Genomic DNA, 60,948 nt, shown 5'->3' on the forward strand with positions numbered 1-60,948 from the left:
AAGAAATTTCTTTTGTTATAAAAAGACAATCTAGACCTAGAATGTCAGCAGATACATGTCTCTAGGCTACTCAGGTTACTTCAATGTAGCTTTTCCAGTGACAAGAAAAAGATGGGTTAGATATAGGGAGAATGTGGCTTATTAATAGTTATTGCAATGTGGGTGCATGAGTTAAAGCCCCATTGAGATTCACTGGTATATTCTGCTATACAAAAAAAAATACCGTAGCATCAGGCAGATAACACAGATACTTGGTATTTCTCTAGGTGTTGCTCCACAAAGGGTTAATAAAATAATAAAAATGACAAAATGGTCTATGGGCATGTTAACAGTTCTCATGCAGGTGTAGGGAGTTGAACTTGCAAAATATTTTTGCATATCGCCAGCAAAACCCCGCATAGGATTGACTTCACACTTATATCCAGATGTTACACTCAAGGGCTCTTGGGAAGGAAGGGGGGAACAGACTAACCACAGCTTATAAGATGGTTTTCTAAAGGCAAAAGGCTTCCAAAGCCAAAACGAACTCTTAGCAATACCACCATATACAGGATTGTATCCATTTGACTTTTTCACTCAAACTCCCCTAATTTCCCTTTTTGCTACAATGTCAATTGCACATGCCTTTTGTCCATGCAGTTTCCATGAGCCCTAACATAGCCTTTTTGATGATTAAAGATGACTCTCTCCTTCTTTTTACATCAGCGGGAAAGCTGGTTGTACTGATGTCACCCATCAAATTCAGTAGGAGGATATCTACTAGCTATAGTAGATGGTAAATAAAATATATTTTTGACAGAAGGTTCAAAGCAATGAGTTATTAAGATGTTTGCTATAGGTTTCAAAAGAACAGGCAGTCCTGTATCCACACCCTTAAATCAATTTTCTCTAGATTGATTAAAGACTTGTAATTTCAAATTCTTCTGCTATGACTTTATAGTATTGTTTTATAAAGTGTTGCTGGAATACAAAAACTTTTGCTATATGATACAAAATCATAGCCAACAGAAAATACTGTTATAACACGGTGTAATATTACTGTTGATTTTCTCTTTCTCTGAACATAGATGAAAGCGGCTAGGCTGATTTGACACTTAAGCCTTAGAATGTGGGTATGTACACCAGGACAAAGCTCTGCAAACTCGCAGAGATGCAGAGCCCAAATAGAGAAATCAGAATTATATTTTGTTGGATTCTATGGAAATGTGAGCTAAAGGAAATGCATCTTCTCCACTTTTTCCAGAGGTCCCCTACATACCCCTCTAAATTGTGTGCTTGCAAACAAAACACATTGATATAGTAAGGAGGAGAGGAGGAATCAGGGAACACTGCATCTCCCACCCACAACTACTGGCAAAGGAAGTGCAAAAAACCAGCTTTGCATTTAATCAAAGGACAATTTCATTTAGCTCCTCCACCATATGGTATCCCCATTGTGCATTTTATTTACAAGATTCCCACAAAACGTAGGGAGCTACAGAGGAGAGGGAAAGGACAGAATGGTTTAGCATGATTTTTTAAAATTGTGTTATTATGGGACTTAACCTATTCGTCATAAGTTTTTTTCTGAATTTAATTAATTGGTTAATATATTTTTCTCTATGTTTTACCCACAAATATGTTTGGATGACAGATCTGGTTTAATGTAACTGTAAATTCAAACATAATGAGTCTAGGTACTCAACTAATATGAATGACCTGTAACGGAGTGAACACTGAGCATGGTTGGAAAAACCACATACATAGAAGGCACTGTAATAGACCTTCTGTCCATAAATCCTATTAAATTATCACCCCTGCAAGATCTGTGCCGTGCAGAAGAACTGGCCAATTTAGAGTTCTGACAGCCATTAAGTTACCCCTGTACCTCCCACTAGTGCCCTCATTCTCTCACACTGTTTAATCTTAGAAGTTGGGAGAAAAATGGGAGAAACAGAATTGTTGGTGATGTCCTTTGGATTTTCCTTAATCTCTATGATATTTTATGGTCACTCTTGGGTTACAGTCTAGAGTTCCTGCTATCTCTATGGCAAAGGATTGAGAGAATTCCTAGAAGGGCATGGAGAAAGTGACATAACCTCCCCAACATTTGTTCTAGCCTAGCTATTGTGCCCCAAATCTCCCATATTTGCCAAAGCAGGGCTGGCAATCCTATACTATTTTTAAACAGACACTACAAACGGCACTAAACCCTGAAAAAACTTGAATACTGTGCTAGGTTAATTCTTTCATTATATTTCTTCCAACACACTACTGACTTAAGTTATTTTGCAGTATTCACAGTTGAGCTGGAGGTTTGCTGGAAGAAAATTGTATACTTCAAACAAGGGAGTATTGGGAGATAAGATTCAGGAAAGCATAGATTACCCTCCCTTCACCTACATGTTCAGTTTAAAAAGAAACACCCATCCCCACCTCTGTTTTTCACATGAATGGGTAGACTCATCTATAATAGATCTCCAGGGCAGCTTTGAGTTGAGTGAAGAGGTTCTCTCATGTAGAGAGATTTGATCCCTCTTTGTGTGTTTCTTTATTCTCTCTTTGTTTACTGTTATAAGGAGCAAACCCAATAGCTTCTGTTCCGCAATGCAGGTGTGCTGCCTATTGCAAATGAGGGGAAACTGAAGCCTAGTAAGATCAGCACCTGGCTCTTGGGTCTCCCCAGCCTCCAGTGGCATAACTTCAGTTTAACAGAGTGAACCCTTTTGATACTTTTGCCAATGAAGGGTTGTCAATAAGCCTGGAAAGCATATATCGCCCCCCTTTAATAGAACTTAATGTGTAGAAATGGGTAGGGGAAACATTGCATATCACCTAGTAAATAGCATCCCATTATATCTCTCTTAAAGAACCAAGACATGTTTTTCTCCAGGAAGTTGGCAACCCTACTCCAAAGGCATTGGACATGTATTGAGTCTCTGGACAAGGGAAAGGAGAATTAAATGTATGACAAAGCCTCGGTCTCTTATGCCTCCTGACTCATCTTCTGCCATGCTGCTATCAGCTACAAGGAAGGCATTTGCCATTAGGCTAATGTCCAGTAATTGACTGGCTCAGACAAGCAACCCTCCTGCTTATATAGAGTCTTTCCCATGCAAGTAAACCCCTTTTGTAATAGGAGAAAATCACTGCATGGGAACACAAATAAAAAAAATAGCTGCATACTGTGTAATCATGGCCTATATATTCTGTTTGCTCCTCTCTTTTACAAGCCCAGGAAATGAAAAATAAGAACACAAGGAAATGGAAAGCCAAGTAGATTGCAATACTAGATATCATGTTGTGAAGTATACAGACACTTAGGCACATTCAGGCAGTAGAATGTTGAGAGCCCAAAGGGTTAATATGGAACTCCATGTGATTGGCTACAGAGAATTGCAGAAGTTCTTGGCCAGAGCACTGAGTGTTTTGAGGGGAGAACTGAATTGAAAGCCAGAGGGAATAGGTGTTTTGTTAGGGGTTTATTCTGTGGTGGCTGAGGGCCAGTTTTAAGTGAGCTGAGCTACTCTAATTAAGAGCCGGGATAGACAGATTTAAAATAGGGAATGTTTTGGAGTTCCAAGGTCCTGGAGTTAACCACAACACAGTGACACTGGTTAATCACAGTGGTGGTTTGGTTAATTTCTATGATGAGACCGCAATATGGGGTAGTGAAGCTCCTGAGGATGGTTGAGTGTTTAAAAAGAGAAAGGATTCCTGGAGGAAAGCCACAGGTCCTTCTCTGAGAAGAACTGTGTGAGAGAGACACTCTAGAGGAGACACTGTCTTCGAGTTAGTGTCTGAGGAACTGTGTAAGTTATACATACCTGTGGGAGAATTAAAAATTTAGCCCATACACTAGAAAGCCAAACAGAAAACTATATACCTATACTGGTGGGTCCTGATTGTGTGTATACTTGAAGTGATCATGATAACTTGAAGGCACTAAAGGTAACGACCTCTAGGAAGCTTGTATCAACTGTAAAAAAAAATACTGAAACGACTTGTAAACAGTAAACCAGATTATCTAAACCAGATTCTTGTATGTGTGTGTATGTGTACATACACACACACACATATATACATATACATATGAAAAGTTTTTGATCCTTTGTTTAAACTTTACAAGGCTCTGGTGCCAGTTTATTATTTTTTCTGATAGAAAGGAAAAGATTATTTTGGTGTCCCTACAGAGCTGCTAATCTTCCTTTCTATGAAGTGCCCCAGTTGAACAATTAAAAACCATTCTCACTGTTTAATTTATAAAAGTGCAAAAATGCAAGGTGTGTATATAAAGTTTAAATCATCACATTCATGCTACTGCATTGCATACTGACAAACAAAAGGGTGGCTCAGTCAAAGCATAATTGACCATTAGAATTTTGGAGGGAAAATCTCCTCAGGGCATGAGGCAGTGGGAAGGCTTAAGGGCACCACCAACCCTCCCCCTTGTTTTTGGGAGGTGGTCCTTGAGGACGATGGGGTTTGGGGTGGGTAGGACCTCCACAGGGTGTATTGCCTCAGAGCCCACCCTCTAAAGCAGCCATGATACAACCTTGAAATGTATTCATACAATGTGAGCTGAGGGAAATTGAGTCACAGTTTATTAATGATAATTGGCTTTAATTGAAGGCCATAATATTTGTTTCCAATTATAGCTGACTCATTTTGTTTGTTTATTTCAATAGATCAAGGAAGTGACTTTGTTCTTCAGGAAAGAAATTCTGTGACTGCTCAATCATGAACCACGACTGAGAAGCCATCTGAAACTATTCACTCATGAAATGCTTGGCAACACCAAAAATAATATTTGTATGTATTCCTATTCAGTTTCTTAGGAGAAGCCAGAGGCCAGTTCTCAAAGATTAGTTATTTTGCTAAGGTTAATAAGTCTTGGGTGTGTTTGACTTGGATTTTGATTATTTATTCAAAACACATACTGCTCCAAAATATCTGAAAGGATGTACATATTCTTTCTTCTTGATTCTGCATGCAGTGATAGAAAGGCTCGCATGAGAGGTAGCCAAATTATTTTTACACACTGAGCAAGAGGTTTAAGGCTCTGATTTAAGGCTATTTTGGCTGGTATGGCTGAGAGGTGGAAGGGTGTGTAACCCAATGTCTTTATTTCAAGAACAAATTCAACTGTCATTTTTCTCAATGGTTGATCACCTGTATATATTTATGTGCTCTACTTTATTTTGCCAGATACTTATACAGCTAAATTATTTACAGTGACATTTTGAAAGGAACCACAAAAGCCAATCTGTTTGCAGCTTATACGCCTTCTGCCAAACCAGTACCACAGAGCATACTTGAAACAAAAACCTTTAAAAGCAAAACTCATTAAATGTCGGAACTGTACTTGTTGAAGATATTTAATTAAACTGCTAATCAGCCGTAAGCCATTTGCCTTAACCCTTGTAAACATTAATCCACAGAACACCCAAAATAGTTGACGTCTCTTAGGATGCTTTGTTATCTGAAAAGAGATTAAACAGAGTGTACATAGTGCTCACAGTTTATATATAGGATTGTAGAACCCATTGTTTTTACACCAAAATTTTGTATGGTTAATACTGTAATGGACAGGGAGATGACATCTGCTGAATTCATTAATGCAGCCACTATGAGAATCAAATGTGGAATTTAGGTTGTTTTGAACATTTTATTTGATGTTGTTGGACAGCGTGGCTTAATCCTAAGGACACTTTATTGGGAGGAATCCCTATTGAAAACATGACAGAATAGTCCTGCTTAGGGTTTCTTGCTTCTTACTTCAGACTAGACCTACTTGGGATTGTTTCTTGTGAGAACTATCATTTGTCCTTTCCTCATAGCTCAAATAAAACATTTTGAAGACATTTTTAAAAGCGTTTTAGGGAGAAATTCTGTACAGGTTTTCCTCCCAAACATCCTCAAGATGTTTTATTTCCATTCAAGCGGGGGCTTTTAGAAAATTCTAAATTAGTGATCTTGAATTCTGAAAATGAGAAAATGAGTTCTGTGCAGAGACCAGCCCGTATTATTTTTACTGCCTGAGTGTAAACCCGCCCCTGCAGCTTGTATCCACCATTATCTGCAGCCAGAAGCTTCTGTGCTGCCTGCCATTTTATTGAAGTTCCCCTGGGCTGGCCACCTTTTCAGTGCTTTAAGAACATGAATGAACTCAGCATTCCCTCTGAAAAGGTGGCCAGCTGCAATACCTGCAAGGGAAACATCTCAGAGGAACTTCAATAAAATGGTGGGAAGCACGGATGCTTCTGGCTGCAGAAAATTGTGGGCACAAGCTGCCATGGTAGGTTTACATGAGGGAGGGAAAAATAACATGGGCATAGAACTTGCTTTGTTTCCATCTTGGGAAAGAAAGTGCCGCTAACACTTTTTTTTTGTCTGTGCTATCTGGACAAAAAAGAGGATGCACATTTTTAAGACATCCCCATGATGTCTTATTATGGTTGTGTAGAAAGGACCCTTTTTACATTGATGGGTTCTATGTAAAGTGTACTCAGCTTTGTATCCTATTAATCAGACTTCCACTTTTTTTGGGGGGGGGCATGTTATTCATCCCTTATCAATTACATGGATTTTTCTTGCATACAAGAGAATGGCAATGGGGTTCCATGGCTTTCAAGAAAATGGATCAATTGCTCATTTATATTAAGCTCATTTTGGAGCTTAAAATAATTAGAGGACATCTAATCAAAAATAGCAACATTATCTAAATAGAGAGGATGAAGATAGATCAGAAGAAGAAAAGAACTGTGGGCTGTCAGAGCACAAGTGTCAATGAATATGAAAAGAATAACTAAATCAGACTAAGAGAATGAAGATGAAAACAATGATTAACCAAGACAAGAGCTCTTGTGGAATTTTAAATGATAAAACGAGTATTCAAGAATTGCCATGAAAAAAAAAGAATATTCAGACAGATAAAACATACTGGACTGAATGAGACTGACAAGCAGGTGAGTGGAAAGAAAACTGAAAAACTGAAAATAAGCAAGACATTTCAAATACCAAAACAGGGAGGTGTTAAATACATCCAGTAGAAATGGAAGAGTGATAGCAGCAAGACATGAACCAGAGAAAGTAAGATTGCCCAAAGTAGGAAGAAATGAAGAAAATGAAGACTGTGATTTGGATCCAAAGTTCAGTTTCTACGAATGGAAACAATTCCACCAAAGAAACAGAACTATCCTGACTCCACCCTCTCATTACAGCAGTGGCGTAGCACCCACAGGATGGGGGGCGCAATGCCCCAGGTGAAGCAGCGGTGGAGGCATGGCCAGGCCATCGAGGGTGTGTGGCGGGGGCATTCCAGCATGGCAGGGTGGGCAATGCTGCGGCAGGGGTGCAGGGCGCTCGCACCCCGGGCACAGTTTCCCCTCACTCCGCCTCTGCATTACAGTGTACTGAATTCCATAAAATTCAGCTCTTGAGGAACAGAAGATCCTCAGGAACAGCAAGAGGGACAAACAGAATGTCTCTGATTAGCAAAAAAAATCCCCTTTACTCATGGCTCAACCCTCACCTTGGTTCAACCCTGTGAAGAACAAAAATGATTGGGGAGAAAGTTCAGAAATGGAAGAGAAAGGAGAATGAAAAGTCCATTAATGTCCTTTCCCCCCAAGATTAGCCTATATAGCATTGGCGTTATAAACTTTATTTATGGTGATGTGTATTCTCTTACATAGTGCCATAGTGCCAAAGAACCATGATTACTTCACAAAGGCAGTGGTGTTGTTAAACTCCATTGCATTCTTTTGAAATGTCACTGTTGCTCCAAAGCTACTGGAGCGGATGCCCTTCTATTGAATACCTGCTAGCAATCTCTTCCCTAAGAAATTTTGCTTTGTGTTTATGATTAGGAGTGACCTGAATCATAATTAAAGTCCACTAACACCTTAGAGACTAACAAGATTTTCCCATTATAAACTTTTGAGAGTGAAAGCTGCCTTAAGCAGGTGTCTGGTATTTTGTATTTTATGAAGGGACTCTTGAAAGCTCATACTGCAAAAAACCTTGGTTTCTCAGGTGCAACTGAACTGTAATCTAGCTTTTCTTCTACAGACCAACATGGCTACCCTCTGAACCCAAATCATAATGCTGATTTTTTTAATGGTCATGATAACAGCAGCTGCAGATATGAAAATGAGGATGATAAGAAATAAGCTACCCTGGTCCTACACTGCTAAAACATTTATGTTTTATGTATGCTAAACACAGCAGGCAAAATACACAAGAAACATTTCAGTGCTATTATTTTCTCCCCTCCTGAAAAGGCAGTGGCTTCAAATGGCCTCAAATAAATGCTTGTTTGCTCAAGAAGTGGATGATTTATTGCCATAGTGAATGTTGATAATACCTGCCATTATTTTAGACCATTTAAAAATAACTGGAATAACTCCACCCAAAGACACAAGTTCTAACATGAGAAACTAAACAATCCAGAAGAGGTTCCCCTGAGGATGTTAAACTGAAGGCTTATTAAGACCTAAGAGCCAGCAAGCGAGGGTGAGGGGCTAGAACCACCAATCCATCAATTTTCATTAAAGCAAAAAGCAACTATTGTATTCAGTTAGGTTCTCTGAATATTTGCTGACTTCCCAGAACATGACTCGTACCTTCCAATCTGGATTGAATATAGATGTCTGTATGTATGTGAAACAGCCATTATTTTGTGTATGTATGTGATATCAAGTCACAGTTGATGTATACCATCCCAGCAGGGGGCTTTCAAGGCAAGTTAGATGCAGAGATGACTTGCCCTTGCTTTCTTCTGCAGAGTCTTCATCCAAGTACCAAGCCTGCTTGGCTTTCAAAAACTGATGAGGTCAGGCTATACTATATATTCCTTTTCTTCCCACTGTGAGAATTAGGGTCTAGCAATTATGTTGAGTAGAAGAAACATAGAAATATTTGCTGCTTGGGGAAGAACTGTAAGAATTGATTGGCATCCCTATGAATAGACCTAACTGAAACAAATTATCAGGCTATGCCTCTTGGACCAACATTGGATAGTGGTACACAGGTTAAGGTCTTACCTGACATGATCTCAGCTTACTAGTTCAAGACTTCAAGGCCTAATACTGGTTCAGACTTCAAGGCCTAATATTGGGGGCAAGATCTGTGCCTGCAGAAAATGTATTTTTCAAGATAAATTTCTAAGTTGTTGGCTCTTTTAAGAATTTAAGTTTATTACATATTACAGTGTTCAGATCCTAGTATTATGGGTTGACTGTTGGTTAGCTTACTAGAAAAGGAACATATACTGGTGTTTTTTTAAAAATGATAGTTGATGTACTGATTTTTGGGTTTTCACTTTTCTAACACTACATATCTTAGTCGGTGTCACCTATTTATTATTTATTTGTTTATTTTTAAAGCTGTGTAAGTCAGATCACAATGTGTTGCTCCTGAGGCAGTTTACTACCATAAAATCAGATTTAAAAGCACAAAAACACACTGAAAACATCCGCATAATCTCAAGCCACCAATACAACAGAGCAATAAAACCTAATTAGCAAATTAGAATATAAAAACCAGCTAACTGATGTTATAACTGAGGGCAGAGAGGAAAACAAATTAATCATATCAAGAAAGGCTTGCTTGGTGCCTGAAGTTACCTAAGCTTCATGCCAGATGAGCTTCTGTGGAAAGGGAGTTGCCTCTGATTCCGATAGGGAGTTCCCAAAACAAGGCACTCAATGAGCAAGCCTTCACTGTAGTGGCCACCTACCTGTCTTCTGATGGTGGAAGCATGCAAGACATCCCTGGCAAATGAAGGATACGATATCCTGGTCCTGAGCTGTGCAAGGTAATAACGAACACTGTGAGTTGGGCATCAAAGCTAACTGGAAGCTGCTGGAATGCTCTCAGACTTGTGTGGTCACTAGAAAGCACATTGTCTTGCTTAAACAGCCCTGCTGCTTCCTTTTGTGCAAAGGGAAGCTTCCAAACATTTTCAAAGGCAAAGAAAGGTTACCTGGGATGTATCCTAGGGTTGCTAAGCCCCTATCAAAGGAATTTTCTGCTTTGGACCTTCTTTCTTCACTGTTTAGCCAGCCACCAAAACCATAAATTGAGGTCTTGGCCTGGTAGCCATCATTATAATGACATCACTTCCAAATGTGACATAAACAAAACGCCAACATGGGAGACGGTCTGGTATTTGGGCAAAACCCTATGGTAATAACAGCTTCTAACATAACTTTTTCTTCCAAATACTAGAGTGTCTCTTACATTGTTCACAACTTGAGGATGTCTCTTTCAGAAATGACATCATTGCTTCAACAGTGACCAGGCCAAGGCCACAATTTATGGGTATACCTGGCAACAGCACTGGATATTGAGGTGTTGTTGAACTATAGAAACCATTCACCTCCCTAGCAAGTGGTAAATAAAAACCCTATAATATCCTGTCCCACTTGTTTCAAGTACCGTTCAGCTCTTTCACTGCCTGTCTGACCCTTCCACACAGCAAATGTATAATGGATTACAGTCGTGCTAAAGGAACCCGTTTTTCTGTTCTCGTATTCTCACACATCTGTGCAGGCTGCAATTGGGGCCCACGAAAACAATCCAGGTTGCTGTCGCACCTTCACATGGAGAAATGGCACCCCTCCCTCCCTCCCCTTTCCTTGCATGCCACCCCTCCCCCTCCCTCCCCTCCCTTCGCTAGGGTGAGTGGGTCATGTCCAGATGCTGGGGCCCCTCCCCCTTCCTCCTCTCCCTTGCATGCCACCCATCACTCCCTCCCCTCACTCCCCTCCCTTGCATGCCACATTTCCTGCTCCCTCCCTTCCATCTTCCTCCACTAGGGCGGGTGGGCCATGTCCAGATGTTGGGTCCCCTCCCCCTTTCTCCCCTCCCTTGCATGCTACCCCTCATTCTCTCCCCTCCCTCCCTCCCCTTCCCTTGCATGCTACTCCTCCCCTCCCTCCTCTAGGGTGGGAGGGCCATGTTCAGATGACGGGCTCCTTTCCCCTCCCTCCCCTTCCTTGCATATCACCCCTCCCTCCCCCCTCCCCTGCATGCCATCCCTCCCTCCTCTTCCCCTCACTCTTCTAGGGTGGGTGGGACATGTCCAGATGCCGAGCCCCTCCCTCTGCTCCATTGCATGCCACCTCTCACTCACTCCCCTCCCTCACTCCCCTTCCCTTGGGGGAAGATAGCTCCAAATAGTTATATTGACTCACCAATCCAGAGGCTTTGTACTAGCCCAGGGGTAGGGAACCTGCGGCTCTCCAGATGTTCAGGAACTACAATTCCCATCAGCCCCTATTGCTGGGGAGAGTTATTGCATTCCCATTCCCACTTGCACCTGTAGGGGACTTTGAACCCACATAGCTTGTTGGGGTAGATCCCATACAAATCTGGGAGCCCGGTCTTCTGCTCCTGTCAGGTCAATTGACAAGTACCTTCTGGCTCCCTTGTTGGCTGCCATATCTGTTTTTTACCTGGCAGATTGTAATGCCACTGTGGTGAAGTGGTTAAGAGTGGTGGACTCTAATCTCGAGAACTGGGTTTGATTCCCCACTCCTCCACATGAGTGGTGGACTCTTATCTGGTGAACCAGATTTGTTCCTCCACTCCTACTCATGAAGCCTATAGGGTGATCTTGTCACAGTTCTTCACAGGCCTAGTTCTTCAGAACTCTCTTAGTCCCTCACACCTCACAAGGTGTCTGTTGTGGGGAGAGAAAGGGAAATAATTTTGTAAGCTGCTTTGAGACTCCTTATAGAAGGGAAAAGTAGAGTATAAATCTAAACTCTTCTTCTCCTACTCCAAATCAAGCTTTCCCCCTCCCATGGGCTTTCTCTGATGAGATTTCAATATTTGGTACAAACCCCTAGAAACCTCAGTGGTGGTTTGAACAGGAAAATGTGAGGGTGGGGATGGGCACAGGGTTGGGTGCCTTACCTTTCCTTTGCTATCAGTTGCCTGACCTGAAACTGTTTTTCTAAAAATAAAATTGAGATTCCAACATGTACCTTTTGGTATTTTATACAGTTATGCAAAGACACATTTCTTTGCAGTATACATGATTTTATACCTGCATCCTAAGTTCTTCAACAGGTCTGCAGCCAATGGTACTAATGGAAGATAAGGTAGCCTTGCTTAGGTTCATTTGTTCCCATATATGATCATAAGCCACTTAAGATCTTCTTCACAGGCCCTCTTGGAGGTGTCATCTACTCATTCTCAGTCAAAATACAAGTATTTCTGGCATATAAATAAATCTGTTTTGCAGAGCTTTGAGATAACCGGTTGAACAATGTTGTCTTGCCAGGCCTGATATGTCTGACAGTTAACTATGGAAAGGCAAGAAATATTAACAACAAATTAATATGTAGTGTCATCGGCCTCTCTTTCAATCATTTGTTCAATTTTTAAGTTTGGGAAAACGTCTTCTAACATTTTTGGGGGGAGCAAGGAGGTAATTTTCCTTGTAACTCTAAAAAGCCATTGTAGTAATGGTCTGGATATTTAGGCAGAAAGTGGTTCATGCAATGCAAATCCTTTGTCTTGTTTTCTCACTTTGCTGTTGATAAGTGGTGAATTGCTTCAGCAAAGACATTAAAATTGAAACCCTCAGGTCTGTGTTGGTTGCATTAGGTTCAGAGGGAATGCGTGCAAATACTTCTGCCTCACCCTTTAAAAGAGTTTCCTAGCAGCACAAAACAGAACATAAAGAATGTTAAAGACTTACTTGTCTTATCTTGTTTCAGTTCCTGAATGGGCTTTTGCAGACAAGGATATAAATTAAAGGTTAAAATAATGGCTTGGCACTTGAAAAAACAGATGTCTTCTCTCATCTTCTCTGCATGGACCGAATGCACATTTTAGTGACTTGGGGAGGGGGGTCACTAGTAAAATGAGTTATAAAGTAGAGCAGTGTGGAAGAATACATTCTGACATGCCTGGAATGTTTGAGAGAGAGAAAAGCAAGCTATGATTATGTATTTTATTGGTTTAAAAACCATTCATTGAGTAGATGGAGCAAAGATGAAGATCTTAAAATGATATGATGGACATTGGCCAAGTTCCAACATTAAAATTCTGCTATACATCTGCCAAGAAGAGATAGTCTAGGCAGACCTCATTTTGTGAACTAAATTTGTGAACTAAAATTGATAACAACCATAATGTTTTAGATGTTTAGAGAGTGTTTAGATATGTTCTAAGCATCCTGGCAAATACAAAGAAAACTGAACAAATCCCTACTAGCAAGTTCAAAACCTTATGTTATGCAAATGAGGTGAGTCAGTCTTATAACCACCAAATAATGAGAATATGGAAACACAGCCTAAGGGTAGGAGAGTCTTTGCATAATCAGTACTAGTTGTATTTTTCCATTGCTACCTGCCATACTTGGATAGTTTGAACAGTAGGGATTTATATTTTCTCCATCTCAACTCCACTGGGTATAGCCATTTTAATCTCATTCTTTCATGACCCTCTGTTGCAACTCCAGTTCCATGGTTCCACACTTTCTCTCCATATCATTTCCATGTATATTTTGTCCTCATACTCATACCTTTCTGTAGGTCACTGGTATATAAACTTCCCGGAACTAGAGATTATATTCTAAACCTAATTTATTAATTATAGAAAGGTTATTGCTGCTACTGTTTTTATTGTATTTATTGTTTTAATTGGGACTATTATATTGTTTTAGTTGCAATGTATTGTGTTTGGTTGCCTGTAAACTGCCCCTGAGCCCTTCAGGGGTAGGGCGGTATAATAATAATAATAATAATAATAATAATAATAATAATAATAATAATAATAATAATAATAATAATAATACATTACAACTTCCTAGGCCTCTGGGTGAGGCTCGAATTGTAATGAAGGCCAGCAACCAGCTAAAGATCTGGCAGCTGTGAAATCTACAATAATAATAAAAAGTGTGAATTGCCTGAATTTATAATCTCATCTAAAAGGCACTGACCTTTACAGTGTGATTTGGGGTAATGCAACTTCATGTGTTTTTAGGTGTGTGAGAGGAGCAATGTGCTTTTTAATATCTTGAAGGTAACCCACCTTGCTTTACAGTCATCCATTCTCAGTGTGACTTTTCAAGCAAAGGAGAAAAAAGACCATCCTACTGTTACATAAAAAGTAAGCAAGCACCAGAAAACATAAGATTATTTCACTGTGCATTTTACCACAGTACAGTACAGTAAATGTAGCTGTACATGAAGTTCATCTGCCTTCTCTTTACACTTGGTTGTAAATAATCAGAACTTCAAAGGGAGAGTTAGTGCATTCTTCATTTGAGAAAGACATATATCAGGGGTCCCCGACCTTGCTGAGCTTCTGGGCACATGAAATTTTGAAAACAGTTAGTAGATATGATCATTAAATAGCTGCCCATGGGAGCTGGGAATAATCACAAAATATTGGGAAGTTCCAAGTACCATCTTATGATGGAGTCAGCCATTTCTCAAATGTGTTCTTTGCTTTGCAGAAGAAGAAACTCAGAACTGAGAAAAACACTGGTGGGTACTATCAGCCCAATCCAGATGAGGGGGCAGACACACCATAGGAGGTGGTGCAATTCTGCATCAACATGGGTGCCTGCCTGCCCCACTGGAACAAGGGGCAAGTGGAGAGGGTAGATATGCAGGGTGGAGGGTGCTGCATTTCTCTGCAATGCCTGACCCAGAAGCTGCTGCCATTTTCCAGTCCTGCTGGCACAGAAGTGTGGCTAGAAACATTCCGGGGGGGGGAGCCAAGGGGTGGAGCTGATCATAGTTGGCTTCCATTGCCCCTCCAGCCCCGTGTGCCAATGAAGTCAGCCTCGGATGTATGCCACATTTTTGTGGCTTATATCCATTATCCCCCATGGAGGATTGTAGCCAGCCAGAATTTCCCCCACGCTGCGGGGAAGCCCTTTGTAGGTGACGGGGCAGCGCTGCAGCTGCATCGCCTCCCGAGGGATCTGGATTGCACTGTTAGGTACCCACTTAGGCTGTCATTGGCCTAAGTGTTAAAAGTTTATGGACATGGTAATGACTGAGATTTTCGTTAGCATAGATGTTATATGAGAAAGAAGCCAGTATTTATATCTTCCATTGTTTCAGTATTTATAGTTTGTCACTGCTATCTCTTCATGACCTCCATTAGGCAAGACACTGTGGGTGCCAGTCTCAAGGGCAACTGGAAGGGACCATGCCACACACTGGGGCATACAAAAGAGTAACAGTCCAATTCAAAGAGGAGGGCAGTAAAGCAGCAACTGGGGTTGGTGCTGTGAATCCACCTCCAAAAAGGCAATTGGCAGTGCAGGTGCTGGAGGAGGAGGAGAAAAACCTCTTCTGTCCCAGGGATACCCACCACAGGGAATAGCTTACTCCACCCTTTTTGGTGGCGTATGTATGAACTGCAAAAAGAGGGTGTCCCCAGGCTGAAACTGCACTAGTCAATTCCACTCCCAGGAATGCCCCTAGATCCTCCCCCCCACCCCGCCCATGCCACTGCAAAGTCCTGTAGCAGAAGGGCAGTGACAAATGTGGCAGCTTCAGAATTTGGGGAATAATAGCTTCTGGGCATAACAGATCCTCCACTGGTGCATTTCCACCTTATGCTGGTAGAGTGGGTACCCATGTCAGCACAACCCCACACCACTTCCAAGCCTCCATTCACCCCCTCCTTTGGATTGCAGTGTATACCTCATAGCAAAATGTAAAATATCATTTTTTTATTCCCTCGCTCTTAATGTTGCAGACTGTTAGCTGCAGACATGGTAGCAGGAGGAGGAGCATTTAATAGCACATTTCACCACAATTCAAGCTCTGATTCAAAAGAATATTTGGGTCCCATAACCATTACCCAAATCTGCATGCAAGCTAATTAAGCATCTATAATTTTATATCTCTCACATTAACTGTAGCTTTAAGTTCAATGTGAGTACACCATCATATTTTAAATGAAATTATACTGCAAGAAGAAAAGGGGCTAAATCATTTTTATGTTTGCAGATCTGGAAGATGAACATCACTACCGACAGTTTAGCAAATATTTTTTTCCAGTTAGATCTCACCACACCTTATTGAAAGTTTACAGCACATTTTAGCCCCTTCCGCACATGCAAAATAATGCGTTTTCAAACCACTTTCACAACTGTTTGCAAGTGGATTTTGCCATTCCGCACAGCTTCAAAGAGCACTGAAAGCAGTTTGAAAGTGCATTATTCTGCATGTACGGAATGAGCCTTTGTTTCTGTATCATTTCCCCTTCAAGATAGGAAAGTCTATTGTTTTACCAATTGACTAGGATAAACAAATGAGATTAAATCACTTTGAAATGTATACAAGCAGGAAGCAATTGTTCATTTTAGGAAGCAATTGTGAACTTCATGAGGTATAATTGTACGGTAAACATTTGCTAACCCTTTCTCTTCTATATTTAGAGCTAGAAAATAACTATCTGTCTCTGTAGGGAAAATATCCTTCCCTTATTGTCTAATGTAAGCAAGAGAGAGGGGGGGGGGAGATAAGGTTACAGTTACTTATAGGAAAGGGATAAATAATCAATGCCTACATTAACTGAGGATGAAATTTAAATTAATTGGCAAGACACTGCCAAATGAACTCAAAACTGAGCAACTTAAGAAGCCTTTCTCCTACTTATGTGGTTAAAGCAATGTCTTACTTTGCACTGACATGGACCTACTTGTACAGTAGTTACTCATGACACATAACAGCAGCAGACCATGTTTTTAAATTCAGCCCAATCCTGTGAGAAGGGAACAGTTTAAACAGGAAAAACTGTGCATTGATTGTGACTGCTGAGCCCCTGATCAACTGTCTAGAATCAATTCTCTCCCCTCCTGTATTTATGTCTTCTCTCCTCACAATATTATGCCAGAAGCTGATTTTGAAAAATCTCTGCTGAAGATTCTACTATCCAACTATGATGATGTTACCTGGCAGGATTGTATAGAGTTTGCACAGGCTGAATTGCTCCCTAATGTTTCCACCTAGATGATACTGTTGCTCCACTATCAAAATATTAAACTTTTCAAAGTAGTATGACTGCTCAGAGCATTTAAAGGAAAGAATACACACAGTTCAGATTGCCCACATTAATCTGTATTCAACTCAAATGCACTGTTGATAAACTGTTGCACTGTTGATAAGTGATCAAAAAGTGGCATGGACATGTTGATTTTCAAAGAATCTCATATTTGTTGGGGAAGGTTTGAGGAGCAGATTAAGTGGATAGTTCATGTTTTGGCAGGTGATGCTAGCATACAGAAGTAGAAACGCTTGAGGAACAATTAAAATGAAATATCCATACTGGTGATAAAAAGTCATGCTCTACAAATAAAGCATAAGTTTTATAAACTACTGCCTAGGAGGCCCAAGCAAGACAGTCATTTCACATTTTCAATGCTTACACAAAAAGGCAAGGCCACCTGAGGGTCAGTTTCCTGGGGGCGGGGGAAGTGTCTCTGCCCTCCAAGTATAGTAAACACTTAAGACTGAGCTCTACAGTTAGGCAGCTCATCTACCATGTCTTCAGCCAACTCTGATTATTGTTTTCTTTGTGTTTTGGAAACAACGTAAATGCTTTCCTGTGTGTTGTTCAGTTTTTCACAGAGTTATTCATGAACTGTGGAATGTATCCATCATCAAGGAACCAGCATAAAACGGAAGTGGGGGAAATAAGCAGTCATTAGCCCTTGCATAACTGTCTGAAAAAGGGCAAGTTGGCCTCCAGGGCCACAACCCAGAACAAGCTCCAGCTCAGATCAAGTCTGTGTGTCATGTGCTGCGAGACTGTGGACATAATTAAAAGAAAACAGCAAATAGTGTCATGAACTCTGAGAGACTTTTGACTTTTTTAATTGTATTTTTTTTTAAAAAAAAGCATAGACAGTCAAATTCAGGGGGAAGGGAGAGTGATCATTTAAAACATTTTTTTAAAAAACCACTTGGATGCAAGCTCTTGCGTATGCTGAAAGGTATTATCTTGACTGTGGCCTTTAGTTTGTCATGCACGCTTTTACTCATTTTAACTTCACTACATGAGATGAAGTACTTTGGATCTGTACTTACTTACTGTAATTTATAATAATTGAACTGAAGTGTTTTATGGCTTTGTTCTGTGAGCACTGGATTTCCATGGTTACAAGTTTTTTTTAAAAAAATACACTGCAATCCTTAATAGAGTTACACTCTTTAAAACTTATTGACTTCAGTGCACTTAGAAGGGTGTAGCTCTGATTAGGACTGCACTGTTGGACTATCTCTCAAAAATGATTCATAAAAGAAAAAAACAGGCCTATGAATAAAGCTTATGAAGGAATCATCCATATGCACTGAATACCCATTTCCCCCCATTACATAAAGGATCCAGGGCTGTAACAATAAAAGAGTAGAAGAGTATTTATGTTATTTTCTATCTGTTGTATAGGAATCTCTGACCATATTATGATAAAGTGATGAGAAAGAGTATGTAAAAAAACACTATGGAAAGTATGAGACTAGGTGGTGGATTAAAATAGCTGAGTTGTGAAAAAGAAAAAGACAAAATCGTGTATATGGTTCAGAGGGGACTGGACTTGAAACAGAAACTGAGGTAACATTTTCAAGCAAGGGTGGAAAGATCACTTCTCTGCTTGGTGGTAGTACTGTGTTTCAAGGACTGTTTTGGGGTGAAACAGGATGTGATGAAGGCACATGATGGTACCTGACCATTATGGTTATTCTGGAAACATCTTCCTTTCTGCACAAGAGTGGTATAGTAGTTAAAGAATTGGCCTAAGAGAAAGTGCAGATTCAAATCCCAATTCTACTATGAAGCTAACGGTAACTTCCACCCAGTCTCTCTCAGCCAAACATTCCTCATACAGTTGTTTGGGGAATACAACAGATGAAGAAAACACCATTCAGGCTTCCTTGGATTCCTTTTAGGAACTTTACATGTACAGGGAGCAGATTGGCCATTAAGCCATTGGAAAAAAAACCAGTGGGCTGAGGGCCTGGAGGAGTTGCCTCCCCCTTGAGCCAACCTGGCCCCAAGTGTGCAGTGGCCCCCTTGCTCCATGTAGGTAGCCTTCATTCTTACCACTGTGGCAAATCAGAAGTCCTTGCAGCCACCACTTAAGTAAATCTTAAGTAAATTTAAGTGATCAAGGGATGAGCTGAAATGCCGCATCCCATGCAAGGAGAGTGAGACATCATGGCAGCCAGTGAGTTGCCTTTTGTTCCTCTCTCCTTATGGGAGACAGGGATGGCACCCTTTCATGGGGCATTTTTGCTCTTCAACCTGCTCTTATTCATGAGATAGAGATGTATTAACAAGTATAGAGGCTTACAGCCTTTTATTGATGAATAAGAGAGAAGGAAGAGATTTCACCCCTTTTCACAATAGTCCTATGACCCTTATGGTTGTTTGTCCCCAGTAATAATCTTTTAGAGGTCTAAAGATATTGCAGAGGGAAGTGGAGAAAATCAGCTCTCTGTTGGTGCTTCTTGACATAAAAATCAGCATGTTTAGTAATTCTTCATTGGAGGGTAGGAAATACATATTATAATGAATGGACTCCTCTTTTGCTGTCTGAAAGGCTAGCCAGTTTGGTATGAAATTTTCATCTGACCCAAATATCATTTTCTTCGGGTCCAGTACCTCATGTTGCCTGAAGGACTCAAAGGAGCCTGTGGAGTGCCACCCCAGGGGAACAAGATAAATCTTAATGGTTCATTGCAAGGAATCTTCTTTTCATCTGACAGCTCCCATCTGACACCCCACATGATCCTGGGAAACAGTTCATTGGCCTAGACATCTCTAAGAACCCATATTTCTAATTGGTCAAAGATGGACACCTTATTTCCCATATAATTCATGAAATAAGGACTAACAAGAAAGCCAGTTTTTAACTGTCCAGGCCTGTGGTTTAACGGGGACCTGCAGACAAAGAAGCAGGAGTGGCAATGATTAGAGCACAAGTGGTTGAAATCATGCTGTGGATCTGACTGGACACTGGTTAGAGCTCATGCTTAGGTCTATCAAGTGTAAGTCAGGGCAGCAAAGAAGCTTACTTCTCCGCCATCGCTGCATTCTCTAATAACTATCTAACAGAATTGTTTCAGGTGGTGAATGGCTTGCTATCCTCTAATCTGGGGTGTAGAGCTGGAAGACGCTTGGAGATCTGCTGTGACAGTTTCACTAGACACTTTCAGGATAAAGTTGCCCAAATCCATGTGGGATTGGATGCCATTGTTGAGCAGTTTTCTGTGGAGGCATCCAGAGAACTGTCTGGTCAGGTTGTGTTAGATCAGTTTCAGTTCTTATGGTCTGAGGATGTAGACAGATTTCTTGCAGAGACATGACCTACCCAGTGGTGAAGCCACAAGGGGGCAGGGGAGGTGCGTCGTGCACCGGGCGCATGCCTGGGGGGTACAAAAATCACCCCAGACCCCTCCCTCTTCCCCCACGGTGCCCCCATGTGCCCCCTTGTGGTGCCCCCACCCCCTTCCCATACTTACCTTAGTTCCTTTTTCAGAACTTTTTCAGGCTTCAAAAGGCCTTGTTCTTAGTAAAAATGGCCTGAGGAACTACAGTTCCCAGGAGACCTTGGGGCTCACAAGGTCTCCTGGGAAGTATAGTTCCAATCAGGCCTTTTTTTACTGAGGACAAGGCCTTTTGAAGCCTGAAAAAGTTCTGAAAAAGGAACTAAGGTAAGTATGGGAAGGGGAAAGGGGGTGCCATGAAGGGGGCGCTGCAGAGGGTGGGGGCACCGCTGGGGGCATGAAGGTGGAAAATGTTGAATACGCACCAGGCACAGTTTGGCCCAGCTACGCCTCTGGACCTACAACTTGTCTTCTGGATCTTTGCTCATCTTGGCTGATTAGCTCAAACCGGGGGGGGGGGGGCTGGCTGAGTGGGTACAGTGTTTTCAACACCTCTTTGGGGGAGTGGTTGGTACCATAAATGCTCAAGAAGGTGGTGTTTGCCCCCTTCTGAAGAGGCACTCCCTGGATCCTATAGTCCTGGACAATTATCATCCAGTAGCCTTCTTAGGGAAAGTCCCGGAGATAGTGGTGGCTGCCCTACTGTAGACACACCTGGAGGAAGCTGATTATCTAGATATGTTTCAATCTGGTTTCAGGCAGGAGTTCAGCACAGAAATGGCCTTGGTCACCCTGATGGATAACCTATGCCAGGAAAGGGACTGGGGGAATGCCTCTCTGTTGGTTCTTCTGGATCTCTCAGAGGCTTTTGATACCATTGACCATGGCATCCTCCTAGAGCAGCTGTAGGTATTGGGTCTGGGGGGCACTGTTTTTCAGTGGCTCTTGTCCTTTCTCTGAGGCAGGCTCCAGAGAGTGGCAGTGAAGGGTTCATGCTTTCAGCAGTTGGAGCTTCATTGTGGCTCTGTGCCATCCCCCTGCCCCCCACACACACTATTTAATACTATATGAAATTGCTGGGTGAGGTCATCCAGGGGTGGGGGGTTGAGTGCCATCAGAATGCTGAGAACACCCAGTTCTCACTCTCTCTATTCCAGCTGAGTCAGGTGAAACCCTTTGGTTGCTGGATGCTTCCCTGAAAGTGGTGATAGACTGGATGAGGACCAATAAACTGAAAGTGAATCCAGATAAGACAGAAGTAAAGTAATGTGAATAGCAGGACCCTGAGTCTTGTATACATGTGTGCACTTTTCACATACTCTATGAGCACTATCTTTTACCATGTATTTGAGACTTCTCCTTCACTCTTTCTGTTGAAAGGGTGAATGTGGGCTCTCTTCTTGCTTCCCTTTGTCCTCCATGATGGGGAGGGGCCCTTTTCCAAGGCATGTCACTGCAACAAGCCACAGCCCTGACCTGAATGAAGGTGATATGAGTGAGAACACATTCCCTATAGGGTGGGAGGGCAGGAGAGGCAGCATTGACTACTTCATAGTATGGGACATAGCAGCTGCTTTACACTTCAAGACACAGCTCAGGCAACAGCGTTCCCTTGTTGGCAGCAGCAGTAAAGTTGTTCACCTATAGTGGCAAAAATCCTTGGGCAGGGCTGCTCTTGTGTGAGTACATCAGAACTAACAGTGCATAGGACTGGATTTAGATGAAGAGAGGCCCTAGGCTATTCCACTATTCCCCCCCCTCTCCAATGGCCCACTCACTTGATTAGAGGAAGATGAAAGAGTGTTTTAAAGCTGAGTAAAGCCAAGGATGATGATGGGTGTTTAAAATTCTGCAACTCATAATTCCTCTTCTAAAGGACAGGCATAAAATTTTGTTAAAAACTGTAATGATTGAAAAAATGCATAAATGTTAAAATTAACACTCTGACATTTTTTTGTCATAAACATTGTAAACATTTGTGGAATAAGCAGGATTTTTTTAGGAAAATGAAATTGTAAGTTTACTTTTTTTTTAACTGAGCTTACAAATTTTATTGCCTAGGAAGTGTTAACAAGATGATCATGACTACCTGATAATGACAGTGTGATACTTTTAGATCCTACTTTATGTTGTAATTAAATAGTTGGTTTTAGAATACATATTAAGAAATGAAGAAACTACTTTCATCAAATACACTAAGACAAAAAACTTTTTTTCTAGCCTTCCTCATGGCAAAACCATCCAAAAGATCATCAAAATGTGTCTAAGTTTGTCAATTTCAGTGCACTAACTGCTGAGTGTGGACAACCTCTCTTGAGACATTGTGGCCCTTAATTCTTTTTTAATTCTTCTGAGTTTTGAAAAAGAACTCTCTCCCAAGCAGTTAGTGACCATTAAGCTAAGAAATAGCCACAAGATTGCTTCCATGTTAGGGAAGGCCATCTAAAGTTGATAAGTCTGTGTGAGGCAGAGAGTGCTCTGCTGTAGGCCTATGATTTTGTCTCATGTACAAGTGAAAGTGAAAAAATTCATCAGTAAGTTTCAAGTCAATATCTTCTGGATATACTTCCATCAACAGTTCAACACCTTGCTGAATTTCTTGCTTAGATGCTGTCAGATTAGCAAGAATGGAAAACATTTGTGCAGTATCACTTGTACGCAATAGCTCTTCTTCTTAAACAGGCTTCAAGTGTATCTAGTATAGGAATAAAAGGTTTAATCCTAAACATATCTCTTGAAAAAAGTTAATCTAAAGCATCAGGACCAGGTGCACTTCAGTCATTTCCTTGCCATTTCCTTCCTCTTTGTCTCCGTGTGAGAGTTCTGTCTCCTTGTGACAGTTCTGTGACAGTTAACATTTGGCAAAGTGGCTTTTGTTTGTTACTCAAGACCATCAAAATCTTCTCTAATTTTGCTTTAAAAACCCTGAAGTGAACTGTACAAACTTGCACAAGTTCTCAACAGCAGTTCTGATTTCTGAATGGCTTTGCTGACGCTGTGAAAATGATCTAAAAATTCAGCATAAACACAAATTTCAGTTCTTCCATTTTCTGCAAAAGAGTGTTAACTTGAAGCTTTGTACCACCATTCCCATTAACATCAGAGTACAAATGATTGAGGGCATCAGTGATAGCACTGCAACTTTCCAAAAAAGCTTCTACGTCTTTTGCATGTGCTTCTCATCTAGTTTCTGACTAATATTTAGGTACCTTTGACTAAGGTTGCAAAATTATTTTAGAACTGCCCATCTCTTTGTGGAGGATGAAAAGAAGGTATACATTTCATCGATAATGCCAAAACAGTTCAGTGCACCAAGGCAGCCGTCAATAGTCAAACAGCCCTCCAAATTTGAAGAGTGACCAGCACATGGAATAAATCAGGAAATAAAACATGGAATAAAGCATGGAATAAATGGAACTAACAATACAGGCAAAGTTCCTGACTGTTCCTTGTATAGGCATGCACCATCAATTAGAGCCCCCCTGAATTCTTATCACACTGAGAGCAATCTGATGTAAAGTGGCAGGGGTAGTAGCCTAGTGGTAGCAACATAAGCTTTCACTAAACTGTGATGACAGATGACAGCAATTATGATCTCTGTGCAGTGACATGGCTTGCATGTGTCTCATTACTAATGGGGTGTTCTCTTTGATTTTCTCTCCAGATTTTTTAAAAAAATCATAACATTAGCTTATTGTTTATGCTCCCTTGTCAGATCATAATCAAGAACTGCTTCTTAGGCATCTGTTTTACATTCATAGTTAGCGCCTCACTGAACAATACTGTTAGGAAACCCTTCAGTCAATCTGTAGGCTCATGCCACAGGGAAATTAGTGCCTCTGTCACATGATCCACTGCATCAAGCATCTATTCATTTTCAAAGTTGTGGCTAGCTTGTTCAGTGGTTCAATTTTCACCATTGGGCACCAGGGCCAAGAAACTGTATCTTGGGGACAAACTCTGAAAAGAATAGCTGAAAAGAATGTTTAATGAGAATAAATGTGCAGCCTGTCATCAGTCTCAATGAGGGGGGGACAAACAGGGTATTTTTATCTTTTCTAAAATTTGTATGGTATTTTTCTTCCCAGGGAAAACCATGGTGGCCAAGGGTAAGTGATACAGCCTTTGGCTCATTCATTGTCTGGTATCATCACAAGGAAAATACTCCAGACAAATGTGAAGTGCTGCTAACATCTGTTATGTGTGTGTGTGGGGTGGAGATACAGATTCTATAAAGAAATTTGTGGCTTAGATGAAAGGAGGAGGTTGGGGCAGAGAAAATTCTGATTTTGGTCATTATGACAGTTAACAGTCACTCAGTAATATTCCTCACCTCTGAAGGAACCAAAATGCTCCCCTAATTAAAAGAAACAATAAGAATTTTTCCCACAACATGTGTACATTTTTCTCTGAATAAACATGTTCAAGGAATGTAAAAGTTGGGCATTAGTAATTACCTTATAAGATCAGTACACAAAGCAGTGTGGTGTGGTGGTTAATAGTATTGAAGTAGTATCTGAGAGACCCGGGTTTGAATTCCTACTCATTGTCGTGAAAGGTCACTGGGTGACCTTAGACCAGTCACACTCTCTCAGCCTAATGTGCCTCGCAGGGTTGTTATGAGGATAAAACAGAAAATAATGATTTAAGCTACTTTCAGTACCCTTTGGGGATAAAGGTGGGGTACAAATGAATTTAAAAAATTAAAATCTAGCTTGCTAGCTGTCTGAAAATTGACCATAATCAAGTGTTTCTGGAAAGTTCAGAAGAAGTTCAGTTTCTGGAAAGTTCAGAAGCATATGATGGTTATGACTGCTGTAATATCTTTTTGTTCTTTAAAATCTATTAACTAAAGCCTATGGCCAAATAACTCCGTCTAAGTTGTTTTATCAATTTTTTATTAGTGGAAATTGAAGAAAACAGTATAATTGAGAAATATGTGGCATCTCAGAGTGGCGTGGGCACAGAAGCTAAATAATTGAGCCTCTTTTTGGTGTGTCAGTTCCTAGCTGGGGCCCACCAGTTATATTCCAAGAGCCACACCATTATTACTTCATGACAATTAGGTTGCCAGTCCCGCCCCCTCACAAGCCACTGGCAGGTAGGTGGATAGGGTTGCCAGATTCAGGTTTAGAAACTATGGGAATTTAGAGGTAAAGCCTGGGAAAGATAGGAACCTCAGCAGAGCACATCCCCCAAAGCATTCATTTTCTCCAGAGGAACTGATCTCTGTAGTCTGAAGATTAGGGGATCTAATTCTAGGGGATCCTCAGGTCCCTATGGCATCCCTATGACAAATCTGCATGACTTCTGTTCTGGAATCAGTGGGAGACTGCATATTGACACTATTGAAAATCCTCTTATTGAGGGATGTAAAAGAAGTTGCATAGAAGAGATACAGGAGTTTTTTTAACGCTGGTCCCAAATTCCTGGAATAAATTAATATGTCAGTTAACCTCCTTATTACCATTTAGAAAGAAATTGAAAAACCCATTATTTGGGGCAGACATTTTGGATTAATCTGGTGATGTTTACCCTTTTTTAGTTCTCTTTAATGGGTGCTACACTTTAGTTCTTTTAGCTTTTACTGTTTTGTTGGGTTTTTAATGGCTTTCTATGTTTTCTGAAATTCTTTATGTTGCCTCAAACCTCTTTTGACTGGTGGAATAAAATGGATCAGTTTGTGTATAGGCTGTATGTATGTATATAAATTGACATTAACAGTAACATACTTTTCTCAAGAAACTAGAGGGCGAGGGTGATTTTTGCATACCCCAGCCACATGCCCGGTGCAATATGCACACCCCCTTGTAGCTCCACCACTGGGTGGGAGCTAAATATATATTGTGATCTTTGTGTTATACCAAATATCATAATTGCATGTAAATCAATTTCTTTCTTTAGATTCCAAAGATAAATGTATAGTAAATCAATTAGGCCCTTTCTGCATGGGCCAATAAACCTGCATCTGTTCTGCGTTTCCCCCCCCCCCCCCAACCTGGGTTTTTCTGTGATTCTTTAATTGTAATGCCGATTGCAGCTGCTCGTGAGCTAATGGCTGCCCTGGTAAGTGATTACTACCTGGTGTTTAAAGGTCCTCCCTGCGCATGTACGCAGCGTGGGAGGTGAGGTTTTTTTAAAAAAGAAACACCTCCACGCAAAGGCACGATGGCAGCCCACATTGTTCCGTTGGCTCCGTTCACTGCCTGCACAGAATCATGCAAACGGGACAGCAGGAGACCGGGTTACTTTATCCTGCCTGCAACCCATTCTCCCGGTGCTGTGCAGAAGGGGCCGTAATCTGCCAGTATCTTATACTGACTCCTTCATCTTAATTCAAATATTTGTTTAAGAAGTAAATGTGTTTGTGTTGTGTATGATTGTGTTGGGATGGTTGTATTATTAATATTTGGGTTTTTTTAAAAAAATAAAACCCTTTAAAATCGTCCTAAGCTCCAACCAAAGGCTTTTTCACGTCCCTGCATTGTTTTGAATGGTAATAATAAAAAACCATATGAAAACACTATTAACTAGGTAAGCTTTAACAGATGATATTTTTCATTGTGTACATATACTGCCGCAGCACTTGGCTTGTGAGTACTTGTTTTCTGTATGTCACACACACACACACACACACACATACACTCAATGGTACATAAGTAGCACGTTTTGGGAAAGAAGCAAACACATACATTTGCATTAGGAAGCCTCAAGGATATTCAGGATGTTCCAAGCATGTCAACAACACGTCTCACATGAACAGCTTAACATGCAGGGGGTGGGGGAAGGGATACGTTGTTCAGCATATTCTTTGTGCGTGTGGTATGCATGTACTTCTCAACCTGCCAACACCCACATATTGGAAACAACACAGGATACAAGCTCCATGCAAGGAAAACTTTCATATTAATATAAAAATTTACTAGTTGGGCTACTTTTCTGGTTGGCTACATTAGGTTGTTATTAGTGGACTAATCTGGAATCATTGCCAACCTCCAGGCTGAACAGTCATATTCACTAATGGAGACCAGAAACATCAGCAATAGGTATGCTTTGGGGAATAGTGAAAAAGTAGTACTTTTAAGCATATGGGACAGGTCAAGGATAATAAGAATGCAATTAGGAAGCTTGAAACAATCTTGATTAGCAATCATTTAATAATCTTCCCCAGTAAAATTATATGTTAGGAAATAGTTTTGCAAAGGAGGCACAAAACCAGAAAGCATTGACAGGAATATTGTAACATGTACAGTCATTGTTTTGTGCAATCCAAAACCATTTTTTCTATAAGACTTCAAGGGCAGGGAGGCGTATTCGTTAAAAGACTGCCCATTCATTAAAAGGTTGGGCTCTCTCCCAAAGCTATACTGGGGGGGGAAGGGAGTCAGAATTAGATGTCAGTTTGTTCTGATATTGTCATATGAACTTGAGAGATGTACCACAGGCAAAAAATGTCTGTAGAAAATTGATTACTGATCATCACAACAATATTCAGAATGAAGAATTGTATGGATGCCTTATGAATCTTTCACAATATCTAAAATGTCAAGGCTATTCTGAAATAAAAGAAGGTTGTAGTTTATAACTAGGATCAAAATAATAAATGGACTATTATTATAAACAACACTTTACAGCTACAATTCTTTAGCAGGTTCAAGTCTAGCAAAAATTACACCCCAGCATGGCACCAAGAATCCGAGATCAGTGTACAGCTCTGACCTCAATACAAGGTCTTCCAAGTCATAGGAGTGGAATGGGAAGTTAAAATGCCTTTGGAGCAAGCTGAGACAAGAAGCTCCTGTTGTGCTAGCAGCACTGCCATGACTGCTCAGCTCAGACCCAGGCAACAGTGACAATGACAATAGGTGAATTTATACCTGTGGTCATAGTTGCCATGGGCCAGGCCCAAGCCATGAAGCCCCATTGGCTCGGCTAGAGCTACGGCCACTTGGCCCAGTTTGTTCCTGGCTGCCAGTGGCTTTCATGGCAGCTGCCTATCAGGGACTTTCCAGTATGTTTAGTATGGGCCTGCCATTGCAGTGTAGTAGGATTTAGGGATTAGCTAAGCAAGGTACAAGTTTGGAGCCTCCAAATGTCAGAGACTTCTAAATAAGAAAAATAAAGCTGAAAGTTTTAGTTAGAATTCATTTTTTTTAGTTTTCACCTTTGTTTACAGACAAAAATAAAGTATGCTTCAGAATAATGTCTGTGAGAATAATGAAGTGGGGTTTTTTTTCCATATGGAGCCTCTTAAAATGACATCACTCATGGCCTTGCTGTGTCTTAATCCATTCCTGAGGTCATCACAGTATACAATAATAATCTAATGACCCTCTGGAACTTCTGTGGTTCTTTTCACTACTCATGCACATTTTAAAACCACAGCGTCTTCAACTATCCCCCACTTTTATGGGACCATCTACCTAACACAAATAACTTCATTCTTTTTGACAACACCTTGTAGAATACAGGCCCTGCCATCTCAGACATTGGGGGGGGATCACTCTTTCCCATCCACCTACTCTTCCTTATATTCTCTTTAGATACAATATTCTCTTCAGAGTATTTTGCTCTAAAATATTCCACTGCCTGAAGCAGAATCAGTTATTTTAGTTCTGTTAAGTCCCTCCCCCCTCCTTTTTAGGGGGAATTGAGAAATTGTTGTAAGTAATTGAGTCTCTCTGCATATTAATGAGTTTGAGGAAAGGGCTGCAGGAAATGTTTTAAAAGAGGAGGAAAGCAGCAGCGCACAGGCAGAGAGCAGCTGAAACTGATGGGATTGCAATAGCAGCAGCAACAGCAGCCAAGAGAGCAGCTCCTAGGCACTCGCATATCCTGGCAGCACCAAGTTTGTCTGGCCATTGCATCTGATCAGAGAACAGAAGCACAGAGGAGAAAAGAGCAGATTATTCAAGGGAGATCTAAGCAAACATCTCTTTAGGTACCTGAGACCTTTTTATCATGAAGCTCTTCACAGTCGTTTTTCTCTTAGTATTCATTGCAATCTGCTTTACCAGCATAGAAGGTAAGTTACAGGTTATTCACAAACCACCCGTTTCACCACCTTTTCTTGTTTGGTTTTCACTGCTTTTTAAAATCTTTGGTTGAAATGTATCACTGTACTTGGAAGAACTGACTATTTGAGCTAATTTATAAATAATGAATCAAATACTTAAAAAAAACCTAAAAATGCAGGAAAAGCAGAAGTTTCAACACAACCCTAGTTAGTATTTTAATTTCCTGAACGAAAGTGCTGAAGGATTTATTTTGCTGGTGCTTATTCTGGTATGAACTCCTTTAGAATGAGGAATTCATATGTGTTAATGGAAAATGTCAAAGAACAAACTTATACTTGGATTCAGTACCCTGTAAAAATTGATATCACATTCACAGTTCTGTATTTTAATTTGCCTAATTTTAATCTGAGGGATTTATTTTTTGCTAAAGATCAAAGGCTACTTTAACAATTTTAATGTAGAATTATGGAAGATTCTGAATGTACTCTACGATTTATTTTAAAATATTTGTCTAAAGAGTACAGGAAAATATTAGTGTGAGTCATCCTCAACCTTCAGATTTATATAATGGCTTCACTATTTTATTGTGCTTTTTCTTAGTTTTCATGAAGTTTGATCACAGCAGGTGAAGTTTTAAGAGAAGTTTTGTCATATGCCTTCTAACACCAAGGATGCAATTCTGTACACATGCATTTGAACTACGTGGGTTTTGCTTTTGAGTGGACATGCATAGGATTCAATTGCATATCCTGTTGACTTAAGTGGAATATATACAGCCTACCATGCATAGGTCCACAATGCAGTGTCTTTGTTTTTTTATATTTTAAAAACAGTGAATATATTTTTAAAACAGTGAACATAGGTTGTTAAAAAAAACCCTCTTTCATGCCATTCTGCATGAGTTTCACTTTTTTCTGTAATTTTTATAGGCTCAGGAACTTGCTTAGGTTAAAGCAAGGAGTAAGGGGAATAGGAGGGGAATGATGTATGCTACATATTAAGCCATGATTTTAACCTACAAATGAATGAATATTTCTTCTTGTAGGATCAAAATGCAAATGTGCAAGAAAGGGCCCCAAAATAAGATTCTCCGATATACAGAAACTTGAAGAAAAGCCAAAGTATCCATACTGCAAGGAGAGAATGGTCATGTAAGTCCAGTATTTTGATTTGGCTTGCATCAAAAGAAATGTCTGCATCTGCTAATGTTTTCGGCTTTCTTAGATTTTATAAGAAATGAATGTGGTGATTATTTATTTATAATTAGTCTTATATACCACCCTTCCCCCGAAGGGCTCTGGGCGGTGAACAACACGATATTATAATATGCTAATACATTAGGCACACCACAGTGGGTAGATGATTTGAAAATGTATAATGTAATAAATCTGCTTAACCTGTAAATCACTAGAATGTGATACAAACTTTATAAGGATAGTTCAATCATTCCTAATAAATTGAATGACTTGAGCCATGTTTCCTGCCTTCTTGAGACTTTACTGATGCGACACTTACTTGTATCGAAGCAAGTAGCCCAGCAATGCTACTTCGGTGGACTGCTCAAATCCCATTATCTTCAATTAAATCTGCTTTACTATGTGAAGGTCCACAATCCTGTCTTCAATCCCTTGAGTTTTAATAAGCACAGGATTGTGCTGCACATGAGGCTCTCCTTTTCTGATCACTGGAGGAAGTGGCTTAAATAAATCAAAGCAGTTTGTCCTTGATATATAGATATACCTATCTCTTTGGAGACACGTTCTAACTTGCATTTCACTATATCAATTAAAAATATTAAACTTGGTTCATTTTGCAATGTCATTTGCTGGAAATGTGCCAATCAGAGTCTTAAAATGAAAACAATTATAGTTCTTCCTTGGGATGCTGACTTTGGAAGTAGTTACATAATAGATGTGTAACCAATTTGTTCTCTTTCTAGGAAAAGAATTCTATGGCTTGGTTCCATTGGAATGTTTCTGTGAATGGAAGGATTTCCTCTTACGGAATATGACTTTCTAGTCTGTCTCCTTCCACTACAGACCCCTATGAACATCATTGGGGGAGGGCATACAGAGGTGCAGCAGGAAGGGGGGGAGAAAAAGTCATTGTCCATGGGTGACAATTCTATGCTTTATATAAATGTGTGTGTTTTACTTTTAATAAGCTGGTTGAAAACAGTAAATCAAATGAGAGACATTAAAAAAGAGTTATTTTCAAGTAATACAGGGTCTTTGTTGTTTTGGATTGTGCTAGTCCTTACATGGTCCAGTGACAGTTTTCAAGAAATTGTAGACTGGCTAATAAAATGCCAAACAACCAATGGCTTGTTTTATCCTGGACTTGCATTTGTACTGTGTAAATCAGGACATACCTGAGGGTATAGAAGTGAATAAAATCCCAAGCAAATGATTTTTAAAAATTCCTGCATCCTATCACTTTATGGACAGCACATAAAGGACCACAGTACTTCTAGCAAACTTTAAAATGACTTCAGATGCCACTATACAGAATCTGCTGGTTTCAGAAATGAGAAATATTACCTTTTTAATGGTTCATACATGGACTGTAAAGCTGAAGAAGGCAAGAAAGGGAAATGTCCAGAGTAGAATGTTTGCCCTAATAAACTTGGTCATTAATTGATCACTGAACTGTTTTCACAACAGAAGCAGTCTCTCTCTGGCTTGAACTTCATATTGTTAGAGCAACTGAAGTTCCCAGTTGTCTATAAACATGAAATATGGTTACCTGGATGTTGGGCTAATGCCATTTGAGTCAATGTGCCATCTTGCACTGAAATGGAACATGTTCCAAAACCAAGGTATTTGTTTTATTCTCTGTGGTTGACAAAGTAATAGGAGCAGACTATGTTAGCCAAGCTAGTGTGAAAGCTGTGCAAGCAAACCAGGGTAATTTTCTATTTCAAGGTAACTTTTCTAAATACATCAGTTCTCCAATTTGGGATCCAACTGAACCCCAAGTAAGTAATTAAGAAATTCATGAGAGTCTCCTGATGGTATGTAGTTACTTATTTTCCCCACCTTAGGAGAAATGCTGCTGCTGAAGCTGCTATATAATTTGAAACACTGTCATGGGTGACTTCTTTCTTTTTTGTGTGTGTTTTTCCCACTATTGAAAATTGTGGTCCTGAAATTTCTTATACCCCCTAATAAATGATATCTCTTTTCTCAGTAAGGGATAAAGGGAATGTGTGAGATGCATTAGGATATATGCTAGAGGCATATATTTAATCAAAAATGCTTGACAGGAAATAATTAACAAACCCTAATGCCTTTGTCCTGGTTTTCTGCGTCAAAGAGCAGTGTCACCCCATAAAACAGGAATAGTACATGCAATATGTAGTTCTACCCACAGCACCTACAGAGAAGTCGTGCAAAGTACTGCATCACCTGTTGATCTAGGCAAGTCTTCTGTGCTCTCATTCTAGAATACTGACAGCACATGAACGCAGTGTAGCTTTAACTTAGTGCCTCGCCCTGAAACTGAAGCTTGGTGGTACCCTATATTCTGCTTTGGTATCGGTACTAAATGCTTGGATAATATTGATTACAGTAGAAATATTTATTGCATTGGCAATTGTCTAAAAACAACCTGCAAAAAAAAACCCTTGAACTTACATTATATATATTTAAAATTATAAATATGGGTTAAAACTAAGATTTTAATCTTAAAACAAAATTTAAATTTCACCAAATCTCTGTACCCAATAACAAAAGGATTACCAGGTCATTTGCAATCTGATTTTTCTGGTGGCATATGGAAAAGCACAACTCTTTCACATATATATGGATCGATGTTGGACAACAAAAAATTAGTTTCTTGTGATTTGTCATTGCTAGAATTTTGGGATGAACTTACTTCTTCAGCCATCATCAACCAAGCAGTCTAATACATAGTGCATAAGATCTTCCAGCACGCCAATTCCACAAATACAAAGGCAGAGAGAGAGAGAGAGAGAGAGAGAAAGAGAAAGGAATATGCAGGAAATTATCGCTATGCATCACTGATAGCATGGAGTAAAATCTCAAATAGGAAAAAAAACATCCATAATGTTCAGACTATAATATTCACTAAATAAGGTGTTCTACTATGGTCCTTACAAAAAATTGAACCGAGTTACTTTTGACTATATAATGATATCCCTGTCTATCACTGCATTCTTGTGATATATCCAGTCACAAAGGTCATGTTCCATCCCCCTTGGGATTTTTTTTTAATAATATTGATTGTAGAATCAGAGCAGAAACTACAGCAGAAGATAGTTCTGATCAAGTCACAAATCCAGCATTATGTTGACAATTAATGACTAAAGATATGTATCCAAAGACTATTTCAGAGAACAGTGATATCAGTGAAATCTTTTAAATCTATGAAAGGACTAAGCTTCTAAGTAATCAGGGAAATATATTCACATATTTTAAAATGGAATAGCTTCTCACAAGTATAGATTATATCATCCTAGTGGCAATCTGTTTCATTTTCAAAACATTTCTCAGTGAATTCTTACTTCACTTCAATTGTTTTGGAAGTTTTGCATTTGACCTCCTTTAGAAGTAATCCAACTACCGAAGATTCCCAAGATTCTGATTTGATACCTATGCTGACATTCTTAAACTATCTTAAAGGTAGTTTCCACTTTCCAAACATTATAAGGATCAGATTCCTGATGTATACATTTGCAGTCTCTTGATGGATGTAAGTGTAATAAAACATATACATTACATGTAAATATATTCACACATTTCATGCTGAGTTTCAGATGATGAATATACCAATTTATCCTATAACTCAATATGCTTTTATAACCAATTGCAATACATTAATTTTACCATTGTTGTATACAGTTTTCTAGTTTCAATTTCATCTTCCTTATCGATTCCTTATCAATTCCCAATGCATATGTACATTGTACAAAAAACAATTTGACTCAATCATTCAGCTACATAAATGATATTGAGCACAATGTGTAATACTGCACATTAGTAACAAGCAGTGCATCAATACTGCTTCGCAAATACTATCACTTAATTTGAAACCCCCAAATCCAGAGAGAAATTCAGATGTGGAAAATTTCATAAGTATCCCCAGGGGGAAATCACATGATTTGCTTCAGTGAGCTTTTCCTCCCCTTTGCTCTGGATCATTGCATTTCTCCCATGGCTCTCTAGGTCAAAGTGGTCTTGTTCAATAGGCTTGCACAATGAAGCTGTAAAATTAGGCTACTAAGGATTCTGTAGGAGTTCATATTTGCTTTCAAAACCAGGGAGGGTTCTGAGATTCAGAATTAAAGGACAGTTTATTTTTGTGTGTGGGGAGTTGTTTATCTAAACACTTATGAATTGCATCCTGTGCCAAAGAACAGCGCTCACAGAGAGGCAGAAATACTGAATCAATAACATCCATAGACCATCATCAAAACAGAATAAAAATAAAAAGTACACACTAATCAGCAGGTTTTTTTAAAAAAACACTCAGCATGCAGCAGCAGTGTTTATGAAAGAAGTAGTCTATTAGTCTGGGGATGATTTGCTCAACAGAAATGTTTTCAACTTCTGATGAAATGAGGGGACCACATGGACCTCTCTGGGAAGTATTGTCCACAAGATATTTTTCCAGGATAATTAAGACACATCAATTCCAGAATTTAGTTTCCAAGGCCCATCCCTTATTATTTGGACTAGATATGGCAATTCATTGAGTTGGCAACCTCTCTGTGCTTTAACTTTCTGTTTCCTGTCTAATCCCACTACTACTTAGATATCATTACCCCACCACCATTTTCTCATCACTGTAATGTAACTTTTCTGTTCACGTGGATAAAGAAAACATGGCAATGTCCTTATAGGTATTCATGTTACATTCAAAATGATATCAAACAATCCTGGCTTCTTGCCAGGGAAAAGCTGAGGCTCTGGACTTTCTTTACTTGATGATGCAAGCACATGGTCTCGATGATCACCTATCTAAGACCATGTAATCAATATACTAATTATCCATATTGTGAGTTGTCTTCATCTGGCTGAAAGAAGAACTGGCTATCTTGGAACAATACAATAGTACATTGTAGTATGTATTCCTCATCTGTGTCTGGTGACAGGATTTGTTTCCCCTTTCATATATATGAAGCCTTTTAGGTGACCTTTGACTAGTAATGGCTCTTCAGAACTCTCTCAGCCCCACCTACCTCACAAACTGTCTGTTGTGGGGAGAGGAGGGGAAGGATTTGTAAATTAGGTGAGTGAGCTATGAAATGGCAAATGCAGTTCAATATAGCAAAATGTAAAGTGATGCACATAGGAGCAAAAAATCCAAACTTCACATACACACTACAGGGGTCAGTGCTATCAGTCACAGACCAGGAGAAGGATTTGGGCATCTTAGTTGATAGTTTCATGGGAATGTCAACTCAATGCATGGCAGCTGTGAAAAAGGCAAACTCTATGCTGGGGATAATTAGGAAAGGAATTTATAATAAAACTGCAAAGATTGTCATGTCCTTATATATAAAGCAGTGGTGCGACCACACACTTGGAGTACTGTGTGTTCAGTTACCCACATCTCAAAAAAAAGGATATATCGAAGAGATAAATGAAAAAAAAGTGCAGAGAGAAGGGCAATGAGGATGATTGAGGGATTGGAGCACCTTCCTTATGAGGAGAGGCTGCAGCATTTGGGACTCTTTAGTTTGGAGAGGAGACGTCTGAGGGGGGATATGATTGAAGTCTATAAAATTATGCATGGGGTAGAAAATGTTGATAGAGAGAAATTTTTCTTTCTCACAATACTAGAACCAGGGGGCACACATTGAAAATGCTGGAGGGGGGGGATAGAATTAGGACTAAGAAAAGGAAACATTTCTTCATGCAACTTGTGATTGGTGTTTGGAATATGCTGAGATTGCAAATGCTTTAGCAGACCAGGTGCTCAGGAGCAGCAGCAGCAGAAGGCCATTGCTTTCACATCCTGCACGTGAGCTCCCAAAGGCACCTGGTGGGCCACTGCGAGTAGCAGAGTGCTGGACTAGATGGACTCTGGTCTGATTCAGCAGGCTTGTTCTTATGTTCTTAACCCCCTTTTAGGCTCCTTGGGGAGATAAATCCAAATTCTTCTTCTCATGAACCTAGTGTGATATTTCGAGGCAAAGAATGGATGCCTCAGCTAGCCAGAGTAAGCCTGTTAACTGATGCTAAAGTACAAGTTCACAATTGTAGCTCTGTGGCTGAGGAAGAAAACTGTTACTTCCCTCTTGTTCCTCCTCTTCTCTGGAAAAAAAAACATGTGCCAGAATGGAACTTTCATGTGAATGTTAGGGGGTGGGTGTTCCAACTTCCCTCTATGCTAACCAGTGTACCAGTGACCTCCTTTCGTGACAGGTTCTTACAAATGAGTAAAGTCCCATAAGGTACGGAGATAGCAATTTCACAGTCAACTTGCATACACAGTTATGTCTCCATTACATCAGTAACCCAAAGCTGACAAAGGGTTTAGAAACGTGTATCAGCATAACAAAAGCCTTGTGAGGTTTTCCTGCCCAAGCATTGCCTGCCAAGGACTTAAGTCTGGGCCTCAGAATTTGCCTGCCTGATGGGAAAACCAAACAGCAGTATACTCTCAGAAGAAAGATTCCAGCAGAAGCTGGATGTTGAAAGGCTGTCAAGAAAACAATAACAAGCTTTTCTAGGATGGGTATGAGAGAGACGTGCGCTCCAGACCTTTAGAAGTGCAGCCAGATTTGGCAGTGGAAGGAAAAGGCAAAAGCCGTGAGGTACAAATGTAAATGAATTGCCCATTAGGAAACTGTACATTCTCACAGAAAATCAAGAAAACATGCACGACTGAGCCTTTTGCTTCAGAGTTGGATCCTCAGTTATAAAAAAATTCTTGCTGTTTTTCTGTTTTTCAGGTTCTTTGATTGTGTACTGCTGGTTTCTCCTTAGTGCACATTTCCTTTACCTTCAGTTCTTTTGTCTGTTTTAATGTTTTCTGTATTTCATAGCATTTCATTTCAATTCGTATTAGTTAATTAACTGCTCCAATTGATAGGGCATTTCCTTGGTATAGAATTAATGCAGTATTTTAGAAACAAATATTTCATGAAGACATCATATTATGAAAGTGTAATATCCTGATATCATTTTTTCACTTTATTAATTTCCCCCAGATTTGCTAATGAATTATAACTTTGCTGGAATTGTGGTAATACAAAATCCCTAAGGAATTTTATATCAGTATAACTATGCAAATATAGCCCTGTAAAAGTTCCTCAAAATGTACACGCTTAGAATCTTGTGTTTTGTCAGACAGACATTGTAGTTCAGCGATGGAATGCATTACTTTGCTGTTAAGAGGTTCCACATTCCATCCCAGGTAAAGATGTTTAAGAGAACAGCTGGAAAATATTTCTGATCAGACCCCGGAGAGCTGGGTATAAAAGTTGCTGCCAATCATGTTTGAAAGTAGTGAGCTAGAATACTTATTCATCTGACTGTGTTAGATGTGAAGCTGTGTTGTATTTTAGGCAGCCTTCCAACAAAAATCAAAGGCAGTTGATAATGGAGCCTGAGTGAAGATCTCAGGGAGACAGTAGAACAAACCCATACACACTTATTCCTAGAGCCTAAGAAAATACCATGTCTGACCTAGATATAGTTATTGTTCTGCCATACCATATGTGGCTCTAGGTGAAACCACTCTGGCAAGCTAAGGAAATATTTTCTGACCTTCAGCTACATGGCTATCCATATGAGGCAGCACAGTGTCCCAGTTCTTACCCTGGCAGCTTCTGGTAGGGTGTACACCTGTTACTTTTGTATACAATGTATACAATGATGACCCAAATATACTACCAGACCGGGGGGGGGGGGGGATCTTACCAACATCTAGAGATAAACACTTGATCCGACTGTTCATGTGTATCACTACATTAGTTATGCCAAGGGAGAAATAAATCTACACTTTCCCTTCCCTCTCCAACTACCAACAATGCTATTAAACTATTGACACTCACTGTCAATTCAGACCGTCTTCATGAGCAGCACAGCAGGTGGACCAAAAACAAAACCTCTTTTTTGGAATGTCCATGAAAAGTCCACATCATTCCCCAAGTCCAGTACAATATAAAATAATACAATATAGATTTTAAATATCGGTATGCTGAAGAAATCCTATGTTATAGCTCCTTTGATCAAGCTGCTGTAGATTCTGCTATCACATAAACATTCATTCCAGACATGCTGACAACTTGTTTTTAATTTCAGTGTCACCATGAAGTCACGGTTCAGAGGAGGTCATCAGTATTGCTTACATCCCAAACTCCCAAGTACAAAAAGATTACTTAAGTGGTACACAGTATGGAAAGAGAAAGAGAGGTGGGTAATGATCATAATTAGCACAGGACTCCTGGTTTCTGTGGAATAAAAGTTGTTGGTTTTTTGTAATCAGGTGAACTTATTTAGAAGGGATGTCCCTTATGACTTGAATGGTTGATCAACAATTATAGTGCAAATGTGATATTGCTGCAGGTTTCCTCTTTGCAAATATGGGTCGAGTATAACAAAGGAGAAAATACTGTAATATCAACTTAGATCTCAAATTTTAAAAACTATAATATTTCAACTATAAAATTTCAACACATCAGAGGACTTGTATTTCCATCAGATTTTTTCAGATTTCAGGAGTATAGTTTCGTGTAAATGGCTGCGTGTAGATCCAATTCAGTTTAGCATTTTAGGTAGTGAACAGCCAGATCTGGCAGCTTGTTGAGACAAAATATTATAGGTGGAGATGAGCTGAAGTAAGCAAGTACCTCAAATACATGATTTACTTGACTGAAGAGGTCTATGGCTATCTGCAGTTGGAGTGGCCTGACAGGCACTTTCTTGAACTGCATGGTTAGTATGCAGTACAACTGAAGAGAGCGGCAAAAGCCTTCCTGTTGCTTTTGGCAAAGCCAGTGTGGTGAAGTATGAGTCTGACTAGAGTGCAAATCAGTTCTCAGGTAATGCAAAACCCACAGGGTGACCTTGGACCTCTCATTTTCACACAGGGCTGCTGTGAGGATAAAATGGGATATACTCAATATATGAAGGAAAGGTGATACAAAGGGTGATATATTCGAAATACATTTTAGGAATCTTATCAAAACCAGCAGTAATGGTTTGGAGATTTGCAGGATAGTAGAAGGCTCTTACTCAAATCTTGGGGTAGTAATGCAGTTTATCCCTAGACTGAAGATGTTTACTTGGAAACTTTAATGGAATTCAATAGAACCCGTTGTTTTTCTCCTTTCCTCCTACGTCATACTGACAGTTTTGTCTGACTATCTGCCAGTGTTCTTGAAACAGTTTTTTAGGAGTTGGAGAGAAAATGGGTTGTCCGGCTAAATGTCAGCTATTATGTAACCCAATTTTTCCTTGTTTATTTTTAAGAGTAACCATTAAAACAAAGGAAATAAAGACTCAATAACTTATGTTTAAGTAATGTTAACAATCTGTCATTAGGATTACAAAAAGCAAAATACAAAAAAAAATTAACCCTGCTTGGACAAATGTCCAGATTCCGATGTCCTCCAATTGAAATGCTGTTTGGGGCCTGTAGCTGAACTCTTGATTTCTGGCTAAGCCAAAGCTATGATGTGAACTCTGTTTCTTCCTAACAGCCACCGCCCCTCACACCGCCATGGCCCCCCCCACACCCACACGATCCAAATTCAAACAGGTAATGATACATTCCCCATTCAGACAACTCTGCTGTTTATCCAGAAGTCTAAAATGTGCTTTTCAGTGTCTCATTCAACAACACAATAAAGTTTGAATGTCACTCCTACATTTGAAAATATGAGTTATTCATCATTTGTCTTTATTTCTATAGAAACAGAACCGACTGGAGATGAGGAAGATTCCTGTGTACTTAAGTCCTGGAATCATGTTTTTAAAAAGAGAGTGTAGACTTCTTATTGGCATGGGTGTCTAGTCCTTTTACTTCTAAAGCGTATCCTCCATCTCCAAAAGTGTGGACTGGCCATACTTATGCAGAGCTGGAAAACACTCTGCTCATGCCCTGTTACATTCCTTTTAAATTACTGCTTGGGTTCCAAAGCAGAAAAAAAGCACTGCAGTCTTGCGATTAAACCTAATCTAAGTTACATTAGACTTAGAATCTATACCTTGGGAAAGAACTTTAATTATATGGATTCCTTCCATTCAACCCACCAACAGAATTTTAAACAGATACTTTCTTTAAATTTATTAAATGACAAAAAGAAACCAATGACCTAAAGCCTAAAAGAAAATCACATTACATAAAAATGAAAAAATACACACACGAGGCCCCAATTTCCTCTGCACCAAATATAAACCCACTTAAATGTTTACTGTATGTTTCCTACTTGGAGTCAAAATAAAAATTAACTTGTAATTGGTATCATTAAAACAATTCACACTTATCTGTCTGATATCCATTTCCTTCCTGAAAACTACAAATCATTTATTCATTTTTTTTCTGTTTTACACAAAAAGTCCTTCAAGGGTTTCCAAATATCCATAAATTTAGATAAGTTATTTTCTCTAATCAAAGAAGTAAGTTTTGCCATTTCTGTCAGTTCCCAGCTCCATCAGTGTCACAAGCTAATCTTCTGTTGTAGGTGTAGATGAAATTTTTCCATTTTTGCACATATAATGTTCTTGCTGCTGATACCATTTTTTTCCAAACAGAAGATACTTTTGAGGATTGTTGTTATGCTCAAGAAAATAGATAATAAACCAAATCTTATCTGGCTTTCTGGCATTTCATTTCCCCTCAAGAATCACATTATTCCATAGTTAAATATTAGCTACATATTGCTCCCAGGTGGCAAAAAAGAAAGACTCAGACTTATGGTTTAGTTTAGCAAAATTTTATTAATTATTAAATGTTACATAGCTGGACTTACTGTCTCCCCTTTAATATGGATTCCCTAAGAGGCTAGCCAACAGGTTCCCTAGCATAGACAGCCCCACCCTAGCTCAAAGCTCAGAATGATCAAGCAACTCCTCCTCCCTTCTTCTTGGCTTGTGTGCTAAACATACTAGACACCAACACTGTTACCCTATGCTGATCATGTGCAAGTTCAGATGTTCCCCAGTTCCGTCATTGTCTGGTTTAGATCAGCACTCTGCAACTTTAGATGCCTTAGGGTGCTTGTCAGTCAACTGAACTATAGCACCTGACCTGGCTAATTCTATAGACCTAAATTAGGGACCATCGAATTTCAGTTAAGCTCAGGCCTATTTGGAAAACACACAGTGTAAAGCAGGGAGGGGGGAGGCTTCTCCCCCAACAAATTTAAGAAAAACTCCCCAAACTTTATCAAGATTTATATTTCTCTGGTAATCTGAGGTTAGTTTTCTCCAATTAGATCAGAGTTTTCTCAATTTTCTTAAATAATTTTCTAAATAACCTTTTTTGGCTTAATAATCATGAAATCATCATTATAGTTATCAAGATACTTTACATTCTTCTTTTAATCTGAGGTACTTTTTCCATCTAGATTATAAATTTTTCTCGGTTTTTTTAATGCAAATTAAGATCACCTTGTACCGTCTCAACATTTTTAGAAAACAAAAAACGTCCATAATATTACCAAATTTTCTAAATATGTACATTAACAAGAACCTATTTGATCACTTGACCCACTGAATGCCCTCTGGAAAGAGCTCTAGCAGCAAAAATCCATTATTCAGGGGCTGGGGGATAGAGACACGTCTATGCATGGGAATATTATTGGACTGAATGTCATATGGGCAAAGATGACTGCAGAAACAGTGAAAGAAATCTATAGAAAAGGACATTAGAAATGCAAGAATGCTACTTGCTTTGTTTTTTTCCTAAATTATTTGCACTCCCATATAAAAGTACTTATTCAAAATCTTATTGCTGCAAACCTAAAGTCAATCATCATGGGGGGCGGGGGGGAGACAGTCAATCAGGTCACAAAAAACCAGAATGGATTATGAAAATCTACAGCAGCATTTGGTCAAATCAAACAACAAATGCTGACCTGGATATACTTGTATTGCATGAATTATTGCATGAACTATTCTGGTTCATATGCTACTTGAATAGGCTGACCAGATGTCCCGCTTTTGGCGGGACCGTCCCACCTTTAAACAATTTGTCCCGTGTCCTGCAGGTTCTTCAAATTGTCCCGATTTTGAGGAGGCTGCCGCACTGCCTTCTGGGGTGCAAGGCAGTGCGGCAGCCTCCCGCGCACCCAGCCGCAGGAGCACACTGCCTTCTGGGGCTTGCCGTTTGCCACCCTGTGACCGCATCCCCCGTCCCAGATACTTGAATGTATTCTGCAAACATGGCTCCTGTTCTATAAATTTTGTTTTGGACAAGGCTTAGTGATTGTGCAGAGGATAAACTGGTAGCTGACTTCCTATGGGCACAGAAGCAAGAGCTTTGATATGTGCTGAACAAGGCCAATTCACACGAATGTGTCAAATGAAAAACAACTATGGTCCATTTTGTTTCAATTTATACGTATCATTGTATTGTCGAAGGCTTTCACGGCCGGAATCACTTGGGTGCTGTGTGGTTTCCGGGCTGTATGGCCGTGTTCTAGCAGCATTATGAAACAATGTCTCTACGTATCATATTAAGATTGTTTGCTCCAATCCTGGGATCACCCCACTAGTACAGCTGCTATGTTTTTGCAGATGTGAGATTATGATGCTTTCAGAGTAGCATTCAGGTGTGTGTTTTTAAAAAATCCAAAGTACATTTCCCTGAGTAAAACATTTCTATATTTGTTCACTGCACCTGAAATTCCAGAGAAGCATCAACATTTATTGTGTTACACTGGCACACGGATTGTCTGGCTGGACATTTGCATGCTGGTGCAGGAATTATTTGAATTTTAATTAACAATGCAGCTTCAGTATTCCTTAAAAAACTCACCCAGCGTGATTGACCAGAGATCACAAAAGATGCTTGCTGTGAAACAGAGAGGTCAAATCCTGCTTCTCTGGTTAAAAGCCAGTCTATTGATAATAGCAACACCCTTGCTTTCTTATATAGCTCAGCACTTTGGTATGAATAGAGGGTTAGGCAAATAACTATTCTCTTCAGTATCAGGGCTTATTGAACTTCAGCGCACCTGCCCTGGAGTGAAACAGCAGAAGCAGATGAACTAGTTAGTAGTGGGAACAAAGAGCCTGAATGCTTGCAAGCTTCCCTTGTAATACAAGCTTAGGGAACAGACAAAGCACTAAATGCATGATCTACAGAATTCAATCTTGCGTCTTAAAGGTCAATAAGGATTTTGCCAGGAGAAGCAGGACACAACCCACAGATTCGCTTTTAATACTAGATGTGGGGGGGGGGGAGGAGTTTAAAGATAAACATAATGGAACTCTACATGACTTTTACCCAGAAATAATACTGACCTTAGTTATGATCAATTTGGTTTATATTCTTTGGACGATGCAGTATCTGGAATTTTTCAATGTCTTTACAAAGGAAAAGTTAAGCACTTTATTTCTGAAATATTTCAACCAGAGACATTGTTTCATAAATTGTTCCAGGACTTTTCAATAGTTAAAAACATGTGGCTGGATCACAGACATCTTTCCTGTTTACACTTAGGAGAAGGCAAAAGGGATGGAAACCCGTAGCTCATGAATATTTTGGTTTTGCTTATACCTGTTTAAATTCAAAATTATGCTGCTGAGATCAGAAGCCTGACTACAGCCAGAGTCATAGTTCATTTGCATATTCTTTTTGCTTTACCTGGTCTAAGGTTGCCAACTCCACCCTCAGAAATTCCTGGAGATTGGGGGGTTGGGGGATGTCTTTTCAAGCAGGATTTAATCTAGAATCTATGGTATTCCAGTTTGCCTTCTAAAGCTACCATTCTGTTCAAAGAAACTGATCTCTGCAATCTGGGTATAAATTGTAATTTCAGAAGCTCTCCAGGTCCCTCATGGAGGTTGATAATCCCATCTAGTATCCGGAAGCAGGGAGAGCTGGAGCAGCTATTGCTCTAAGAATGAGAAAGTCCATGGACTTTGGTCTGGGAAGGACATGATAAAAATAAATCAATCAAACAAATAAGGTCCACATTTTGCTTTTGTGCTAAATTTTTGACTGGTGACATTAACTTAGCCACTCTTTCTCAGTGTCCCTGCTCCTGACTGCAGCCAGAGGATAATAGCATTGGCCTTCCATACACAATACTTACTGAGATAATGAACATAAAAAAATTTGAACATTTTAATTGCCTATAAATTCTTAAATATTATTTATTACACAACATTCCTCACTTAGAACAATGTAGGCTGATCAATCTGTTTCCCATAAGCAAGTTCCTCAGAATACCAATGGTACAGCCCCTTCCAACCCAGCGTTGCTGAATTTGTGCCCGGAAACTAAATTTACTGATGCTGAGATACATTTTCATATGTTTTCTGGATGTCTCATTATCTATGGAGGCCCAGGGTGGGGGACATGGGACATGGACAATATATACCCCACTTAAAATGTTCCCTTCTCACTGGACACAGTGTCTAACAGATTTCTCTTTGTGATTCACCTCTGAAGATTTCAGCTTCAGATGCAGGCGAAACGTTAGGAACAAGATCTACCAGACCACAGCTACACAGCCTGGAAAACCCACAACAACCAGTAGAATCCAGCCGTGAAAGCCTTCGACAAAATATGCAAATAGACCATAACTTGTCAGATTTAGGAAGCTGGCACATTTGTATTTTGATATTAAGATTCCTGAGAGGTAATGGGGGGTGGGGCGTGGAATGGGATGATGAGTGTCTGAAAAGCTTGTTCTCTTTTTTTATCTCTACAGGGTTTATGAAGAGTAAGAAGGTAAAAGGATAATACAAGAAACAAGATTGTGTGGTAGACGTAAGGAAAGGATGGACAATGGAGGAGATAACTTCTCACAAGACATGACACAAATATTATATTGTTATAAAGCACTTTTTACCAAGGATCACTTTTTACATTTTATAGCTACCAGATTTCACGTAGATTTCATACATTTCCCTCTTTTGAAGTGAGAAATATGTCATAATCTTCATTTTAAAGGGTGTGGGTTTTGGGGGATTTTTTGTTTTCTAGTAAATGAGTATATTGAAAGCTGTTCATTTATCACTGATTGGAGACTGGGCTTTATAAGCTCATTCAGTGAACCATAATTTGTACACACACACACACACACACACACACACACACAGTGTTCTAAAATTACATCTCTTTTTTGGCATTGCGGTAAATTCCTATGCCAATGTGAAGGTTTCGAATGGCAGAATATATCTCTTTTCTGTAGGGGTTGGGGGGAAGTTAACTATTTAGAATATTATATGTGGGATACAGTAAGTTTTCAGAAATAAATTTTTCAGTGGTTGTAAAATGAAATAAGCTGTTCACTTGTTAATCCTTGTGGAGGGTCTAACCGGGCAATGCTGTTCAATGTGCGGTAGACCTGTCCTCCGCTGTCCCAATGCTTTTCAATGGGAGTCCTCCAGGTGGCTAAGATTCTCTTATGCGTCTCTGCAGATCTTCAAAGATAGCTTCTCCAAAATAATATATATATATATATATATTAATATATATATATATATATATATATATATATATATATATATATATATATATATATATATATATATATATATATATATATATATATATATATATATATATTGCCAGAATCAGCACGTTTGGGTGCTGAAACGGTGCCTAGGATTGGAGCCTGCAAAGCAAATGTCCCAGGGCAATCTTCAGCAAATGGAGGCAGGGAGAATCCCTTCAGCTGCACTCAAAATGTCCTGTGAAAGTGAAGGGTGAAACTGACCAGAGAGCGAAACAGTTGGGTGGGAAAAATAAGACACCTCCTGAGCTCTGCATTCTGCACAGCCAAGCAGGGAACGTCTTACAGGTGGTTTAGGAAAAAAAACATGCACTTCAAAGTGTTTTCAAAAAAAGCGCCTTGATCTGAAATAAGGCATCCTGGGGATGTCTTGGTGGGAAAAGCTGTGCAGAATTCCTTAATAAGACATCTTCTTTAGGTCCTCAGGACGTCTTATTTGTGCTGTGCAGAACTGACTTGAGACTCTCAAAAATATATCTTTTTTACAGGAAAACCCTACTCTGATAAGGGAACAAATATATGCATTTTAGTCACAAAGCAATATAATTATTATGTAATACTTTCATTGGTAAAGAGTGCATTCCTCTTTTTAAAATGATAAATAACAAACTACCTTTTCAATTGTAAATATACTACAGGAGATTTCCCTATATTATCTTTCTGTATAATGTATTGTACTTCTAAATTATCATATGCTATTTAAATGTTTCAAATATTTAGGGAGTTGCATGCAGATTTCATATTTCTTTCTATGGCAAAAGGAAAAAATACAAAATAAAATACATTGAAAAGGGAAGATCATTGTGGTTTTTTTTAACTTGATTAAAACTTTGGAAACCCTATGTGTAGCAGTCTCTGTGTTATACTAGCCTTGACCACAAATGTGAACACAACAAATGGAATCAGCAGCACATCTCATAAATCATGACAGCAAGGAGATATAAGGAATAAAATAGTCGTGAACCTTCTCCTACATAAACAAAATCCATATAATGGGCAGATGTTGAAAAGAGGAGGTTTTAAAATGTGAATTTTTGTTTGTAAAGCCACAAGCCTCTGCAACTAGGACAGAACTTTTCAAGAGTTTGATGTCTAACATAATTTGCTTTGGCCTTACTACTGCATGCCTTCACCACTATCACCTGATCCAGACTTATTTGACAATTCTGGGGTGAGCTTGTTTCCCCATTTCTACTAGGTGTTAGTGTTCTACACATTACATCAGCAACCACGGTATGCCCTATCAGAAGCCCCATCATAACACACTACACATCATGAGAAACCATTACATTCATCCTCTCCTTCATTTGTGATGTAGACTAGCGATCAACTCACTACATGCCAAGAAATGGGAAAGACTACTGTGTTTAACCAATCTGGAAGCAAAAGGTCAAGAATGAATGTGGGCATCAGATATGAGCAACACCCAGTACTTCTTCTGTCTGTACTCATAATTGCATGTCATTGTGTGCCTTAAGGGAGGCAGAAACAAAGGTGAGGGTTTCAAGGGAAGCAAGTGCCAAAGGAAACAAAGCAAGCTGTGAAAACAATTTTTGGCTAGCATATCATCAGTCCTACAAGTACAATCCATTTTGAGAGCCTCATTTTCTCTGTACACTCCTTTCATTGTGTGGGAATTATTGATTCATTATAATAATGCCAATTTTGATTTTTTTTAAAGTATACCTCATGCATGGTGTTGCCATTTTCCACATTTTAGTCTCCAAAAGATTTATTCAACATGCTAATCCACCTAAACTCACCCTGCCAAGGAAAGTGGAAGAAGAAAGAAGCACGTTGCTATATGAACACAAATAGTCCCCCTTCCTCAGTCCCCTCTTTTTAAAATTATCTTGATGTTTATTATTGTCTCACTCTGTGTCTTTTAATTTCATATTGTGTATTATCTGGACTACATTCATTTTACAGTTATGTAATACCATGTTATGGTTTAATGAGTGGTTCAGATTAACTTCTGCAGCTGTACTAAAAGCATACTAACTGGGGAAGGGGAACATTCCTAGCCTTTTGTCAAGTTTAAGTACTACATGGAATTAGTAATGGGATACAGAACCTGTCACCACTTACATGTCACTTGTTCTTATATATTCTAAGGCAGGAGTGGCCAACATTTTATTAACAACTGCCTAGTGATTAGCCTTACTATCCAGATGTCCACTATGCCTCAACTTATTGGGAAGCCACTGGGACCCAGTTGTGAGGTGTGTATCGCTCTAGGAATTCATTAAGCAAGATTGTTATGAACAATCTTCTTTGCTCTCATTACCTTTCCATGGTCCATTGGTGTTAAAGCACTGGACCTGACCAAAACACCACGCAAGAATCTACAAAATAACTTACAACAAAAAAAGAAAATCCATGTAACAAAATTGGCATCAACTAGACAAATTTCCTGGCAATCTTGAAAAAGTAATTTTTTTCACACCTAAATTGTCCAGAGCCAGCTCAGATTAAATCATGTTATACTAGGGTAACCAACATCCAGGTGGTGGCTGGAGATCTCCAACTATTAGAACTGATCTCCAGGTGACAGTGATGTTTCCCTGCAGAAAATTGCCACTTTGAAAGTTGGACACAGTGGCATTATATCCCACTGAAGTTCCTTCCCTTCCCCAACCCCACCCTCCTCAGGCCCCACTTCCACTTGATTTATAGTAATATCATTACATGAACTAAAATTCAAAGATTTTCCTAAAGAATTAACAGTAGCCTGTGTAAACTAACGTTCTTTCTTTATTTCTGTCTGTCTGCCTGTCCTTCTGTCTTGCTTCCTTTCTTTCTCAGAAATAAAAATGCAAACCAAATCTAATTACACCATCAACAGAAACTAGTCATAACAAAGGTTAGAATAGTAACTCTAATTACTACTGACAAACGAACTTCAGTAAACATCTACAATATTTATAGATCAGTCATTTTTTCAAAACATAGGTTCTTTCCATACAGCAGAAATAAAATGGTATTTGTGTTCCCAATGTGCGAGAACACAAATGTTGCCAGCCTAATGGTTCCTTTTTCTTACCTGTTTGTTGATTTCTGAGTTGCACCTGCCATTTTGTGTGCTGCTGCAGAGATTCTCCTGCTTCCGCCATTTGGCGAAGGTTTTCCACAAAGATTTCGTCTGCTTACAGCTCATCTATGTGCGATTTCTGTGTAAAGTGTAGGTTAATAATGTTTGTGTTGCCTAAAAATCCCATGCACATGTTGTTTTTTCCTTTTTTTGTTTTGAGGGGCATGTCTGCAGAGCTATAACATAAATATATGCATATTTGCAGCTTCTCTAATCATGACATCATAGCTTCACACATATACCCCTCCAAAAAAAAGAAGAAAAAACAACACATGCATGGCATCATTACCCTCTGCTAAGGGAACACTTCCAATTTGTGGAGAATCTACAGCAACCCCGGGAGCCCAAGCAAGACCTCCTCCTCCCATTTATCCACCGTGGGGAAAAAATGGGGTTTTTGAAACCACAACACATGAAAACATGAAGCATGCAACCCATCCACCCACCCTTAACATCGTGATACACAAAATAATAAAATCTGTCCAAAAAGGGAGCAAAGCAATATGTCCAATTCACATCCAAAGGTGTGCATCTGCCTAGCTCTGAGCACCCAAAAAATGAAAAGGAAAGGAAATGAAATGAGGCCATTGCTCACAACAGTCCTGTTCATTGTGAATCAGTTGCTGAACACATTTGGGTGAAAAGGTGCTCATAGTCACTGCCAAAGGGAAGAAAACATGTTTGGGAGATGTTGCTGAAATGGTGGGCTATCACACTGGTTGACAGTTATATTTGTACCATGCAGAATCGACCTATAATACAATCTATAGGATGAAGCTTGGATATTTGAGGAGTGCAATATGTTAAAAAGCATAAAGAAATGGCCCATTGAAGTCCATTTCAGATTATTGAATGTATAGCTCAACAAATGCATAGCTGCTACTTATTTGTCATAGAGGCTCAGGCATGTTATCTGATGCACTTTTTCTGGGGCAGCTCACCTAGTAGGAGTATAATTTATTTCCCTGGAAGATGACCAGTATTTAAACCACAGTATAAGGCAATAAATGGTAAAATTACTTCCCTCCTTACACATAACCAGAGTTTCAATTTTGCCAGTGAAATGTGGCTGCATGAATGTCAAGGGCATATGTTGGATGGTGGCTACAAAATAACGGAGTGTTTAATATGTTTGATTTTTCAATGTGTTTAGAGACTGAATACTCACTCTCTTGCACTGACTATAAAAGAAGCCAACTTTCTTCTCCATGTTCAATCTGTTTTCCTGTGCAAATCTATACAATATACACTCTATTTCTGGCCAAAATTCAAGGCTTCCAGCCCTTCTGGCTCACACTTGCTGTCTGGCAGTTTTCTCTAACTGAACATCTGGCTTAATTATAAATTGTGCTTCCTATTAAGTGCCCCACCACTCCTGGCTGGCTAATTAGCCTCAGCTGTTTTTATTAATATTTTGTAGATTTCCTCTCAATATTTTTCTTCTTTCAAGAATCTACCACACTTCAAAGACTCATAAGTCCTGCCGCATGGTGGATCAGTAGTGCTATGAATTACAACGTGGTCTCATTTCTAAACACTATTTCTGGGTAACCATTATTCTATTATTACTTACTTTGTGGAAGGAAGTACATATTATCACTTTGACCTTAATTGGGATATAATAACTAAATAATAGCAAGGAACTTGTATTTCATTTCATTAAGATGTTGATCCATTCCATTGCACTTCTTCCATTTTCTACATATGTAGAGCAAAGGTTTACTTCTGACATGAAAACTTGAACAGTGTTGTATGGATTTTTTTTCTCCTACATTTCTTTGGAGGACTGAAATTATTTCAGAGGATGCTGATTCAGGGTTGTTATCCTGAATCAACCACTTTATATTATATAGATTCCACAGCCCAACTTCTAGTTGTCAGGCACACCCTGGTACCATGGTAAATTGTACCATGGAGACCAAGCAGGCACACCCTTCACAGAGGCCCGTGGCAGAGTGCCATTTCCAGCCAGGTAGCTTTCCTGGGATACTGGGCAGAACTCAGGCTTCAGAAAAAAGCACCAATCCCTTCAAACTTCCTGGTGCATTCTGCCTCAGCTCCAGCCAGCCAAGATAGTTTTCTCAAACTATAAAGCCAAACTATAAATATTTTTTCATTGCTGGTGGCAAGCCACCTAGCCATGAGTAGGAATCAACATGAAAATGGGGAGGCCATTATACATTTCCTAGTGTTCAGAGTCTAGAGAAACCAGCCCAGCCCCTCTACTATTTTTATTGTTCTTTTGTGACATGTCAGAAGTAAAATATATATTTTCCTTTCATGAGTTGTGAGATTGTATAGGATTGTATGGGATGGGGTGTGGGGAAAATCATATTACAATTCTGTACCAGATGATGCTTAGGTCCTAGACACAGGGAATGGATTTTCAATGCAACCACACCATCCTAATAGTGTATGGCTAGCCTGCAGAGTGTTTTCATGCTTACTTGTTCACCCATCCATTCAGTGGAATGAGCAAGGATGGCACAAAGGGATATGTTTAAAGTGGCTGACAAACTCTAATTAAAAATATTCAGTAAAAGCCTCCTCCCTTCCTTTTAGAATTAAGAACTGCCTACTTTTTCAGTGGCTACTACTGAGAAATATTTTGGTGAGGGGCGGAATAAACAGGCTGCAATCTGAGACACAGTTGAGAAGAAGACTGCAAACTGCAAAGATAAAATAGAGGAGAGGAAGGTGCTTTAAGTCCCCATTGGAGGGGGAAAGTAAGGTGTAAATTAAATAAATAAATAACCCACTGTCAGACTTTCTCAGGAGCGGAAACGAGTTTAGCTTACAAATGTCCCTTAGGATTCTTCCCTCATATTGACGATTGGCTGGGACAAACAGCTCTCTTGACAGGGATTCTGTGGGTCAATTTTCAGACAGAGACACTGCAACCCAGCCATTCCAGATTCTCTTGTTTGTTTCCTGATTGCTTACTAGACCTATATGACAATCATTAAGTGCTGTACCTTATGATTCTTGACAAATGTATTTTCTTTTATATACACTGAGAGCATATGCACCGGAGACAAATTCCTTGTGTGTCCAATCACACTTGGCCAATAAAGATTCTATTCTATTCTATTCTGTAACTGCTCATTCTTCATGGATGCACACACACAAAGTCATACACATCTAGTGTGCCAACTTCTTTGGAATGGAAGATCTGGACTGGAGATCTCCTGAGATTGCAACTGATCTCCAAACAGCAGAGATCAGTTCACGTGGAGAAAATGGCTGTTTTATAAGGTGACCTCTATGGCAATATTGGAGTCCTTGTCAAATCTCACCCTCTTCAGGCTCTACCCCCAAAATCTCCAGGTATTTTACAACCTGGATCTGGCAACCCTACCCCACCCCCTCAACTTTATTAGTTTATTCTATTTTTATAGCTTATACAGGTTTTTAAGATCTTCCTTTTAGTACAGGAACCCAATAAACCCTTGGTTACTACTTCTATGGCTATTGCAGCTATAAAGGCTGAGGGAATGTTGGTTTTAAGCTGTGTCCATTCCATTTAATCATCGTTATGTTAACTGTGTGCAAATTATTTGCAAATTCAAAGAGCCTTTCATCTCATGATTCCTTTCCGGTCCGGTACTTGTGATGTTCCATAAATTCCAATTCTGCTCCAATAATCCAGATCTGCACCAGAATAACAACTCTAACAAAAGGTAAGTTCTAAGAAATGCTGAGGTCCCCCTCCCCACATCAAGCCTCAGCAAAAAGCAGAATAGAAGCAAGCACCTTGGAAAGCACTTCTGATGTCATTCTTAAAATTGATAATTGCAAAAGGTCTTTATGATTAAGCCTGCTTATAAACCTTGGAATGAAAAAATGCTTCTAAAGGCTTGCGGAAGGATTGTTGGATCAGAGAAAGAAAACGCAGCTCTAATTGCCCTTCTTTGTTGCATTTAATTAAGGATTCCGTGAGCAGTTGAACTTTGTGTCTTTTCACGGTTAGAAACCCACATGGAAAAGAAATCTTTCTGTGCAGCCACCAATCGCGGCTTTGTTAGGTTACTAGGCACTAAGTGTGCTATATCTGAACACTTAGCACTCCCCAGAAAAGACGTTTGCTAAAAAGAAACCGAAGGCTAAACAACAGCCTCTATTTGCCCCACCAAGTCCTGGCAATTGGGACTTTTAATCCTCAGAGGAAATGTCTGATCCCTTTTTGCATTAGTATATTTGTTATTCTGAGTTATATAATGATGGAATACTTTATGGTAAGAGAAGCAGTATTTTAATTCCCTTCTCTTATTTGACTATGTTTCTGAACTGAATAACCTGAAAATTGTTACCACTTTGCAACTATATGAGACAGGAAATGGGGGTTGCAAGCACGTAAGGCAGTAAGGTTGCTAGCATGTGAGGCAGTAAGTCAATATGTTTTGCTTTCCAAAGGAGGGCCTTTCTAAGAAATCAGATGACTTTTAAAGTATTGTTTTAGCAGTCTAACTTCCATGTTGGTTCCAAGCTCTGTATCAACTGGAAGAAAGAAAACTAGGGGTTTTTTTAAATTGTTTTAACTCTAACTACCACAAGTGTTACACTGTGCTATAGCACTTCACTCTCCACCCCCAAAATGTTCCTACCCCTCAACATGGTCCCTCTGGCAAATCTACTGACAGACTATGGATAACAGTGCAGGTCTAGGTGGAACTGTCATTTGAACTAAATCAAATCCAAATTAGACAAGGCACCTGTGCTCCTTTTATAGACAGATATGACATGGGAAAAATGATGTTCCCAAGCGCACCAGGGCTTGCTTCAGCTTGGGAGAGCAGCAAAGTGAGAAGGATCTTCAGCCTCCCCTCCTGTGTGATTTTTACGTTTGCTGGTTCTAGGTTGGGAAATATCTGGAGATTTTGGGGTTGGAAGATGGGATTTGAGGAGGGGAGGGATTTTGATGGAATATAATGCCATTCACCCCATCTTATGAAACAACCATTTTCTCCAGATGAACTGATCTCTGTTGCCCAAAAATCAGTTGTAATCCCAGGAGATCTCCAGCCACCCCCTGGAGGTGGGCAATCCTAGCCATTTTCCCAAGCTGCAATAGTCCCAGGGCACCTTATTTGCCCTGCTGAAGTTCTTCACATGCTGTAATCAATGCATGAGCAGCACCATGGAGAGGTGGCATAATAGCAGGGTATAATGTCATAGATGCTACCCTCCAAAGCACCCATTTTCTCCAGGGGAATTAATCTCTGTAGTCTGGAGATCAGCTGTAATCCTTGAAGATCTCCAGACCCTTCCCTGAGATGGCAACCATACCCACTGCTGCACTCCTGAGCTGGGCCTAAGGTTGCCAGTTACGGGTTGGGAAAAACTTAGAGATTTTGGAGGTGGAGCCTGATGAGGGTGGGGTTCCAGGAGAAGAGGAACTTCAATGGTGAATAATGCCATAGACTCAACCTTCCAAAGTGGCCATTTTCTCCAGGTGAACTGACCTCTGTCTCCTGGAGATCAGTTGTAATAGTGGAAGATCTCCAGCTACCACCTGAAGGCTGACAACCCTAACTGGACCCCAATTTGACTGGTACCCAGTCAGGTCAGGAGAACCCCAGCCTAGCTCAAGTGAGACATCGCGCCTAGTTTTGGACCTCCATATAAGGAAATTTAATATATTCATTTGGCGGAATTTGTTGAATGGTTAATTTAGTTCAGAGCTTGGCTAGGATTGATGTGATTTTTTTTAAAAAAAGTTTGATCATATGAATATTCAGTATATTCCCCATATACATATTCATAGATCAAGAGTGAGCCTCAATACATGTGCTGAAAATGTTTTGAAAAGGTAGTGACCTATGAGTCTAATATGGCAGAGCACGTCTTTCCCTGAAAGAACAGCATTAATTTCCTTGTGATGTGTCATTCTCCTTATTCTTTCTTCTAACTAGAGACACAGAGTTCTACTGTTGAAAAGAGTCTTAGAGACTATCTAATCATAAGAACATAAGAACAAGCCAGCTGGATCAGACCAGAGTCCATCTAGTCCAGCTCTCTGCTACTCGCAGTGGCCCACCAGGTGCCTTTGGGAGCTCACATGCAGGATGTGAAAGCAATGGCCTTCTGCGGCTGTTGCTCCTGAACACCTGGTCTGTTAAGGCATTTGCAATCTCAGATCAAAGAGGAACAAGATTGGTAGCCATAAATCGACTTCTCCTCCATAAATCTGTCCAAACCCCCTTTAAAGCTATCCAGGTTAGTGGCCATCACCACCTCCTGTGGCAGCATATTCCAAACACCAATCACACGTTGCGTGAAGAAGTGTTTCCTTTTATTAGTCCTAATTCTTCCCCCCTGCTGAATGCATGAAACCCCCCTGCTGAATGCATGAAAGCCTCAACCAGATCTCTAGAAAGTGAGAAAAACCCCATTGGAAACTGGTTCTCTCCATAGGAAAGTCAACCAAATTTTACCCTCCTATAAAGCACTTTAAATTGAGTCTTGCCTGATGATGTAGCAGAGAACATATCTTTACCCTCTTGTCCCTCAGTCTTCTCTTCTTCAAACTACACATAACCATTTCCCTCATCCTTTCTTCATAGTATTTATTTGCCAGACTCCCAACCATCTTCACACACCTCTGAACCCAGTGCAGAACCTACAGAAGGAGACATAATAAGGCTTGACTAGCAGGGAGTAGAGTGGAGCTATTAACTTTTGGTGTTCTGGATTCCATGTGTGGACCTTTGCTTTCTTTTGATGCTTCATCCTACTGCTAACTAATGTTTTGCGTATGATCAGTTGCAGACCCAAGATCATTTTTACATGAACTACTACCAAGCCATCCATCTCCAATCTAGCATATTCACTGTTGTATAATGGTTCTGAGAAAAGGTCCGAAGGCTTAGAGTGCAACATTATTGCTAAACCTCAGCAGGGCTATCCAAAGGGCCAGGCGGATGGCTGTGCTGTTGCAGCGATGCTGCCCCACTGTTCCCATAGAGATTTCCCGATGGCGTAGAGAGGCTTGCTAAGTAAAAAAGCTTCTCCACAGCTGAGAAGACTCCTTGGGGCTCAACAGATTTACAGCACCTTTTTGGTGGCTTAAGTCTGAGGCCCAGGGTGCCAGCATAAGTTGGCGAATGGCTGGGAGGAAGCTGACTAACATCCGCTCCTCCCCTGGCCCTGGCCCCACCCCGCCACCACTACAGCAGTGGAGGCAAAGGAAATGAGATGCTGGTGCCACATCTGGCACTGTGTCCCATCACCAGGGAGGGCCGCAGCAGCTGCATGTCAGTGGATTCGCCCCTCCGCCAGGGCAAGTGCATCAGGAAGGGCAAATCCACCAGTGCAGCCATGCGCTACTTCCACCTGTGGATTCGCCCCATCCACCCTCACCAGATGAGGCCATAAATCTGGTCAGTGCCTTTTGAGTTTTGTAATAGAAGAAAAGTGGATTATAAATGTGGCAAATACATTTGTCAACTGGTCTAAATGAAAAAAGGCTTGACCCTTTCCTAGAGGAAATGGAAATGGGCAACTGAAACTTTTCATGGCATGGAGTTAAATAACACCTTGTAGATAACATCCCACTAAGTGTCTATAAAAAAAATAAGATTTTTTTCTTGAGACCAGTTGACAACCCTGGTAAATAAACAAAAATTAAAATGGGCAGCCTGAAAAGAACAGAGCCTGAAATATACAGGATTAGCTATTCACAACTTAATCATTATACTCACCAGTCCTTCCTATTCTATCTTCTTGTAGTTGTTTTCCAGCTATACCTTACAGAACCTATATGATTCTTAATGATATCTTGTTTTTGTACACTAAGTTAAAAACCTGCTCCACCACTCAGCTCTACTTTCTTCTCTTTCTACCTGGCTTGCACATAGGATGGCTGGAGATGCCTAGTTTTGGTAAGGATACATTAATAATGGGGAGTACAGGACTGGGGTGGGGATATGCTAGATCAAATATCATAGGATGTGATATTAAGACAAAGAAAATCTTAGGTGTGATCCAGCCAGCTTGTTCACTTGTCAAATTTCCCTCCTTACTACAGCCCCCTTCATGTGGCTTGGCCTGCACAGGTCCTATGATTTCCGTAGTTTTTGATGACCAGTGAGGGATGGTCACTAGCCTTTTTGGCATACAGCACATTTGTAAATTACTATACACAGATGCTTCATTTATTTGGAGGCTGCTGATTAACAATTGAATATAACGGTTGGTGGGTATAATGCATAAGACATTTTCTTTTCCTTTTTGCCGCTTCTAAGAAAGATAATGCACTAGTCAAGATTGCCATCTAGTGGATAGGACATACAAGTAGCTCATACCCAGTTCATTTCTAGGCGAGGTGAACTGTTGTAACTATCAAATCTGTCTCTTTCTGTGTGTGTGTCTGTCTGTCATCGTATGCTGCTTTTCCAGGTAACAAGAGAGAAATTTTACAGCAATTCTACCATTCAAGCACAGAGGGACAATTACATAGTTCTAGAGAATGGCCACCTATTGATGTGGTGGTGCTGTACTTTGTCCAGAAGATTGGTGACATCTACAGATGCAAGGCAGCAGCCCTGGAAACTTTGGGGGTGAGACAAGAAGAAATAATGTTGGGTTATGTGCCAAAGTCATATCTGGCCAAAAAACAGAATTTGCTGTCTTAATTTCAAGAAACATTCTAATATCTGATATCATGACTGATGTCTGACATGATGTCTAGGTTTTTGCCTGGATGTGCAGCAGTCTCATGAAATTAGGCAGCATTATCTCTTGAACAGCGATTGCCCTGAGATTTTGGAGCCAGTAGCAAAAATGTTATGTCTTGTTATTGACAAACGTGTATAAATGGGTTTTTATTGTATTGAACTTGTGTTATTATGCTAATAAATGTAAATAAGAATAAGAAACTTAGGTTGTTCACAAGCAGCTCAAGCATGTTCTCTGGGTTATTTTCAAAGCATACAGATAGTTGTACACAGTGCATACGTAAGTAAATGCTGGATTAACTCCAGCAGATGATTTCCACATGTACTAGAGGTCATCTGCAAGTGCATATATACTAAAAAGTCCCCACATGAGTTTTGTCCATGCAAGCCCCCATGATACCCAGACTAGTTTTTTGGGGTGTCAAATGGTTTTTTTTCATTAGTAGAAAAGGTGATTGGATCCAGTAAATAGCACTGAAACCTTAAGAAGAAGGGTCATGTCTAGTACCCAGGTGAGAACTGGCCTCTATGTTGGCCTTTGAACTTGTTTTAGTCATTTAATAGCAGAAAGTTTGTAATTAGTAATTAACTAGTAATTAGTGGTGCCCTCTGACTTTATGTATCTCAGATCCATCCAAAAACAATCTTCATTTTTTGAAGTGCTAATTAATGTATTCCCAAATCAGAAAACTTGGGGGATGAGATTGTCTCCCAAAAGGGAAAAGAACTAGCATTTTGGAATAATTTTGGGGAAATAGTGTTATTGATTTCGTTCTTTCCAACTACTGAAATTATATTAATTTCATTATTTTATTTATTTTGTGTTTATTCAAAAAATCTTTATTCTGCCTTTCCATCCAATTAGGACCATCAAGATAGTTAATTTCTGAAACTTGTTCCCTGAAACACATAATGTTCTATTCCTTCATAATAATTCTGCAGTCAGATTTGGCTAATATACGGTACGCTACTTTTTCTTTATCACCATCCACCATCCATGCCAATGGTTTCTACTTTTGTATTTTGTTTGCTAGCTCACCAAAGGATATACTCAGGCAAGGTACAGGTGTTTGAAACTCCATATGTAGAACTAAGTATATTTGTAAATATTATTTTAATAGCAACTCTAGAATATATCTATTGTGATCCTGTATCAAACAGTATTATTTTATGTGCTAAATTATACATAACAAACTTCATATTCTTAATTGGTGGCTCACGTTTCTATCTGATCCACATAAATAGGACTGCACCTATTTCAATATTCCCCCAAATTTCCATTCTAAAATAAATCCTGTAGCACTCCTAATATCTGGAAATTTGGAAATGTTATGCTTGGATATGGCGCATCTACATTCATACATTTAAGATGCAAATAAAGAACCAAGTAAAATGGCTAAAGATGCATATTTTAGAAGTTCTGAGCATTCTCAATATTGGATTCTGTATTTAACTTAACATCAACATGCTATTGGGGAAGAATAATGAAATACTAGGCACAATTGGTACTTAGTTTGTACTATCCATCCAACAGGTGGCACTGTCTTCTATGAAAAGAAGACTGCAGAAGTTCAACGCAAACCATTTCACTGAAATTAAGGATCATGGATTGAAATAACGCCACACTGGATCTAATAGAACAGTCTCATGAAGTTAGGTAGCATTATTAATGTGATAGCACTAAAAGTCCTAACACTAAAGAAAATAAAGCAATGGAATGTGACTGCTCCTGTTGTATTGCATTGGATGGAATACAAATTCCCATATAACAACATCTCCCCTTATTTTTATTGCTTGCTAAAGTCAAGGTCAGATCGAAGGGAAAAAATAACATTGAGGAATGAATTAACATAATGAGGTAGACAGCTGACAGCTCGGTTTAAAAGACATCAACATCATTTTTTTAATCTGATTCTTTGCCTAAGAGCCCAGGGTAACATATGTGGGTCTCCCATTCCCCATTTTATCTTTGCCACATCCCTGAGAAATTGGTGAGCACAAAAGTGACTGGACCAAGTTCACTTAGGCCGCTTCCGCACGGAGGCGGAAGCGGCCGGGCCGGCATAGTCGATGCCGACCCGACGCCGCTGGGACCGTCCGCATAGACGGTCCCAGAAAGAACCGGGAAGACGGCGCCACTGGGCACCGTCGAGTGGAGCACCACCTGATCTCCGGCCCTCTGGTAGCGTCGCACGAGGCCTGGGCACAGGCATCACCTCCCCCTGCGGATGTTACAGCGTCGCAGAGCAGGGGGGCGTGTCCCCAGGCCCTGGCGACGCGCCGGAGGGCCGGAGACCAGGTAATTGACGGGAGGGAGTGGGGGGGGGAAGCGCCTGGAAGCAGCAGTGGCTCCCAGCCGGCATTTCCAGAAAAGTGCGCTTCCAAGTGCACTCTGGAAACGCCAGCTTGGCGCCGGTCGGGCGGCACGAGGGCGGCGTGACTGCGCAGCAGCCGCGCCCCCTGTGCGAATGGCTCCCTGGGGACGGCGTTTTTGCCGTCCCCAGGGCGCCATACAACGTCCGTGCGGAAAGGGCCTTTGTATGTTTCATAACACGGTAGAGGATGGAACTTAGATCTCCCAGATCCAATACTGTAACCACTGCACCACAGTAAAACACACTTTTTTCCAATTGGCAAAACCTAAGAACCATCATTTCAATATAACTGTTATTTGGGGTATCAGAGACTCACGTGGCACAGCCAATCCCTCAAGCCCATTCATCCATTAGCGATTTAAATAATGTATGATTTATGGTCTCACTGCTATTCACATAGTAATTATTGATGACTACAAGACCTCTATATTTTTCTATGACCTGGAACAGTTAAGCAACAATATTCATAGATGATTCCAACTTATTTAAGATTAGCAACACAGCTGTCATTATGAAGGGTGGAGGGAGAGAAGGGGGTCTTACATGGTAAGGACACAGTGAGAGGTCCCTGTCACTGTAGCTTTCCCACTTGGTGGCCAGAACGGATTTTCATCCATCACAATGGCTTCCCAGTTGCTGCATTTTACTTTTCATAATATGACTCATGGTAAGTATTCGCTTATATCAGCAAAGATGATACATGTACAGTCAGTATTGGGAGGATGATGGGCTAATTTTGTCCCGGACAATTGGAACAGTATTTTAAAGAAAAT

At 39.9% G+C, this 60,948-nt stretch overlaps 1 protein-coding gene across 1 annotated transcript; it reads left to right on the forward strand.

Moving 5' to 3' along the window:
- The first annotated feature begins 29,086 nt into the window (after positions 1–29,086).
- On the forward strand, positions 29,087–45,679 carry CXCL14 (C-X-C motif chemokine ligand 14). The gene is made up of 4 exons (XM_048490800.1): positions 29,087–29,376; positions 30,414–30,519; positions 38,644–38,754; positions 45,228–45,679. Exons 1-4 carry the CDS (start codon positions 29,313–29,315, stop codon positions 45,241–45,243), a joined length of 297 nt encoding a protein of 98 aa, XP_048346757.1. The 5' UTR covers positions 29,087–29,312; the 3' UTR covers positions 45,244–45,679.
- Positions 45,680–60,948: the final 15,269 nt, after the last annotated feature.

This window comes from Sphaerodactylus townsendi, linkage group LG03 (assembly GCF_021028975.2).
Source record: "Sphaerodactylus townsendi isolate TG3544 linkage group LG03, MPM_Stown_v2.3, whole genome shotgun sequence".
NCBI classification, from domain to species: Eukaryota; Metazoa; Chordata; class Lepidosauria; order Squamata; family Sphaerodactylidae; genus Sphaerodactylus; species Sphaerodactylus townsendi.

What these genes read in the sequence shown, in the direction of transcription:
- CXCL14 (XM_048490800.1), top strand. Translation starts at nt 29,313, where the DNA reads ATGAAGCTCTTCACAGTCGTTTTTCTCTTAGTATTCATTGCAATCTGC. An exon ending in CTGCTTTACCAGCATAGAAG is followed by an intron (nt 29,377 to 30,413) that starts GTAAGTTACAGG and finishes TTCTTCTTGTAG; the next exon opens with GATCAAAATGCAAATGTGCA. An exon ending in TGCAAGGAGAGAATGGTCAT is followed by an intron (nt 30,520 to 38,643) that starts GTAAGTCCAGTA and finishes TTTTAATTTCAG; the next exon opens with TGTCACCATGAAGTCACGGT.